This window comes from Nicotiana tabacum, chromosome 3 (assembly GCF_000715075.1).
Source record: "Nicotiana tabacum cultivar K326 chromosome 3, ASM71507v2, whole genome shotgun sequence".
Classification (NCBI taxonomy): Eukaryota; Viridiplantae; Streptophyta; class Magnoliopsida; order Solanales; family Solanaceae; genus Nicotiana; species Nicotiana tabacum.
Genome location: NC_134082.1, coordinates 21,607,381 through 21,679,469, shown reverse-complemented (window position 1 = coordinate 21,679,469; position 72,089 = coordinate 21,607,381). Strand labels below are relative to the sequence as shown.

General features: G+C 39.7%; 1 protein-coding gene across 6 annotated transcripts; it reads left to right on the top strand.

Annotated features, from left to right (window-relative positions):
- The first annotated feature begins 37,414 nt into the window (after window positions 1-37,414).
- On the top strand, window positions 37,415-51,518 carry LOC107770214 (uncharacterized). 6 transcript variants are annotated; one of them, XR_001644560.2, is made up of 8 exons: window positions 37,433-37,581; window positions 37,683-37,766; window positions 46,501-47,288; window positions 47,370-47,616; window positions 47,709-47,912; window positions 48,579-48,683; window positions 50,448-50,839; window positions 51,268-51,518. XR_001644560.2 is itself a non-coding variant. In XM_075249267.1 (4 exons), the coding sequence occupies exon 4, from the start codon at window positions 41,386-41,388 to the stop codon at window positions 42,409-42,411; it is 1,026 nt and encodes a 341-aa protein (XP_075105368.1). In that variant the 5' UTR covers window positions 37,415-37,581; window positions 37,683-37,766; window positions 40,693-40,763; window positions 40,894-41,385; the 3' UTR covers window positions 42,412-43,532. The 6 variants fall into 6 exon arrangements, 2 of the variants coding, with proteins under 2 accessions (XP_075105368.1, XP_075105367.1); XR_001644559.2 differs by having other exon boundaries at window positions 46,501-47,291; XM_075249267.1 differs by lacking the exons at window positions 46,501-47,288; window positions 47,370-47,616; window positions 47,709-47,912; ... (1 more) ...; window positions 50,448-50,839; window positions 51,268-51,518 and adding exons at window positions 40,693-40,763; window positions 40,894-43,532 and having other exon boundaries at window positions 37,415-37,581.
- The last annotated feature ends 20,571 nt before the right edge of the window (window positions 51,519-72,089 follow it).

The following is a 72,089-nucleotide window of genomic DNA, read 5'->3' as shown; positions in this document are numbered from 1 at the left end:
GAGAGTCTTATTGGTGAAAACCCCCACGGGCACCGTAAGGCGACGGGAGCAGAGAGAAATGAAAATGAGAGAGCCTTATTGGTGAAATCCCTCATGGGCACCTTAAGGCCAAAGTGAGTTGACAGATGAAGGAATGAGAGAGGTCTGCTGGTGAAAACTTTTCAAGGCACCGCAGGATGAACAAGGTTGGGTTTTGAGGTGCAGAAATCAGGTTATGGAAATTCTGGGGCAACAAAGTATGGCAACTGAAAGTCGATCGGTTGGACAGATTGGGCCGATTAATCCAAATTGCATTTCATGATCATTGGTGCCAGCTGTTCCACCCAGATAAGTCCCTTTTCTTTTTCTCTTCAGATAGTCTTCGAGTTTTGGACTTCCTTATCCTTAACTCTGAAAGTCATTGTATTTCATTTCTTTGGGTTTATTTCTCTAAGATATTCCCAATGTCAGTTCTGGTTAAGCAAATAAGAAGGAATATTAAATCTCAATACCAGCTTCAAGATTGCAAAGCACAGTGCAGCCAGAGCATACCAAAGATAGCATGATGTAAAAGGGGATAAAATGCCAGCAAGAGTTGCATCGGCAAAATGATTTGGTAATTTCATGGGAGATACAAAGTTCAGTTAAAGGGGTCAAAGATGAGAAACAACGGTTCGGGGATAGAACACTCGGGTCATTCAAGTTATGGGTTTTTGAAAGTCAGTCGAAAAGTCAAGCGGTTCAGGGCCAGTTCGGGGAAGCAAGTCAAAACAAAACAATGCAGCGGAGAGACCTTCAGCAAGAATGTCATCAACTAACCACCACATTTTAGAACAACAAAATTTGTTTTGATTAAAACAGGGGCAGGAAATTTCGATTGTTTCGGAGAAACCTTCTGTAAAGAAAGGTGGTCACCAAACAGGTTTGATTGTTGGTTTTCAGGACCCTCTTGAAAAATGGGACCTAGTTTAAAGTTCAACACAATCATGAGTCACATAATTTAGTACAAATGTATCCCCAGAGGAATAGAAGTTGGTCTGCATGTTTTAAATAGAATTCAATTAGGAGTTTTCAGGGCCCTCCTGAATAATGGGACCTAGCCTTAAAAATTTCCATTGGATCACAAGATGCAGCACAAAATCCTGTCATAAGGTAGTATAATTCAGTCATAAAAGTGTCATTTTAGGACAAGACTTGATCTTGATTTTCAGGGCCTTCCTGGATAATAGGATGTAGTTTAAAACCCTCTTAGATAACAGGACTTAGTGGAAGCAATACCTTTGGAAGATATAGCTTAGATCTATAATTGTTAGTTGGTAGGACCTCCCTGGATAATAGGACTTAGCTTTCAAATTCTTAGTAATAATTGGTAGATGATTCAGTTTAACACTTATCCATGTGCCTAGCTACCAAACTGGGGCAGAAAATTTTCTTTGTTTATCTGTTTTGTCTATTTTGAAATTAGTAGCCCGCTTGGAGAGCAGAGAATACTTTCAAGAGCAGCAGTCAGGATCCCTCCTGGAAAACAAGGGAGTACAATTTATGTTTAACCTTCAAATCCTCTTTTTTGTCTATTTTGAAATCAGGAGCCCACCTGGAGAGCAGGGAATACATTCAAGTTTAGCAATCAGGAGCCCGCCTGGAGAGCAGGGAATACGTTTCAAGTTGAAATCAGGAGCCCGCCTGGAGAGCAGGGAATACATTCAAGTTAGCAGTCATGAGCCCGCCTGGAGAGCAGGGAATACATTTCAAGATAGCAGTCAGGAGCCCGCCTGGAGAGCAGGGAATACATTTTAAGTCAACAGTCAGGATCCCGCCTGGAGAACAAGGGAGTACAATTCAAATTTTAGCTTTCAAATTCTTATTGATAGTTGGTAATGTGATCCATTTTACATTTACATATGTCCTCAGATACCCAAACTGGGGCAAAACTTTCCTCTGTTTTTGTCATTTCGTTGAAGTCAGGAGCCGCCTGGAAAGCAGGGAATACATGCCAAGTTAGAAGTCAGAAGCCCACCTGGAAAGTAGGGAATACATTCAAGCGCAGCAGTTAGGAGCCCGCCTGGAAAACAAGGGAGTACAATTTAAGTTTTAGCTTTCAAATTCTTTGTTCTGTCTATTTTGAAGTCAGGAGCCCGCCTGGAGAGTAGGGAATCCTTTCAAGTTCAACAGTCAGGAGCCCGCCTGGAGAACAAGGGAGTACAATTCAAGTTTTGGTTTTAAAAATTCTTTGATATTCGGTAATGTGATTTATTTTACACTTACACATGGGCCCACATACCCAAACTGGGGCAGAAAAGTTTCTTTGTTTTTGTCTATTTTGCTGAAGTAAGGAGCTCGCCTGGATAGCATGGGAATACATTCACGTTTCGGAGTCAGGAGCCTGCCTGGATAGCAAGGGAATACATTTCAAGTTCAGCAATCAGGAGCCCGCCTGGAGAGTAGGGAATACATTTCAAGTTCAGCAATCAGGAGCCCGCTTGGAGAGCAGGGAATACATTCAAGTTCAGCAATCAAGCGTCCAATCGGAGAAAGGAAAAACATCATCAAGGCGTAGCTGGCAGTCAGGCACCCACTTGAAGAAGGGGAAAACATCTCAGCTTACAATTCAAGGTGGCACAAATGGATGTCATCGAGAGAATAGAGGACAACAAGGCAACAAGAAACACAAAAGCAAGTTTGAAGATCTAGATAGGATTTTGTAAAGCATAGATCATAGTCTAGCCTAGCTTCTTTTCATTTTATCATGGTGTAATAAGGGGGTTCAGTAAGCAGTAGCAGCAACAGCAACAGCAACAGTGAAATCACAGCTTCATGGTAGTCTCAACTACCAAAACTTCCCGAACTACACTGACCTGATTCCTTTATAGCCAAGGATATGTAGGCAACCTCGGAAGCAGGTTGCGGTCAAATCATTCAATAATGCTTCATACAGAGTATTCAAACGGGCAAAAATCGCTCGTATCCGCTCACTTATCTTTGCACGAAAACTCTTCTTGTTTCCAAGTAAAGAAGGGCAGCTGTGAGCACGTGATTTTTGCCCTATATGAATTACTACCATAGTTTCAAAACAAAATGTTTTCTTTTCGTTATTTACAATTTTGTGAATTTTTTTTTTCTTTTCCTTTTGTTATTTTTTTGTGTGTGGCGTTTTATGTTAATTGTTTGCATTTTGTATGTGCATTTTAATTCATGAAAAATACAAAAATATGCATTGCATTTAGGATTTAATTTTACATATTTTTAGAATTTCATAGTAATTAGGAGTTTACAAAATGTACAAAATCACAAACAATTGAGTGTTTTTGGCTTTGTTCAATTTTTAGCTTCAAATTTTGTGAATTTTCTTTAAATTGGTATTTTATTAATAGCATTGATTGTTAATTGGAGTTTAACATGATTTGGTAGGTTAATTTTGGTCTTTAGAATTAATTTAGGGTTTTTAGTTTAATTTTGAAAAAAAAAAGAAAAAAAGAGAAGAGGAAATTGGGTCTGCTTTAATGACCCAAAATTGGGCCAATTCTCGTCCTAAAATCCCAGCCCAAACAATTCCGTACCCGCCCCGTCCTCCCCGACCCAGTCCATCTCCTCATTAACCAAACGACGTAATTTTGCTCCACAGTCGATCTCAACGGTCGAGGTTGATTGATTTAACGGACGAGAAGCCTGAGTCATTTAATATATTAGTGTCCTAAGCGCCACCGTGCACCGCCGCCGTGCACCGCTGTCGTGCACGCCACCGTAACGGCATCGTGCACCGCCGCCGGAAATCGCCCTACGGCGGCGGTAGGTCTCCGATGGCCATCAAATTTACAACCTAGCTCCCTCTGCTTCTTCTCATTCTGAATCCACGTCCCTTTTCCCTCGAATCACACCTAAATCTCTTGAATCTTGCTCAGAATTTACAAACCCTAGCACCGCCACAGTTCCTCCCGTGGCGGCGCAGCCCCAATCAACCCCAAAATCACACCCTCAAACCCTCACCACCTCCTCTCCACTAATCTATGTTCAAATTGCTCTCAAGGGCACCAAAAAGTGGTCGAATTTTAGGTCTAGGGTTCAGGGTCCTGACCCTTGTTGCATGAAGAGTGGTCGAGGTATTTTTTGTTCGTCCCTCGATAATGCTATTTACTTGCTCTTTTTAAGAGCAAGTGGGTGACATTATTGAAGGGGAAAATCAAAGGTTCGAGGTCTGTTGTTGAGTCTGTCCAAATAAGGTAATCAATTCTTCACTTCCTTTAGTTTTATGTCAGTTTCCATTCACCTTCTTCCATACCCTTTTCCTTTGATTTGAAGTTCATGCGCAGATTCTGTTTTGAATCAATTTCTACGCATGTTTCTCCTGTTAATCGAATTGTTGAATCTCGACATTTGTGCTTTGTTAATGGTTAACAAGTTCGAATGCTCTGTGTCGATTAATTAGGCTTAAGTCTGTTTAAATTACTCATTCAATGGTCATGTGAGTGTTGTTTTCCTGATTCATGTTTCTATTTGTTTTCCAGTTGATTTTCTGCATTCATAGTTTGATCCGTGTAAAGCCCTAGTGTTTGATTAATCATGTTTGTCATATTGTAAGAAGTTCAGGGTTCAATTGTCTACCTAAAAACTATAGGGGTCTTAGGGGTCAGGTAAGGGCTGTAATGACTAATCAGGTAAAGGGCAATTTAGGAATTCTAGGTGGGGGAGGGAATCATTTCTGTTAGGAAAAAGCTTCTAGAGGTGAGGATAAGGATAAGTCTGTTAGGGGGAGTGATTTTTAGATGTTGGAGAGGGGTAAAACAACAAAAAAAGGGGTAGAAAGGGAATTGATTAGTTGAACTAGGGCTGCCTTGGGCATGCCTATATAAAGACCTTCTTCCTTTCATTTGAGGGGGGAGATATTCTAAAAAATTTGAGGGATTTAGAGAGCTAAAATATCAAAAAAAGCTGCATAGTTCTACCATTCTATAGAGATTCAAAGATAAATAGTTTTCAGAAAGAAAAAATAAAAATAAAAACAGCTAGAAATTCTGATGAACAACAATGTTTCATTGATTTCTTTTGTTGATCTTTGAGGTTTTCTCGGTGCTAAAACAATTTTCTGGTTAGCTGGTGTCAAGATGGGTTAAAATCGAGTTTGTTTTGAGGTATGCTGGTCCATTAAGTGACTAAAATTAGAAGTTGGATCATTGTATCTTATCTATTGGTTTAAGAAATTGGTTTGTTGGTTCACTTTCTGGTTTGCTGGGTTCTACTACTGTTGCTGATCTCACTGGTTCTCATTTCCTCTTTGTTACTCCTTTTTCCAGGTACATTTTGATCCTTAAGGATGCTATTTGACATGTAACCAGAAGCATGAGTTGAAATTGATTATAAATGTAGTTTTATAGCTATCATACAGCTTTGAAGTTTGGTTTAATATATTTGTCAAAGCATGGTTGTGATTGATAACTGGATCGTGTTATTTCAGTGTAATGATCTTCTTCTAATTCTGATTATTTTGCAATTAGAGTTAGATTTCCTTTGAGTTTGGCTTATATCATTGCAATAATTAGTCTGTTAAAAATGGTTCAGGCTTTCAGATTAGAGCCTTTTGGTTATAATAAAATAGCTTATTGTCAAATGACCCATGGTTGAATTCTGTAAGTAATGTGGACATGGACAATGTATTCTGAGTATTTCGGTGATTTGTGAGTTAGTTTTTCAATTCAGGGTAATTTGAAACGAATTCAAAACATGAAAGCGGTTATACATTTAGTATGTTCTTCACAGCTTTTGATCCCTGTAGTAGGAAGGGTTATTATGTGAATGTAGTTATGTTTTAAATAGCTTGAAGTTAAATTCCAATCAGTTTTTTATGTTTAGTAATTGTAGGCTCAATTTGGGTGATCCTTTAGTGTTAGATTTACAGGGATATGGGCCCTCTTGGGCCTCCCTTTACTCGTTGATATTGTGGGGTTCTTTTATTATCATTTCTTGTTGGATTTGGGCTCATACGGACCCCAAGATTGACGTTTTGAGCACTGATCTGCTCTATGCAGCTGGCTGGACTCGATATCTACTCCTCCAATCACTCTCAAATCTCCGAACAATTTGTTAATGGACCCTTCGTCAATTGGGCTTAGCATTCACCCGAGGAATAATCGGCATAGTCCCTTAGCTCTCAGACAAGTCATATTTGAATAATTAGAAATTGTGCATTTTTATTTTATTAACTAATTGGGCTTCACGTAAGGGAGGTGTGCCATACTACGCAATACAAAATAGTTATGGCCCTCACGAGTTAGCATAAAAGCTTTCAAATAATTTGGGACGTGCCAAGCCAAACAAATCTCAAATGCATGGCCCTCGTTTGGTTACTTCTTTTAAATTTTAGAAATTCGAGGTGTGCCATTTAGTAAATTTCCATGGCCCTCGCAAAGTTAAAAATGCGCAATTGCTTTAGGCGCGTTAGTTTAGTAATATTACCTTCTTAAATTCGGGTGCGCATTTATGTGACCCAAATCCAAATCTCAACAATGTTAAAATATGTCGAAAGCCACGGGTGCATTTATGTGACGTGGTTCGAGGCGTGTTTTGATAACGTTGCAATTTTCTTTTAAAAATGAATAAAAGCGGTTAATAAGTTAAAATTGAACCATAGGCTAAAACATGTACTAAAATCAGATAATTAAGACGAATACAACAGTTGAGCGACCGTGCTAGAACCACAGAATCCGGGAATGCCTAACACCTTCTCCCGGGTTAACAGAATTCCTTACCTGGATTTCTGGTTCGCAGATTATTAAACAGAGTCAATCTTTTCCTCGATTCGGGATTTGAACCGGTGACTTGGGACACCATAAATTATCCCAAGTGGCGACTCTGAATCTTTAAATAAATAATCCCGTTTCGAATGTCACTTTAAGTTGGAAAAAACTCCCTTATATACACCTTTCTGGGGGTGTAGGTGAAAAAGGATTCCTTATCTCCCCACGAGTTCATACATATCAAAATTTCTCAAATCCGACCCCAAATGGTCCTTCAAATCCCAAATCAAAAGTCCAGTTTCTCAAGCCCTAGTTCTTCAATTTTAGGCTTAGTTTTCCATGAAATTTCTAGGTGGATTTCACAATATAATCGAGTTTTAAGACCAAGATTCTTACCTCAAGTCGATTCCTCTTGAATCCCCTTTTAATTTCCTTCAAAAATCTCCAAAAACGAGCAGCCATAGGTGAAAATAAACCCAAAATCACGGACAAGGCGACTTAAAACATTCTACCCAGGGGTTTTCGCATCTGCGACGCCACCACCGCTCCTGCGGTACCGCTTCTGCGGTCATTTTCTCTGCATGTACGGAATCCACTTGACGAGCCAAAGTCGCATCTACGGTACACTACCGCATCTGCGAGTCCGCAGGTGCGGTTCCTATTCTGCATCTGCGGTTTCTAACCTCTCTCCTCAATTCCGCATCTGCGGAAATTCCTTCGCACATGCGATGCCGCACCTGCGGTCCCCAAACCGCAAGTGCGGAAATACCAGAAGCAGCAATCCTCTGAAATCTCTTAAGTCCAAAATCTTCCTGTTAACCATCCGAATTCACCCCGAGGCCCCCCAGGACCTCAACCAAAAGCACCAACATGACCCAATACCTTATTCAAACTTGTTCCAATCATCAAATCACCTCAAACAACATCAAATTACTTAAAACACATCGGATTCAAGCCTAATTTTTGAGAAATCTTCCGAAATACCATTTCGATCAAAAACCCAACCAAAATATATCCGAATGACCTGAAATTTTGCACACACATTCCAAATGACATAACGAAGCTACTACAACTCTTGGAATTCCATTCCGATCCCCAGATCAAAATCTCACCTATCAACCGAAAATTGCCAAAATATCAACTTCGCCAATTCAAGCCTAATTCTACTCCGGACCTCCAAAACCAATTCCGATCACACTCCTAAATCACAAATCACCTACCGAAGCTAACCGAACCATCAAAACTCACATCCGAGCCCTCTAACACAATAGTCAACATCCGATTGACTTTGTCAAATCCTCTCTGAACACTGACTAATCAAATTGATCACATAAAACACGGATAATAGAGCATAAAGAAGCAGAAATGGGGGGAAAACGGAGCGGTAACTCATGAGACGACTGGCTGAGTCGTCACAAAAGCTCACAGAGACATTTTGCGAGTATGTTACTCGTTGGAGGTCTGAAGCTACTAAGGTCAGACCTGCCTTATAAGAGGAACAGATGAACAAGTTCTTTGTCTAGGATCAGGACCCACAGTACTATGAACGACTGATGATGATTGAGAACCACAAGTTCTCCGACATTATCAAGTTGGGTGAAAGAATCGAAGAAGGTATAAAAAGCGGTATGGTTACAAATTTCGAAGCCTTGCAAGCTACAAATAAGGCTTTACAGTTCGGGGGTGTGTCCAAGAAAAGGGACGTAGTGGCCTTGATGGTTGCACAAAGGACTAAATCTGCTCTCAAATACCAAACTTACCCAACACCTCCACTCACATTTCAGCCAACTTTAAATTACCAAGCACCCTCACCCTCACACCAAGCTCCACCACCAACTTATCAGTCCCTCCACCTCCTACATACCAACCTACTTCACCCAGACACTCCCAACCCGCTCATGTCTACCAAACTTATAATGCTCAACCATCCCACTATCAATCACCCCCTACACGCCAAAGCTTCCCTAGACCTCGACCCAACTTTGATCGCAAACCTCCAAAATATTATACCTCCATCGCTGAACCGATTGACCAGCTATACGAAAAACTCAAAGCTTCTGGCTATGTCATCCTCATCCCTGCTGCAATCCCTGAGAACCCTTCTCAGTGGGTTAACCCAAACAAATCCTGTGCATACCACTCCGGCATGAAAGGGCACACCATCGATGAGTGCCGCTTCTTGAAAGACAAGATACATCCCTTGATTGATAACAAGATTAGTGTGGCAAAGGAACCTACTCCAAATGTCCACAACAACCCTCTGCCAGACCATAAGGGTGAAGGTATCCACATGATTGAAATAGAAGATGATTGGGACCCTGAGGGATCAATAGGGTTGATCATAGAAGGTGATGACACAAAGAAACCAATAATTACTCTCAATCCAATCATACTCTAGATTCAACCATTTGAGGACGCTGAGGTGAATATGTCTAAACCACTTGAGTTTGAAGCAACATCATCAAAGACACCGGCACCAATTGATGTTGAATTCGCATCTCCGACAAACGCAACCGCACCATTTAAAGTTGCAGTTTTGCCACCCAAGGCACATGTTCCATTCGGAGTAAGGATAGTCACACCGATCCCAGTGGAGATGTCAACCATGGCACCATTCCATACGAAGGTTGTACCCTGGGACTATATAGTCGAGGCGAGACAGAAAGGCAAGGTCAGAATTGAGGAAACTGTCGCAACACAAGGTCTGACAAGAACTGGTAGAGTCTATACCCCTGAGCATCTAGCTAAATCAATCAAGCATGCCTCCAATCGGCCACCCCTCATTGAGAAAGACCCGGACGACCTTTGGAGGAAAATACAGGCCAAGGAATATTCGATCATCGACCAATTGAATAGAATGCCAACAAAAATATCCATTCTCTCTTTGCTGCAAAATTCCGAGACGCACAAGAATGCTCTGTTAAAGGTACTAAGTGAAGCATACATACCAAGCAACATCACTGGAGGGGAAATGGATAACATGCTAGGACAAGTGCTGGAGAGCCGTAAGATCACCTTTCATGAGGACGAGTTGCCACCTAAGGGGCTGGGGCACAACAAAGCACTGCACACCACCGTGCAATGCAAGGACTATTTAATCACCAGAATCCTGATCGATGGAGGTTCTAGTCTTAATATTTGTCCGCTGGTAACACTTAAGAAGTTGGGTAAAGTGCTGCACGAGATAAAAGATGGAGCAATCAATGTGAAAGCTTTTGATGGTTCTCAGAGGTCCACCATTGGGGAGATTATCCTATGCTTGCAGATGGGACCAACATGGTTTGATGTCGATTTGCCAAGTGATAGATGTACCAGCATCTTATAACCTGTTGTTGGAACGACCATGGATTCATGTCGCTGGGGCCGTAGCATCAACACGACATCAGGTAGTAAAATTCGAATGCAATCACCAGGAAGTGATCATTCACGGCGACGGTAGCAACCCTATATACAGCCGTCAGACCATTCCGGTGATCGAAGGAAGAAGGAAGCTGGGTGGAGAGACTTACCACCACATTGAACGGGTCAATGCTATAGAAAAGGATAAATGGTGGGATAGGAAAATCGAGAGTATACTGAATTGGAGTGGGTACGAACCTGCAAGGGGCTCGGCAAGAACCTCCAATGAATCTCTAAACCCATAAAACTCAAGAAACATGATGCTACTTTTTGTTTGGGATATGATTACACCTAGGAAGAATTCAATAAATGGTCACCACTATGGCGCAGTCCTTACTATCCACTAGATCAGCCAATACCACATCAGGAGCAGACTTTCCAACAGGCTGACATTATTTATGGATCAGATGAAGAAGAAACACTTGCAGCGGTAAAATACTTGTTCCTAGAAGACAATAACATGGACTGTTGTGTTTTTATCGAGAAGGATGGGAAGGAAGGCCCTTCCATACAGGCCGTGAGCAGAGAGGCCTATCTCAAGAATTGGCATCAGGATAAGCAAAGCCTGGCGTGCCTCGGGGTAGCAAGGCTAAAACAAGCATTATCTATTATTTTTAGTAAATGATTTTCTTTTCGCATTTTCAATTCCCGCAATAAAATCTTCAATGTTCAAAGTAGTTATGCAATTTATCAAAGTATTTTGACTTTTCTTATGGATTAACACTTATTACTATCGTTTTCTCTCATTACTTTACTTATACAGCATTACTATTACTTGTCTTGATGAACCAACAACTGTGACATGCAATGAGGCAACGCAACAAACGGACATTGATTTAGAGGAAGATGACATACTTGACGAGATTGTCAAAGAAGTTGAGAACTTTGAGAATAGACCTAAGTCCAACCTGGACGAGACCTAAATTGTCAACCTCGGAGATACAGAAAACGTCAAGGAAATATGAATCAACATTCACCTATCACCATCAGAGAAGAAAGAGTATACAGAATTCCTAAAAGAGTATGAGGACATATTTGTCTGGTCGTATAATGACATGACTGGTCTGAGTACGTCCATTGTAGCTCACAAACTACCAACCGATCCAATATGTCCACCAGTAAAACAGAAGCTCAGAAAGTTCAAACCTGATATAAGTTTGAAAATCAAGGAAGAAGTCACCAAGTAGGTCAAAACTAAGGTTCTTAGGGTAGTGGAGTACCCGATATAGTTAGCCAACATCGTGTCAGTGCCAAAAAAAGAATGGGAAGGTCAGAGTCTGTGTTGACTATCGAGATCTCAACCGGGCCAGTCCGAAAGATGACTTCTCTTTGCCAAATATACACATCCTGATTGACAATTGCGCCAAGCATGAGCTACAGTCAATCGTAGATTGATTCGCTGGTTATCATCAGATCTGGATGGATGAGTAAGATGTTGAGAAAACGGCTTTCATTATGCCATGGGGAATGTACTGCTACAAGGTGATGCCATTCGGCCTGAAGAACGTAGGGGCCACCTATATGAGGGCCATGACTACCATATTCCATGATATGATACACAAGAAGATAGAGGTATATGTAGATGATGTTATCATTAAATCCAAGAAGGCCACTGATCATATGGAAGATCTGAGAAAGTTCTTCAACAGACTACGGAGGTACAACCTGAAACTGAACCCCGTAAAGTGTGCATTTGGGGCTCCTACTAGGAAATTGCTTGGGTTCATTGTGAGTCGCCAAGGAATAGAACTGGATACATCAAAAGTCAAAGCCATTCAACAATTGCCACCACCAAATAATAAGAAATATGTGATGAGTTTCTTGGGAGGCTCAACTACATTAGCAGATTCATAGCACAGTCTACAGTTATTTGTGAGTCAATCTTTAAGATGTCGAAGAAGGACGCTGCTACCAAATGGACTGATGACTGCCAAAAGGCCTTCCACATAATCAAGGAGTATCTGTCAACACCACCAGTCTTAGTCCCGCCCGAGCCAAGTAGACCTTTACTACTCTACCTTGTAGTGTTAGATGGAGCTTTCGGCTACATTCTGGGGTAGCATGATGAAATGGGGAGGAAGGAACAAGCCATTTATTACCTCAGTAAGAAGTTCACCCCGTATGAGGATCAGTATTCTTTATTGGAATGCACCTATTGTGCTTTGACTTGGGTAGCTCAGAAGCTGAGACATTACTTCTGTGCCTATACTACATATCTCATATCAAGGATGGATCCTTTGAAGTATATCTTTCAGAAGCCCATGCCTACTAGCAAGCTAGCCAAGTGGCAAATCCTGTTGAATGAGTTCGACATTGTTTACAAAACTCAGAAAGCAGTAAAGGGACAAGCACTAGCAGACCACCTTGCTGAAAATCCCGTGGATGGAGAATAAGAACCCCTGAAAACGTACTTTACTAATGAAGAGGTATCATTTATATGAGAATACATTACAGAACCCTATGATGTTTGGAGAATGTTTTTCGATGGAGCAGCAAATTTCAAAGGAGTTGGCGTAGGAGCAGTCCTAGTATCAGAAACCAGTCAGCATTATCCGGTGCCAAACTTAGGTTCCCGTGCACCAACAATATGGCCGAGTATGAATCCTGCATCTTAGGACTCAAAATGGCCATTGACATGAAAGTTCAAGAGCTGCTAGTAATTGGAGATTCAGACTTACTTATACATCAGGTACGAGACGAATGGTCAACCATGAACTCTAAGATACTCCTATATCTATATCATGTACAGGAACTGAGGAAAAGGTTCACGAAGACGGAGTGCCAACATATTCCTAGAGTCTAGAATGAGTTCGCCGATGCATTGGCTACCCTATCATCTATGATACAGCATCCAGTCAAAAATTTAATTGATCCCATTCTATAAAAGATCCATGATCAGCCACCTTATTATGCCCATGTTGAAGACGAAGCAGACGGAAAGCCTTGGTTTCATGATATCAAGGAATACTTGGCAAAAGGTGAGTACCCAGAGCTTGCAAATCCTACTCAGAAATGCACACTTCGGAGATTGTCTAACAACTTCTTTCACAACTGAGGAATTCTGTATAGGAGGACTCCTGATTTGGGATTATTAAGGTGTGTTGACGCAAAGGAAGAATCTAAGCTACTAGAGGAAATTCATACTGGGACCTGCGGTCCACATATGAACGGTTTTGTCTTAGCAAAGAAGATACTCTGTGCTGGTTACTTTTGGATGACCATGGAAACGGACTGCATCCAGTATGTCCGAAAATGCCACCACTGTTAGATACAAATAGACATGATAAAGGTACCTCTAAATAAGCTTAATGCAACAAGCTCACCATGGATGTTTGCCGCTTGGGGGATGGATGTTATTGGACCAATCGAGCCTGCCGCTTCCAATGGACACAGGTTTATCCTGGTAGCCATAGACTATTTCACCAAGTGGGTAGAAGTAGCATCTTACAGAGAAGTGACTAAGAAAGTCATGGTAGACTTTGTCCGCGAGCACATTGTTTGTCGATTCGGCATTCCAGAATCAATCATTACTGATAATAGCTCCAACCTCAATAGCGTCTTGATGAAATCCATGTGTGAAACTTTCATGATCAGACACAAGATTTCCACAGCCTACATGCCTCAAATGAATGGAGTTGTAGAAGCCGCCAACAAGAATATCTAGAAGATATTGAGGAAAATGATAGAGAAGCATAAACAGTGGCACGAAAAGTTAGCATTTGCTCTATTGGGGTATTGCACCATAGTTTGTACATCAACTGGGGCAACCCCCTATATGTTGCTTTATGGTACAGAGGTTGTCATCCCCGCTGAGGTAGAAATTCCTTCCCTAAGGATCATACAAGAAGTTGAGCTCGATGATGCGGAATTAGTAAAAAGTCGTTATGAGCAACTAGCCCTCATAGACGGAAAGAGAATGAATGCAGTTTGCCATGGTCAACTCTATCAGAACAGAATGTGTAGAACCTTCAACAAGAAATTCAAGCCAAGACAATTCACACCGGGGAAGTTGGTGTTAAAGAAAATTTTTCCGCATCAAGATGAAGCCAAAGGAAAGTTCTCTCCCACTTGGAAGGGTCCATACATGGTTCACCGGGTTCTGACAGGAGGAGCCCTCATACTTGTAGAAATGGACGGAGAAGTCTGGCCGAAACCGATCAATTCAGATGCAGTCAAGTGTTTATTATGTGTAATCGTTATGCTTTCCTTATATGATGTAAATTGAACTATGCCTGACCTGATTCCATTTAAGAGGGGATACGTAGGCAGCCCTACGGGTTCGGTCACAATTCAATAAAAATTTCATTTTCCCCCCGCACTTGAAAACTGGGGCAGAATGTTGAGGAGGACCCTCAAAATTCTGATATAATTTTATAGCGCAAGCAACAGTCAGAAACATCAACCCATTAAACTGGGGCAGAACCCTCAAAATTTCGTAGCAAGAGAGGTTGCAATGTCCCGAACCACGTCACAAACGTCGGTTCATCTAAAGTTATACATTTATGTCATACTTTTACATAATCATGCATGTTATTATTGAAACTGCTTTGTTTAACAATGCTACCCCAATAATACAGACGGTATCACCATATCAAAGCCGAACAAGTCAAGCAAAGCCAGCGGGGATACAAACTAACCTTCCCCCTTACAAAACTCACGATTTTTCTTTGGATGCAGGAACTAGGATTACGAAATCATTAAACATACTATACGCCCGCGGGACAAACATTGTTCAGGAATATGACTCTCCGAATCATTGCACTTGCCAACATTTGCTATCAGCACGCACAAGTAATGCTCCACAATCACTATGCTCCCAGCAATCACAACGTCGTAATCTGCTACCAGCTAAGAAAACTCTGCTGTCGTTGGTTATTTTATTTCTTGCATAAGGCTACCATTCTGCCTTCCAATTTGCATAAGGCTACCATTCTGCCTTCTAAGACTCAACGCTGTCTCCATCTGCATTTCTGCATAAGGCTACCATTCTGCCTTCCAATTTTCATAAGCCTACCATTCTGCCTTCCGAGACTAAACGATATATCCATATGCATTCTTGCATTACATAAGGCTACCTTTCTACCTTCCGAGGTTAAGCTCTACCTCCATCTGCATCTGCGTCCTTGCCTAAGACTACTATTCTGCCTTCCAATTTGCGTAATGCAACTATTCTGCCTTCCGAGGTTAGGCTCTACCTCCATCTGCAATCTCATCTTTGCATAAAGCTATCATTCTGCCTTCCGAGGCTAAGCTCTGCCTCCCACTTTTCTTTGAAATTAAGCACTATCCCAAGCACTATTTATTTCGCTTTTTTTTACGGACTAAGCTTTGCCCTTCAATTCGCAAGACTAAACTCTGTCTTGTCCACACCATGCTACTGCATCTTTTATGGGCTGAAATATTGCCAATTCATCCGAAGGCATCATCGTTAGGAGGCATCATTTTTATAGCCCGAGAATACCATGTCATGGCCTGAGGATCTCTTTCAATCTCTTGCATATCATTATTCAAAGACATCATGGTTCGGAGGTGTTGATACCCAATTTTTCCCTGTATATTTTTATATGCAAAATACGTTCAAAATAGCATGTATATGCATATATAAGTATGTCCAAGTGTTTTAGTATTTTTTCTAATTTTTAAAAAAGATTTTTTAAATCAATTGATTGCCCTATTTTAACAGTACAAAAACCAGTAATTGTTCCTCGAATTATCATTTTGGTGATTAACTTATTTTATTCTCATATTTATACCAAAATAGAGCTAAGGTAATTTTTTGCACATTTTTATAAATTTATTTGGTATTTTTAAAGCTAAATTGCACTTAATTGCAATATTAGCCTATTTTAAGATTTAATTGCGTTTATAATTACAAAATTGATTCCAGTATTTTTAATTTAATATTTTATACATTATTAGTTAGTTTTGCACCTTTAATTTGTTTCCAGAAATCACTTTACTATTTTTTATAATATAAAAAGGGAAAAAGTGGCTATTTAAAATTTAACCCTAACTATTTTGATTCTAGCCAAATCAGCCTCCCCAATTAACCCAATTTCAAACCCCAAATGGACCGACCCAGTTTCAATTTAACCCGCCCCTAACCCGTTTATTTTACCCGCCTGGCCTTCCCTTTTGATCCAGGCCATTGATCATTTTGTTCAACGGCCACAATTCCCCTTTCCCTTTTTAATTCACAAACACCCCCAACCCTAATTCATTTCCTCTAACTTGCCCCCCCTGAACCCCTCCCCTCTCTCAAACTCTCTCGAACATTACCTAACTCTAGCCGCCTCTCACCGTCTTCAACCTTGAAACCACCGGAATCCATGGCTTCTCAGGCCATGGGAGCCCTATACTCACCTCCCTTTGCTCTTATACACTTGATACTTGAAGATTCGAGGTCTGACCTAGAAAGTTTTTACCCAGGCCTCTGCCGATTCAAGGTTCCATGGCCCTCTCCGGCTCTGTTCCGGAACTCCATGGTGGTTTGAGCCTGATTTTGACCCCTCCGACTCAAATCGGTGATCTTTCAAAGCTTTTCTCGTCTCTAGGGTTCTTCTGAAACCCCAACCCTTCAAGGTTTTCTCCAATTTCTTTAGATCCGTTGTGTATCTATGCTCTCCTTGAGTTTTCAAACGATTTCCCTAACTTTTCTTTCAAAAAATTACTTCCAAAACCGTTTCTTTTCCGATCTAGGGTTTTCTGAGAAAATGTTTAAGTATTTTCTCACTTTCTTTTTCCTTTATGTGTATTTGCTTCTACTGTGATCTTGTTTTTTTACCATGTTCTTATATGTTTATATTACTCTGTTTTCCTATGTGTTTTTCTGCTGTACTTTTTGGTGTCTTTGTGTTCTTCTACTATATTTTCCTACTAAGTTCTTAAGTTTCTTTATTTGCCTTCTGCTGAGCCCTGTTTAGGTTTCTTCTAGCATGATTCTTCTACTATTCTTATCAGTATTTTCCATTATGTTCTTTGAATCCTTCTACTGTGTTTGCATGTTACTTTGCTATCATGTTTTCTCATGAATTCTGTTGTTGAAAGAAGCATAAAGAAGTTTCAGTTCTTTTCTGAAACTTCTAAACATGTTTTGATTCAATTGCTTGCCCTCTCATCTTTGATTTGTGATTTGCCCTAGCTAGGGTTTTTATATCAAAATATCCCTAATTCTTTCAAACTGACTTTGAGTCTCTGAACTGAGTTTGGACTTCCGTGTTTGCATATGATTCTGACTCTTTTGCTAAACTCTTCTACACTGAATTTTCTATTGATTTACAATGGCATGATAATTTTCTTTCATGCTCACATGCTCCTTATATATGATGAACCTCACTCTAAAGTGACTTTCAAATTTTGTGATTAGTTTGTACTTCCCTCTGATTTTGGTCTGATTGTTTTCCTTCCATTGTTTGTTGATTTCCCTTAAGTTAAAACATTCCCCATCTTTCTGACCCGGTTCATTCATAACAAAGCCTCAGAACCTCTGATTTACTAGTTGTTAATTGATCTTCTTACATTATTTGCACAAACCGTATATTATCAAAACCCTGTCCTTAAATGACTTTTACGTATTCACCCCTAATTGCCTACTTTGTACAAAGTGTTTGATTAATTCCTTTCCTTAAATGGTTTTACCTGTTTGAATCTGAATCCCTTGATTAAGGGAAGCCTTATGTAATTGATTGACAATCAGATCTTTAACTATTTTCTTACCTTATTCCTGCCTGATTTCTACACTATAAAAGGCACAACCCTCTTTCACACACTAGACATCAGAATCCTTCTGAACTCATACTCTCTCACAATAACATTCTCTTCTTGTCTGCATTGTGGCCTGTCTGCAAGATCACTGCTTTTCTCATTGAAACTGGTATGTCCTAATTTAAGTTTCAACATCATCACAATGTGTTTATTTATAGCTTTTTTGTATCCATGTCTACTTTACTACTTCTGCAAAGTTGAATATTTAACTAGTGTTAATTTTTTTTGCTTATTTCTGTTGTGAATCTCTGCCCCTATTTCCCTTTATGTGATTTGATTTATAGTTTAAAACATGGAAATATGCAAGTTATTGTTCATGGTTTAAGCTTGATCCCGTAGGGGATCCTAACCTCTAAAACAATGTGTTCTAACAGGCTTGTGGGGTGTGCCAGAATTTCCCATTGCTAAGTATGCCCACTAGCTTGTACTTGCCTCTTTGCCACTTTCGCTTTCCTCTCTCTCAAAACTCTGCACTTGCACTAACTCTTAGCTTCTAAGTTCTGCCCCCTCCTGTGAGCCTTGCCTTGGGACCTTGAGTTCCCTCTGAACTTGGACACTTGAGGGTTGGCCCTTCCACACTACACTATGACTTAATCCTGCAATGCACTTGGATGTGAGCACTGCCCGGAGTCCATATGAAGCTCTTAGGGAACTCTGACACATCCAAATGAGAGAAAGGCTTTGGGTCTTGATTAGATTGTAATAAACAGATACCATGCAATGCACTTTATTTTTAGATTGTAATAAACTTTTGGGGTGATTAGTGAAAAGGGAGGGGTAACCATGCAAGCAAGGGATAGATGTCTTGCTCATAGAGTTTTGCACTTCTGCATTTATACAGATACCCTACCTATAGTTTTTGCGTTTCTGCATTTATACAGATATGATGCCTATAGTTTCTTCACTTCTGCATTCATATAGATACCTTGTCTATAGTTTCTGCACTTCTGCATTCATGTAGATACCTTGTCTATAGTTTCTGCACTTCTGCATTCATGTAGATATCCTGCTCATAGAAATTTCTGATTTCTACATTCACAGAGATAACTTGCCTACAAGCTTATTAATTTTTGCATTCACATAGATAACTTGTCTATAGGAATTTCTACATTTCTGCATTCATGAAGATAACCTGTCTTTATGAATTTTTGCATTCATGTAGATAACTTGACTATACGAACTTCTACATTCCCATTTAGATACCATGACTATAAGAATCTCTTCATTCGTATATAGATACCATGTCTATAGGATGCACATGCATGTAGATAATATGTCTATAAGTCCTTTCTGATTCTTGCATACTCACCTCTCATTAGGCACACATGTTATAGGTTTTAACAACCAGTAAAATCAGATATTGCATTCGTAATAAAATGCAACACCGAGATAACGTGTTTTAAGTTAACAAACACATAGAAAGGATGCCTATAAGGGTTCTAATCAAATCTAAATTGCTTCACTTTCTTGTATGTTTAAACTGTCAGTAGTAATGCATTATCGATTGCAGAACTTGTATTACTCTAACCTATCTGTAATATGTTTACCTCTTTATTTCTGAAATAAGTAGATAGCATGCCTATAGGTTTTCGTCTAACACTTAGGCAACCCATAAGGTAAACTTGTTAGATTCTTATTAACTACAACCAGTAGGCAGGCCTGATTCAGATTTCTTATCTAAAATATGTAATAAATCAATCTGCCTCAACCTTTTAAGTTTTAATCAGACCCTAGGAAGTATGTGCAAGACATGCTAAACTATGTGTTTTTCTTTGGTTTTAAGGAGGTATATTGAGACTTATTTGTTTATGTGCTTTCTCCCCAAACTTGCCACATGTGTGTTTTGTTTGTCGCCTTAGAATATTGCCTTTGAAACTACAAAGCCTAATACCCCTTCCCTTTAGGATTAGTAGTCCTAAGTGCCTCTGGGACTGATAAGAATGAGACGGGTAATAGCATGCAATAAGTAACCGAGACCAATCTGTGCTTTAATACCTTAATGGGGTGGGAAGGGTAGATATGGATATGATGACCACGCGATAACATCTCGTGTAGCCCCTCATTGAGGAGTGATTACCGGATGTTGTGTGGGGTGATCCAAATTATTTATAAACCTAGGACCCCCTTTTCCTTTACTTGTTTACTTCATTGTTTACTTTCAAACTATTTTCTCAAAATTCAACTTTTCTTTTGTTTTCTTTTAATTTCACCTATTTGTAACCCTTATGTGCAAATCCTCTCTTATTTGAAGTCTTACTCGCCTTCATGTTATTTTTACTTAAAGTCACAACTGTAGCCTGGTCGGGAACCACATTAGTAGATCCTGAGGGGTGCCTAACACCTTTCCCTCGGGATAATTTCAAGCCCTTACCAAATCTCAGGTTTCCTAAATCAAATTCTTCCTAGTGTCCTAATGCACTCAAATCATTAGGTGGCGACTCTTCAATCCAAACCCAATTCCCGAAAGGGAACGAGTTGTCCTCCCAAATGTTATGAACCCGCTTCCGTGAGGAAAAAGGGGGCGCGACAGCATGGCGACTCCGCTGGGGATTTTTAGGCTTTTACCATTTCAAACTATTACTATGACTTTACATTTCTTATGTACCTTATTTTTTTAATACCTTTAAGTATTTAATTCCCTCTTCTACCGCAAAAACTGACTCGTCTCTTGTTTCTTTTACTGCTTTACGGCACTCTTTTATTACTATTTTAAATTATTGTAATAATTACTTTATGAACGTGCAAATACGTGACAACTTGTTTTAATTATTACATAAGCATGCTTTCAACATCATATTCCACTCGTGCCAAACAAAAACCATAGCAACGCTTATAATGAGTGGTTGCGCTCCTCTGATATTCTCACCCTTTAAATCTGGCAAAGGCGTATTTACGGTAAAACCAGTCGATCAACAGTGTAGTCGACGGTTCCGTGCTTTTCCCAATTGAGTTGTTCGCTCAAGGGTACCAGTCTAAAACCTCCCATAGAAACCTTACTCTATTTAATTGTGCATGCATCATGGTCAAACCTAGCCGAGTCAGTTATGTTGTCCGCATAATGACTCTTTAAGATAGCCTTGTCCAAAGTCCAGTGGGTTTTCCAAAAAACCCAAATGAACACTATCACGTTTTGTGCATTTATTTGGAGAATTAAATGCTTTTATGCCAATTATTGGTATTTAATAGTCGAGTCTGGTGGGGGTAAGAGCATAACCCTTTTGTCTTGCAGAAACATGAGGCACGAAGTCCACAGATTCGTCATGGTCACAAACATCCACCCAAGGTTGCTAAGCTGGTGGGAGGATCTTTATTCCAGTGATCAGACTCTTGTCCAGAAATACCTAGGAAATCTGCCTTCCCTCCTAGAGGTCCAACCCAATAACAAAATCATAGAAGCTGCTACTCTGCTCTGGGATTGTGATAGGTCTGTGTTTCGCTTCAGAGAGATTGAGATGATATCCCTGCTAGAGGAAATAGGAGGATTGGCTGGTATACCATGGAAGACCCCGGGTTTGTTAATGCCGAAAAATCACAAGGGTAGAGGTTTTCTCAAAATGATGAACCTAAAGAAGAATCCAGACTTGACATGTTTGAAGGAGTCCTACATTCCCTTTGATTATTTGTATGAGAGGTACGGTCATAGCAAATCCTACCGCACATATCCGGATGAGTTCGCCCTTACATTGTTGGGGCATATTCACCGAAGGGTCTTTGTCTTCATGTTCTTCTTCTTGGGGATGATAATGTTTCCAATGAAGAAAGCAAGGATCCACACCAGGCTAGCCATGGTCACCAAAACTTTGATGGAGGGAATTGTTGGACAACCATTTAGCATAGTGCCCATGATCATCACAGAGATATACCGAGCCTTGGAAAAATGTAAACAAGGAGCCCCACACTTCGAGGGTTGCAACTTGCTACTCCAGCTCTGGCTCATGGAGCATCTTCAAAGGGGTGAATATCGACAAGAGATTTAGCGTAGAGACTGGGACGATCATATAGCCTTCCATCAACCAAGGCGAATGAACTACATGCCCAACATGTTTGCTCAGCCAGAAGATGCCAAGGGGTGGGTTGAGCTATTTGAAAATCTAACTGAGGATCAAATACAAGGGATGTTCGAGTGGTTCCCTACTAAAGATTTCATCGCCCGATCCAGGGACGCACCATTTCTGATACTGATCGGTTTGAGAGGAACCTACCCTTATGTCCCTCTCCGAGTTATGAGACAGACTGATAGGAAGCAGGTTATACCAAGGGTCGACAAGATGAGTCACTTCCAGGATGACTTCTAAGCTGATGAAAGTCCTTATAAATGCCAAGCTCAGCATATGTGGCATTGCAAGATCATCATGGGAAGAGATACTATCGAACCAGACAGATACCATGCTAGCTGCACCCCATACTATTTAGGCTGGCTGGAGGATAATCACAATGGTCTGGGCTAACTTGGGTTTGTTCGAGGTCACAGAATCATCGATGAATGGGCTGAAGCACAGGTCAAATACAACCAACTGCGCAAGAGGATTCGAGAATGTGAAAGCAAGCACTGTGAGATTCAAGAAGCCCACCAAAAAGTGATTGAAGAGTGGAAAGACATGGCTGTCAGTGCCAACAAGCGATTAGGATACCTCGAACGAGGTTTAGTGGAGCTGGAAAGGAAGTTTCTCAAGAGGATCGAGGACTGCCAGAATGCTGAAGGAAACGAGGGTGGACACCTGGCCAGGGCCTACCTGTTACTGGGACTTCGCGAGCTGGTGAAGCTATTAGATAGAGCCAAAGATGTCGAGTCTGGGGAAGGTCCTTCTAGGACCAAATAGATAGGAGTTTTCTTTTGCTTTATGAAATGTAATAAGGCCAATGGCCACTAGTGACATTTTATTCCTTGTTATTTAGTGTCGATTTGGGACTCGTCTACTTTTTATCAATAAAATGAGGCATTTAGCATTCTAAGTTATCTAAATCAACTTGTCTCTAGGACTACCTCGGGCACAAAGAGGTTCCCAAATTAGGACACGATTTACATTCTAGCACTATGTGTTTAAATATTGCGACATTTTCTTATAATCGTCACTGACTTGTTACCTTTTTTGTTTTTACTTTTGTTTTATTTATTCCCCTCCCCCCCAAAGGTTAGTTCGTGCACTCTGGCATCATCATCATATTCCACAAGATCAAAGGGCCCCCCCCACCCACTCCTCCTCCTAGTCCTATCAAAAACAGGAACAAAGGAAATATGGAAGATTTGAACAACACCAGAAAAGAAAACTCAACTGAACGGGTAGAGGTCACTCATGGTTCTCAGGTATCCAAAGAAAGTGCGTCCCAACTCGAGCAAAAACTGTTGAAATTTTAGGAGGAACTTGATCAGGTTCGGAATCTGGAAAACTTGTCATTTTCCCTCACCACTCCAGATATAAATTTTCCACGCTCTCAGAACCCCACGCCTCCACAAAACATCCCAAAACCACAAAACCATCCCGCTCCTCACCACCACTATAATACATGCTATACATCCAGTAATACTCCACTGCTCATCCCAGAACCTCTGAATTCCACAAATGATCATTTCCACGCCCACCATAACACCCCCATCTATGAAGAAACCATGCCACACTCCACCCAACCTGTCTCAAGCACACCCAAATCTGATGATAAAGACGTACTCATCAGGAACCTGGCTGCGGAACTCAAAAAATTGACTAGTTGAATTCAGGGTGTCGAAGGAAGCAAGGGGATTGAAGGGTTGAACTACAAAGATCTTTGCATACAACCGGATGTCGAACTGCCCGAGGGGTACAAACCTCCTAAGTTCGAGATGTTTGATGGTACAGGGGATCCGAGAGTCCACTTGAGAACATAATGCGACAAGCTGGTCGGAGTAGGAAAAGACGAAGGATTTGCATGAAGCTTTTCATGAGGAGTTTGAGAGGAGATGCTCTGTCTAGGTATATTAGCCAATACCCAAAGAAATGGTCAAACTGGGTGAGTATGGTATCCGACTTTATAGACAGATTCAGGTTCAATATAGAAAATGCACCATATGTGTTCTACATTAAGAACCTAAAGAAGAAGCCCACGGAAACATACTATGAGTATTCCACTTGTTGGAGATCAGAAGTTGCTAAGGTCAAACCTGCTTTATAGGAAGAACAAATGAACAAGTTTTTCGTCCGGGCTCAGGACCTGCAATACTATGAAAGGCTGATGTTGATCGAGAGCCAGAAATTTTCCGACATCATCAAGCTAGGGGAAAGGATCGAGGAAGGCATCAAAAGTGGTATGGTTATGAACTTTGAAGCTTTGCAGCTACCAATAAGGCTTTACAGTCTGGTGGTACGTCCAAGAAAAGGGACGTAGGTGCCATAATGTTTTCATATAAAGCCAAATCCCCTATCAAATACCAAGCCTATCTGATACCTCCACTCACATATCAGCCTACCCCGAATTACCAAGCACCCTCACCCTGTTACCAAAATCTACCACCTACTTACCAATCACCCCCCACCTCCTACATATCAACCTACCTCACCTAGATATTCCCAACCCGCACATGTCTATCAAGCCTACAATGCTCATCCATCCCACTATCAATCACCTCCCACACGTCAAAACTTTCCTAGACCTCGATCAAATTTCGACCGTAGACCCCCCAAACAGTATACCACCATTGCTGAACCGATTGACCAGCTGTATGAAAGGCTCAAAGTTGCTGGTTACGTCACCACTATCCCTGATATAACCCCTGAAAACCCTTCTTAGTGGGTTAATCCAAATAAATCATGTGCATACCATTCCTACATGAAAGGGAATAACATTGATGAATGCCGCTCTCTGAAAGACAAGATCCAGACTTTGATTGATAACAAGATCATTGTGGAAAATGAGCCTACTCCGAATGTCTGCAGCAACCCTCTGCTAGACTATAAGGGTGAAGGTGTTCACATGATTGAAATAGAGGATGATTGGGATCCCAAAGGATCGATCGGTTTAATCACAGAAGGTGATGAACCAAAAAAGCCAATAGTCACCCTTAATCCGATTGTAGTCCAGACTCAGCCTTCTGGGGATGCCAAGGTAAACATGTCTGTACCACTTGAGTTTGAAGCACCACCCCCTGCAAAGATGCCAGCACCAATTGAGGTTGAGTTTGGGTTCCCAGCAAACGCACCCGCACCATTTGAAGTTGCGGTTTTACCCTCCAAAATACATGCTCTGTTTGGAGTAAAGACGCCCATTCCAGCAGCAATGTCGGCCATAACACCGTTCCATACAAATGTCATACGTTGGGATTACACAACTGAGGCGAGAAGAAAAGGGAAGGTCAAGTTCGGGGAAGCCGTTATGGCACAGGGTATGACAAGAACCGGCAGGGTTTATACTCCGGAGCATTTAGTTGAGTCAAGTAAGCAGGCCTCTGGTCGGTCGACCATCACTAAAATCAGGCATGACGATCTCTAGAGAAAGACACAAGCCAAGGAATACTCAGTCATTGATCAGCTGAACAAAACACCATCATAGATTTCTATCCTAACTTTGCTGCAAAGTTCCAACGTACATAAGAATGCCTTGTTGAAGGTGCTGAGTGAGGCATATGTACCAAGTCACCGGAGGAGAAATGGCAAACATGGTAGGGCAGGTATTGGAAAGTCACAAAATCACTTTTCATGAAGATGAGCTGGCACCAGAAGGGTTGAGTCACAACAAAGCGTTGCACATCACCGTGCAATGCAAAGATTATTTTATCACTAGGGTCCTGATTGATGGAGGGTCTAGCCTCAATATTTGTCCGTTGGTAACACTCAGAACATTGGGAAAGGGTCTGTATGAGATCAAGGACGGGGCCATCAACGTCAAAGCTTTCGACGGTTCCCAAAGATCCACCATTGGGGAAATCAGTTTGTGCTTGCAAATGTGGCCTACTTGGTTCGATGTCGATTTCCAAGTAATAGATGTGCCGGTATCCTACAATCTACTGTTGGGTCGGCCGTGGATTTATGCCATTGGGGCCATAGCATCAACACTGCATCAGGTGGTAAAATTTGAATGGAACCACCAAGAGGTGATCGTTCATGGCGACGGCAGAAATCACATATACAGTCGCCAAACCATCCCAGCAATCGGAGGAAGGAGAAAGATAGGAAGGGAAACCTATCACCACATCGAGCGAGTCAATGTTGTTGACAAAGACAAATGGTGGGACAACAAAATTGAAAGCATATTGAACTAGAGAGGATATGAACCTGGCAAGGGACTTGGCAAGAACCTCCAAGGAATTGCCAAGCCTATCAAACTGAAGAAACATGGCACTACTTTTGGTCTGGAATGTGAGTACACCTGGGAGGAATTCAACCACTGGTCCCCACCATGGCGCGGACCTTACCATCCGCTGGAGTAGCCAATACCACATTTGGAGCAGACTTTCCAGCCGGCCGATGTTATCTATGGGTCGGAAGAAGAGGAAGCACTAGCAGCTGTGAAAAACTTGTTCTTAGAGGACAATGACATGGATTGTTGTGTTGTTCTTGAGGAGAAGGGGGAGGAAGGCCCTTCAATACAGGAAGTGAGCAGAGGAACATGCCTCAACAATTGGACAATCAGAACAACCACAGCCCGGAAAGCCTCGGGGTAGCAAGGTTGAACAAAGCATCATGCACTATCTTTTATTTTTACTAGTTGATTTTCCTTTCGCATTTTTGAATTTTCGAAATAAGATCTTCCAATGCTCAAAATAGTTATGGAATTTATCAAAGAATTTAGGTATCCTTACAAATCTTACTCTTATTGTTTTTCTCTTATTACTTTACTTATACAACATTACTATTACCTATCTTGATGAACCAATGACTGTGACATGCAACAAGACAACGCAACAAACAGACACAGATTTAGAGGAAGATGAAATATGGGAAGATATTGTTAAGGAAGTTGAGAATTTTGAGAACAGACCTAAGTCCAACCTGGACGAGACCGAGATTGTTAACCTGGGAGATGCAGAAAATATCAAAGCAACTCGGATCAGCGTTCATTTGTCACCATCAGAAAAGGAAAAATACACAGAATTTCTGAAGGAATATGAGGATGTATTCGCCTGGTCATATGATGACATGATTGGTTTGAGTACATCCATTGTAGCGCACAAACTACCAACTGATCCGACATGTCCACCGGTAAAACAGAAGCTCAGAAATTTAAACCTGACATGAGTATGAAAATCAAGGAAGAAGTCACTAAGCATGTCAAAGCTAAGGTTCTCAGAGTAGTATAATATCCGACATGGCTAGCCAACATTGTGCCAGTACCGAAGAAGGATGAGAAGGTTAGAGTCTGTGTCGACTATCGGGATCTCAACCAGGCTAGTCCGAAAGACGACTTCCCCTTACCAAACATACACATCCTGATTGATAATTGCGCCAAACATGAGTTGCAATCATTTGTAGATTGTTTCACTGGGTATCATCAGATCTGGATGGATGAAGAAGATGCTGAGAAAACGGCCTTCATTACGCCATGGGGAATGTACTGCTACAAGATGATGCCATTCGGGTTGAAGAATGTAGGGGCCACATACATGAGGGCCATGACTATATCTTCCATGATATGATACATAAGGAGATAGAGGTGTATGTAGATGATGTTATTATCAAGTTCAAGAAAGTCGCTGATCACATGGGAGATTTGAGGAAATTCTTCAATAGACTGCGAAGGTACAATCTAAAACTGAATCCCGCAAAATGTGCATTTGGGGTTCCTACTAGAAAGCTACTTGGGTTTATTGTGAGTCGCCGAGGAATAGAACTGGATCCATCTAAGGTCAAAGCTATTCAAGAACTGCCACCGCAAAAGAACAAGAAGGACATAATGAGCTTCCTGTGAAGACTTAACTACATTAGTCAATTCATAGCACAATCTATGGTCATCTTTGAGTCGATCTTTAAGATATTGAAGAAGGACGTCGCTACCACATGGACTGATGATTGCCAAAAAGCTTTTGACAGAATCAAGGAATACATAACAACACCACCAGTCTTAGTACCGCTCGAGCCGGGTAGACCTTTATTACTCTACCTTGCAGTATTGGATGGAGCGTTCGGTTGTGTTATGGGGCAGCATGATGAAACGGGGAGGAAGGAGTAGGTCATCTATTACCTCAGTAAGAAGTTCACCCCGTACGAGACTCGGTATTATCTATTAGAGCGCACCTATTGTGCTTTGACTTGGGTAGCTCAAAAGTTGAAGCACTACTTCTGTGCCTATACTACATATCTCGTATCAAGAATGGATCCCTTGAAGTATATCTTGCAAAAGCCCATGCCCACTAGCAAGTTGGCCAAGTGGCAAATCTTGTTGAGTTAATTTGACATTATCTATGTGACTTAGAAAGAAATCAAAGGACAGGCACTAGCAGATCACCTTGCTGAAAATCCAGTGGACGGAGAATACGAACCCCTGAAAACATATTTTCCTAATGAAGAGGTATATTCCATAGGAGAAGACATTGCAGAATCCTATGACGATTGGAGAATGTTTTTCGACGGAGCAGCAAATTTCAAAGGAGTTGGCATAGGAGCAGTCCAAGTATTAGAAACCGGTCAGCATTATATGATATCTGCCAAGCTTAGGTTCCTGTGCACCAACAACATGGCCGAGTACGAAGCCTGCATCTTAGGGCTCAAGATGGCCATTGACATGAACATCCAAGAGTTGCTAGTAATTGGGGATTCAGACATGCTTATACATCAGGTCCAGGAAGAATGGGCGACCAAGAACTCCAAGATACTCCCTTATCTGCATCACGTACAGGAGTTGAGAAAGAGGTTCACAAAGACAGAGTTCCAGCATGTTCCCAGAGTTCAGAATGACTTTGCCGATGCATTAGCTACCCTATCATCCATGATACAGCATCCAGATAAGAACTATGTTGATCCCATTCCGGTAAAGATCCATGATCAGCCAGCTTATTGTGCTCGTGTTGAGAAAGAAGCGGACGGAAAGCCTTGGTTTCATGATATCAAGGAATATTTGACGAAAGGAGAATACCCAGAACTTGCAAATCCTACTCATAAATGCACACTTCGGAGGTTGTCCAACAATTTCTTTCTCAACGGAGGAATCCTGTACTGGAGGACTCCTGATTTAGGATTACTAAGATGTGTCAATGCAAAAGAACCATCTAAACTGCTAGAAGAAATCCACGCAGGGACCTGCGGTCCACATATGAATGGCTTTGTTTTAGCGAAGAAGATAATCTAGGCTGGTTACTTCTGGATAACTATGGAGACGGATTGCATCCAATACGTCAAAAAGTGCCGCTGCTGTCAGATACATGCAGACATGATAAAGGTGCCTCCAAATAAGCTTAATGCAACAAGCTCGTTGTGGCCGTTTGCCGCCTAGGAAATGGATGTTATCGGACCAATCGAACCTGCCGCATCAAACGGACACAGGTGTATCCTAGTAGCAATTGATTATTTCACCAAATGGGTTGAAGCAGCATCTTACAATGCAGTGACTAAGACATTCGTGGTAGATTTCATCTGTGACCGTATCATGTGTTGATTCGGAATTCCAGAATCAATCATTACTGATAATGGCGCCAACCTCAACAGTGATTTGATGAAATCCATGTGTGAAACCTTCAAGATCAAACACAAGAATTCTATAGCTTACAGACCTTAGATTAACAGAGACGTAGAGGCCGCCAACAAGAATATCACGAAGATACAAAGTAAAATGATAGAGAAGTATAAGAAGTGGCATGAGAAGCTCTCATTTGCTTTATTGGGATACCGCACCACAATCCACACATCGACAGGAGCAACCCTCTATATGCTAGTTTACGGTACAAACGCAGTCATTCCCGCTGAGGTAGAAATTCCTTTCTTAAGGATTATACAAGAAGCGGAGCTCGACGATGCAGAGTGGGTGAAGAGTTGATATGAGCATCTAGCTCTTATAGACGGAAAGAGAATGAATGCAGTTTGCCACGGTCAGCTCTATCATAACAGAATGTCCAGAGCCTTCAACAAAAGAGTCAAGTTGCGACAGTTCACACTGAGGCAGCTGGTATTAATTAAAAAAAATTTCACATCAAGATGAAGCCAATGGGAAATTCTCTCCCAACTGGCAGGGTCCGTACATGGTTCACTGGGTTCTAACAGGAAGAGCCCTCATACTCGCAGAAATGGACAGAGAAGTCTGGCCAAAGCCGATCAATTCAGACGCAGTCAAACAATACTATGTGTAATCTTTATGCTTTCCTTATATGATGTAATTTGAACTACGCCTAACCTAATTCCCGTTTAAGAGGGGATATGTAGGCAGCCCTATGGGTTTGGTCACAATTCAATAAAATTTCCATTTTCCCTACTATTGGAAACTGGGGCAGAATTTTGAGGAGGACCCTCAAAATTCCAAAGTCGATTCCAGCCATTTATCATTAACAGCCGTAAAAAGCAACAGCTCAGTAAACTAGGACAGAATTTTAAGGAGGACCCTCAAAATTCCGGAGCAAGAGAAGTTGCAATGTATTGAACCACGTCGCAGTCGTTGGTTCATCTAAAGAGAGCTATTCTCAATTATTTACTTATGTTATGCTTTTACTAAATCATGCATATTTATTACTAAAATTTTCTTGTTTAGCAATGATACGTACAGTATCGCTAGATCAAAGCCGAGCAGGTCAAGCAAAGCCAGCAGGGATACGAACTAACTTTCCCCCCTTTTACAAACTCACGATTTTTCTTTGGATGCAGGCACTTGAGTTGCAAAATCATCAAATATACTATATGCTCACTCAAAAAGTTCAGGAATACAACTCTCCGAACCGTCGCACTCACTCGCAACCGCTATCCGCACAACAGTATCCCTAACAGGCACAATATCCCCAGCAATCGCGATACCGCAATCCACTATCAGCTAAGAAAACCCTATTGCCATTTGCCATTTTACTTCCTGCATAAGGCTACCATTCTGCCTTCCGAAACTAAGAGTTATCTCCATCTGCATTCTCTGCATTGCATAAGGCTACCATTCTACCTTCCGAGACTAAGCTCTGTCTCCATCTGCATTCTCTACATTGCATAAAGCTACCGTTCTGCCTTCCGAGACTAAGCTCTGTCTCCATCTGCATTCTCTACATTGCATAAGGCTACCATTCTACCTTCCGAAGTTAAGCCCTACCTCCATCTGCATTCTCTGCATTGCATAAGTCTACCATTCTAAGCTCTGTCTCCATCTACATTCTCTGCATTGCATAAGGCTACCATTCTACCTTCCAAGGTTAAGCTCTACCTCCATCTTTATTCTCTGCATTACATAAGGCTACCATTATTCCTTCTGAGGTTAAGCTCTACCTCCATCTGCATTCTTTACATTGCATAAGGCTACCAGTTTTCCTTCCAAGGTTAAGCTCTACCTCCATCTTGCATGGCTGAAATATCTCCACTTCTTTTACATCTTACATCGGCTGAAAGATCGCTACTTTATTTACATATTGCGTGGCTGAAAGATCGCCACTTCATTTACATCTTTCATGGCTGAAAGAATCGCCACTTTATTTACATCTTGCATTGGCTAAAGGAATGCCACCTACTGCATCTCATAGGCTAAAAAACCGCCAAATCATCAGAAGGCATCATTGTTCGGAGGCACCATTTTCATAGCCCGAGAACGCCATGCCATGGCCTGAGGACCCCTTTTGTCTTTTGCATATCATTATTCAAAGGCGTCATAGTTCGGAGGCATCATTCTCATAGCTCGAGAGCACCATTTCATGGCCTGCGAATCCTTATTATATGCTTCATAGCCCTGGACGTCATGGTCTGAGGACGTCATCCTAACCATCCAAAGACAACATTTCATGGTCCGACGGGAACTTGCATCATGTTTAAATTTCCACACAACATATGGTTAATTTGCAGGTAAACACGCGAGCAAATGGCCATCTCAGCAGGAGCAATCCCGCTCTAGTTCCCGTAACCCCATTAGGCCTTAACCATCCAGCCCAACCTAAACATTGCGTCAGTTCTTGGAAAACCTCTATCGGCATATTCTGCCGACGGATCCTGAACTACATATGGTCTGATCCCTGTAAGACCAAGGATATATAGGCAGCTCAGGAGCTAGAACTCGGTCAAATTCTTCAAACCATTCCATTCGGTCATAATTGGCCATCATATCTTTACCTGATAACTCTTATATCCTTCCCGGGTAAAGAGGGGCAACTGTTGATACCCAATTTTTTCCTGTATATTTTTATATGCAAAATACTTTCAAAATAGCATTTATATGCATATATAAGTATGTCCAAGTGTTTTAGTATTTTTTTTAATTTTTAAAAAAGATTTTTTAAATCAATTTATTGCCCTATTTTAACAGTACAAAAACCAATAATTGTTCCTCGAATTATTATTTTGGTAATTAACTTATTTTATTCTCATATTTATACCAAAATATAGCTAAGGTAAGTTTTTGCACATTTTCATAAATTTATTTGGTATTTTTAAAGCTAAATTGCACTTAATTGCAATATTAGCATATTTTAAGATTTAATTGCATTTATAATTACAAAATTGATTCTAGTATTCTTAATTTAATTTTTTGTACATTATTAGTAAATTTGGTACCTTTAATTTGTTTCCAGAAATTATTTTACTATTTTTTATAAAATAAAAAGGGAAAAAGTGGCTATTTAAAATTTAGCCCTAACTATTTCGATTCTAGCCAAATCAGCCTCCCCAATTAACCCAATTTCAAACCCCAAATGGACCGACCCAGTTTCATTTAACCCGCCCCTAACCTGTTTATATTTTACCCTCCTGGCCTTCCCTTGTGATCCAGGTCGTTAATCATTTTGATCAACGGCCACAATTCTCCCTTTCCTTTTTTAATTCACAAACACCCCCCAACCCTAATTCATTACACCTAACCAGCCGCCCCTAAAACCCCTCCCCTCTGTCAAACTCTCTCGAACATTCCCTAACCCTAGCTTCCTCTCACCGTCTTCAACCTTGAAACCACCGGAATCCATGGCTTCTCGGGCCATGGGAGCCCTATACTCACCTCACTTTGCTCTTATACACTTGATACTTGAAGATTCGAGGTCTGACCTAGAAAGTTTTTACCTAGGCCTCTGCCGATTCAAGGTTCCATGGCCCTCTCCGGCTTTGTTCCGGCATTCCATGGTGGTTTGAGCCTGATTTTGACCCCTCCGACTCAAATCGGTGATCTTTCAAAGCTTTTCTCGTCTCTAGGGTTCTTCTGAAATCCCAACCCTTTAAGGTTTTCTCCGATTTCTTTAGATCCGTTGTGTATCTATTCTCTCCTTGAGTTTTCAAACTATTTCCCTAACTTTCTTTCAAAAAATTACTTTCAAAACCGTTTCTTTTCCGATCTAGGGTTTTCTGAGAAAATGTTTAAGTATTTTCTGACTTTCTTTTTCCTTTATGTGTATTTGCTTCTAATGTGATCTTGTATTTTTTACCATGTTCTTATATGTTTATCTTACTATGTTTTCCTATATGTTTTTCTGCTGTACTTTTCCGGTGTCCTTGTGTTCTTCTACTGTATTTTCCTACTAAGTTCTTAAGTTTCTTTATTAGCCTTCTGTTGAGCCCTGTTTAGGTTTCGTCTAGCATATTTCTTCTACTGTTCTTAGTAGTATTTTCCATTATGTTCTTTGAATCCTTCTACTGTGTTTGCATGTTACTTTGCTATCATGTTTTCTCATGAGTTCTGTTGTTGAAAGAAGCATGAAGAAGTTTTAATTCTTTTCTGAAACTTCAAAACATGTTTCGATTCAATTGCTTGCCCTCTCATCTTTGCTTTGTGATTTGCCCTAGCTAGGGTTTTTATTTCAAAAGATCCCTAATTCTTTCAGACTGAGTTTGAGTCTCTGAACTGAGTTTGGACTTCCTTGTTTGCATATGATTCTGACTCTTTTGCTAAACTCTTTTACACTGAATTTTCTACTGATTTTACAATGGCATGACAATTTTCTTTCATGCTCACATGCTCCTTATGTATGATGAACCTCCCTCTAAAGGGACTTTCAAATTTTGTGATTAGTTCGTGCTTCCCTCTGATTTTGGTGTGATTGATTTCCTTCCATTGTTTGCTAATTTTCCTTAAGTTAAAACCTTCCCTATCTTTCTGACCTGGTTCATTCATAACAAAGTCTCAGACCCTCTGATTTACTAGTTGTTAATTGATCTTTTTACCTTATTTGCACAAACCGTGTATTATCAAAACCCTGTCCTTAAATGACTTTTATGTATTCACCCCTAATTGCCTACTTTGTACAAAGTGTTTGATTAATTCCTTTCCTTAAATGGTTTTACCCGTTTGAATCTGAATCCCTTAATTAAGGGAAGCCTTGTGTAATTGATTGACAATCAGTGCTTTAACTATTTTCTTACCTTATTTATACCTGATTTCTACACTATAAAAGGCACAGTCCTCTTTCACACACTAGACATCAGAATCCTTCTGAACTCATACTCTCTCATAATAACATTCTCTTCTTGTCTGCATTATGGCCTGTCTACAAGACCTACTACTTTTCTTTGTTTGTTTTCGTTGAAACTGGTATGTCCTAATTTAAGTTTCAACATCATCACAATGTATTTATTTACAGCTTTTATGTATCCATGTCTACTTTACTACTTTTGCAAAGTTGAATATTTAACTAGCATGTTAATTTCTTTTGCCTGTTTCTACTGTGAATCCCTGCCCCTGTTTCCCTTTATGTTCTTTGAGTTATAGTTTAAAACATGGAAATATGCAAGTTATTGTTCATGGTTTGAGCTTGATCCCTCAGGGGATCCTAACCTCTAAAACAATGTGTTCTAATAGGCTTGTGGGGTGTGCCAGCAATTTCCATTACTGGGTATGCCCACTAGCCTCTCCTTGCTTCTTTGCCACTTCCCCTTTCCCCTCTCTCAGAACTCTGCACTAGCACTCGCTCTTAGATTCTAAGTTTTGTCCCCTCCTGTGAGCCTTGCCTTGGGACCTTGAGTTCCCTCTGAACTTGGACACTTGAGGGCTGGCCCTTCCACACTGCACTATGACCTAATCCTGCAATGCACTTGGATGTGAGCACTGCCCAGAGTCCATATGAAGCTCTTAGGGAACTCTGACTCATCCAAATGAGAGAAAGGCTTTGGGTCTTGATCTTGGGAGTTGGTTTACTTCATACTTCAGACAGGAAGTCTGAATTAGGCTCTCCTTGGTTGTCGTTTTCAATTTTCTGATGTATTTTCTCTATTTTATTTTTGGATTGTAATAACTTTGTAATAAATTTTTGGGGTGATTAGTGAAAAGGGAGGGATAACCATGCATGCAAGGGTTAGATGTCCTGCTCATAGGGTTTTCTGCACTTCTGCATTTATACAGATACCCTGCCTATAGTTTCTACGCTTCTGCATTTATACAGATACCCTGCCTATAGTTTCTGCACTTTTGCATTCATGTAGATGTCCTGCTCATAGGGTTTTCTGCACTTCAGCATTTATATAGATACCTTGCCTATAGTTTCTGCACTTCTGCATTCATGTAGATATCCTGCTCATAGAAATTTCTAATTTCTGCATTCACATAGATAACTTGCCTACATGCTTATTAATTTCTACATGCACATAGATAACTTGTCTATAGGAATTTCTGCATTTCTGCATTTATGAAGATAACCTGTCTTTATGAATTTCTGCATTCATGTAGATAACTTGACTATAAGAACTTCTACATTCCCATTTAGATACCATGACTATAAGAATCTCTGCATTCGTATATAGATACCATGTCTATAGGATGCACATGCATGTAGATAATATGCCTATAAGTCCTTTCTAATTCTTGCATACTCGCCTCTCATTTGGCAAACATGTTATAGGTTTTAACAACCAGTGAAATCGATATCGCGTTCGTAATAAAATGCAGCACCTAGATAATGTGTTTTAAGTTAACAAACACATAGAAAGCATGCCTATAAGGGTTCTAATCAAATCTAAATCGCTTCACTCGCTTGTAAGTTTAAACTGTCAGTAGTAATGCATTATCGATTGCAGAATTTGTATTATTCTAACCTATTTGTAATCCGTTTATCTCTTCATTTCTGAAATCAGTAGATAGCATGCATATAGGTCTTCGTATAACAATTAGGCAAACCATAAGGTAAACTTGTCAGATTCTTATTAACTACAACCAGCAGGCAGGCCTGATTCAAATTTCTTATCTGAAATATGTAATAAATTAGTCTGCCTCAACCTTTTAAGTTTTAATCAGACCCTAGGCAGTATGTGCAAGACATGCTAAACTATGTGTTTTTCTTTGGTTTTAAGGAGGTTTGATGAGCCTTATTTACTTATGTGCTTTCTCCCCAAACTTGTCACATGTGTTTTTTGTTTGTCGCCTTAGAATTTTGCCTTTGAAACTACAAAGCCTAATACACCTTCTCTTTAGGATTAGTAGCCCTAAGTGCCTCCAGGACTGATAGGAATGGGACGGGTAATAGCATGCAATAAGTCACCGAGACCAATCCGCTCTTTAATATCTTAATAGGGTGGGAAAGGTAGTTATGGATATGTGACCACGCGATAACATCTTGTGTAGCCCCTCATTGAGGAGTGATTACTGGATGTTGTGTGGGATAATCTATATTATTTATAAATCTAGGACCCCCTTTTCCTTTACTTGTTTATTTCATTGTTTACTTTCAAACTATTTTCTCAAAATTCAACTTTTCTTTTGTTTTCTTTTAATTTCACCTCTTTGTAACCCTTATGTGAAAATCCCCTCTTATTTGAAGTCTTACTCGCCTTCATGTTATTTGTACTTAAAGTCACAACCGTAGCCTGGCCGGAAACCACATTAGTGGATCTTGAGAGATGCCTAACACCTTCCCCTCGGAATAATTTCAAGCCCTTACCCAATCTCTGGTTTCCTAAATCAAATTCTTCCTAGTGTCCTAATGCACTCAAATATTTAGGTGGCGACTCTTCAATCCAAACCCAATTCCTAAAAGGGAATGAGTTGTCCTTCCAAATGTCATGAACCCGCTTCCGCAAGGAAAAAGGGGGCACGACAGGAGGCAATATCCTCATAGCCCGAGAACATAATTTCATGGCCTGAGAATCCCTTATCATATTCTTTATGGCCTAGAGCATCATGGTCTAAGGACATCATCTTCATCGCCCGAAGACAACATTCATGGTCTACTACGACAATTATGGTCTAATGCCACACTAGTTTTAGACAACGCCTGAAAAGTGTGCCCAAAAATATATGTGGGCACACTTTTAAGGGGTGGCATTTGTATGGAGCTTTTGGAAACGGAAAATTTGGCTATGCTTGTAAAATGTACTCTTTAATTTATTAGGCCACACTTATTAAACGTTGCTAAATTATAAAGTAATTGGCAACATTTACTTGAGTATGTGGCACTCTTTTTAAGCATGCTCTTATTATAATTGGAAAAGCAACACTTTATAAATGTGCTCTAAAAGTCCAACAAAATATTTGGCTAAAATATAATATTCCTTTCAAAAAATATAATGTTCCCTCCGATATACTCTAGGTGAAATATTATTTTTTTCAATTTCAAAAGGGCAAAAGACTCTCCTCGCTATACTTTAGCAATACTCTCCTCGCTAAAATCTCTGTGGATTAGGGTTTCTGGCTTCAATTGTGGATACTAACGAATCTTCCAGATTAGGTACTGTTAATTTCTGCACCGTCTCACCCTACTTTGGGTTAGTGTTATTGTTTTCAAACTATCGTCTCAAAGGAAGAATTCTCGTTTCCCCTTTCTCTTAGGTACTGTTTTGCACCTTCTCGCCCTCCTCATTCCAGATTGAAGAAATTTATAAAGCTAGAGAAACGGGAATTCTTGAATCTCAGGTTGGTGCTCTTCTATTTCAATATTTTACCATCTTATGGTCTCTGATTGCGGTAGTTGCCTATCTAATTTGATACTTATTCCAGAAAAGAATGAACTATAAATTAATTATTCCTCTTCTAGTCTCCAAGATTAGTAATTTATTTTAAAATCCTAGCAGATTTGTGAGCCTAATTCTACAAATCGGCTTTGTTATCTTTGAATTCATTCATCGATGGGACTTCAAAGTTTTGGTTAGACCAAAATCCAATATTTTCTTGGTCAGCTGCTTGTTAGATAGAATTTGTTTGGTTTGTGCTAAAGATATATGCCATTTTCCATGGGGGAAGAATAGTGTAGTTTTTTGCTAGATACATATGCCATTCCTTATCGAGGGTATAAGGGCATCCGAAAAGCTTATAAAAATTTTAAGCTAGCTCACTTATTGCCTTTATTTTTTCGATTGTATGCTTGGATCTTTTCAATTAGTGTTAGAGCAAGGTCATATGTTCATATTCCAATGGAAGCGACATGGTTGGTGGTGGGAAAGGTGGAGGATTTTTTTTTTTGAGGAATCAAATGTGACGAGTTAGGACCTGCCTCATGGCAGTAGTATGCGGTCAAAATTGACTTGTGAGCTCTTTTATATGTGCATAACGAATTAAAGTTGCATCCTTTGGATCAATTTATTGGAAAGTACTTGATTTTATCCTAATGTGAGAATCATACCACTTGACCATAGCATCCAGTCAACGCAGTTGGATTTAACACAGTTGAAGGTTTGGAACTTACCATAGCATCCAGTAATTTTCTTTCCTCCAAAGTAATTGCTGGAGCGCATGAAATCTGTTGTTGTTGTCCATTTTTTGTCACTGCCTTAACTGATTTTGGCACAGTTTCAACATGCTGCTGCTGTCCAGGAGGTGAGTATGTTTCAAATTGTTGATCATCCCCTACCTTAGTACTTGACGTTTGCTTCTGCCCATGCTGTTTTGTATCTGGGAAATTGATCAATAGCTCATGATTATCTCCATGTTCTCCAAAAGATTCTAAAGATTGTGAGGGTACTTTAAAAACAGAAGTGTTTAATGTAATCAATGGTTGTTTAGCCATATCAGTGTTCAGCATCATTTCCTTCTGGGCCTCCTTAATAATTTGTTCAATATGAGTGTTAGAAAAATGTAGTGTAGGAGTAGTAGAGTTGTGTGCTTGCTTGCCCCAGTATTGTTAAAAGAGACCGCTTCCTCGCTTAAAGCGAGAAGCGATGCGAAGCGAGGCATCTGGCGCTTCTCTGATCTGAAGCGTATCAGGTACACAAAAGCGATCGCTTTCCCTGAAAAAGCGAGAAGCGAGGAAGCGAACAAAGTGACAGAAGTGAGCGCTTCTCTTTATAGCTGGGCTGCCAACGTTAATTAATTAAAAAAGCTCTCTTTATTTAACTTCAAGATCATCAAGTTTGGTCTCAGGTATGTGATTTCTTCCTCCTCCCCCTCCTCCTTTTCTTCTTCTTCTTCTTCTTCTTCTTCTTCTTCTTCTTCTTCTTCTTCTTCTTCTTCTTCTTCTTCTTCTTCTTCTTTTTCTTTCACTGTTTCAGTGTCTAAATAGCAGAGAAATGATAGAAAAAAAAAAATTTCCCCTTCAGTTCTTCTTTTTCTCATTCTCCTCTTCTTCTTCTTCATTTTCTTACACTGTTTTAGTGATAAATTGCAGCGAAATGCTGCCCATTTTTCATTTCAGTTATACTACCATTTTTTGGCATACTTACAACCATTTTTTCATATCATTTATTGTTAGTTGTCTATGCAGTATTTAGTTTAATTTTTTTTTAAAAATTCCGCTTCACTTCAAAAAAGTGAGCGCTTCGCTTCTCGCTTTAAGCGAAAAGGGGCTTGTCGCTTTTCCTCGCTTTATGCTCTTCACAACACTGGCTTGCCCAGATACTCCTCCATCATATTTTTATTTGAGGTAATTGATTGGATACCCAAATCCTTAGCTAAATTGTCATTGTCCTGAGCTTCTTTTCTGCTGTTAAGGCATGGTACTAACTCCTTGGATAAATGAGGTGTAGGCGTAGGAACAATGTCCTTTGAAGTAACTAAACAAAGATCAGCAGTCTTGGCAATTTGCTGCTCTTTTACACTGCTCGGAGATCTGGTTTGTCGATCTTTTAAACCTATGTCACCCTACACCAATTACAATATATTCCTAGAATCCTTCTCACCTTACTCATGTACACTAAGCAAAACATCAAAAGAGTTAGAACACTTGAAGGTTTCTGTTGCCCTTTCCAGATTTTTAAGATCTGAAGCCTCCTTCTTGCTATAAGAAATTAACAGAAACTCATGTGTAATTGATTATACAAAGATATACTGTGAAGAGTTCAAGGAAGAAAAGTAAGTTGTAAAGTTTGACAGTGAAATACTTGAATATTTTTGTAGCTATGATATCACTATAAGTTGTATATATTCTTCTAGTAGCTGCTCGCAATAGGTGCTTTCTTCTTTGACTACAAGTATATATGGCTTCAGGGTACTCATAAATTTCATATTTTTCTTGTTCTGCACCTTTGCACCAATCTCATTTTCTTTTTTGGGTATGCACAAATTTCATATTTTTCTTGTTTCTTCATATAGAAAGGTTATAAGCAGTTCATTCTTTTTAGTAGTATCATGAATGATTTTTCTGATGTTCCCTCTTTTAGTAATTAATGCCCTTTCTGATCCTTTTCATGTCAAATTTTTAAATGTACAAATACCCAATTTGCAATAGTAATTCATGTTGCAAGCTAAGATCTTGTCTTCTTAGATTCTTTAGATGTTCTTCAATTTAGGTATGTGTAGATACCTTTTTTTGTTGCAAATTGACATGGTCAACAATATATCTTTTTATTGCTTTAATTTCCTTGGATTTGTGTTTGTGGATCCTAATTTTACTTTTTTATCCAAGAAGATAAGTCACGCTCGGAAAGATTTGCAGTGGACTTAAAGTTGTATTTGGCTTAGCTTAAGTGTCATGACTAGGTAAGAAAGTCCTATTATTTTACAACACATGATTTTACAGATTTATTCTTGACATTTAGGATTTAGTTTTACCATATAATTAATGCTTAAATGATTATATATTTGAAGATCTAATAAATTTTATTTTTAGGAATTCAAATGTTCCATCCAAGGAATGGATGGATTTACCAAGGTATAGCAAAGAGTATATCGAGGGTGTTCAATATTTCTTAGATTTTGCTTACTCTTATGGAGATCATCAAGGCGAAGAAATTCAATGCCCATGTGCAAAGTATTGTAATATTCATTGGACTATAAGGAATGTAGTGTATGAACATCTAATATGTTATGGGTTTGTTAAAGGTTATACAAGATGGATTAATCATGGGGAATGGGAAATTTCGGTGAATGTTAATTGTGAAATGGATGATAATGTTTACTCTTACGATGATATTGATGAGTTGTTGAATGATCAATTTAGAAATATTGCACATGCTGGAGGAGTGCATGAAGGCTCAAATAAAGATGCCAATAAATTTTATAACTTAGTTGACGAGGCAAGCCAAGAACTATATCCGGATTGTAAAGGATTCTCTAGATTATCTTTTACAATCCGTCTATATTTGTTGAAGTGTCTACATGGATGGAGCAATGCGTCTTTTACTTCTCTTTTAGAGCTATTAAAAAGGAGATGCCTGACTTGAACATTCCTATATCCTACAATAAATCCAAATCTATGGTAAAGAATCTCGGTCTTGATTATGAAAAAATTGATGCATGTCCCAATGATTGCATGCTATTTAGGAATGACCATAAGGATGATGAATATTGTCATGTTTGTGGATCATCTCGATATATTAAATATACTGAAGTAGATAGAGATGAAGTAGATAGCGAGCTTGAGTCTTCCAAAAAAGGTTATCGTGTTCCAGCAAACAATTTGAGTCACTTTTCATTAATTCCTAGACTTAAAAGGCTATTTATGTGCTCAAAGACAGCAGATACATTGAGGTGGCATGACGAGGAGCGTTCTAAAGATGGAAAGTTAAGGCATCCTGCTGATGGAAAAGCATGGAAAGACTTTGATAGCTTGCATTCAGAATTTGCAAGGGATTCTCGCAATTTGAGACTTGGCTTAGCAAGTGATGGGTTCAATCCATTTCGGACCATGAGCATATCTCATAGCACATGGCCAGTTATTTCAATGGTGTATAATTTGCCTCCTTGGATGTGCATGAAGCCAGAGTATTGTATGCTTTCTTTGCTTATACCTGGGTCACGTTCACCTGGAAATGACATTGACGTTTATTTACAACCATTAATAGAAGAGTTAAATGTTTTGTGGGAGTCTGAAGTAGAAACATATGATGCTTCAAGAGATCAAACCTTCCAAATGCAAGTAGCTCTTTTATGGACAATCAGTGACTTTCCTGCATATGCTATGTTATCCGGTTGGAGTACAAAGGGAAAGTTGGCTTGCCTATGTTGTAATTATGGCACTAATTCTCGTTTTCTTAAACATGGTCGAAAAATGCATTATATGGATCATCGTGTTTTTCTGCCTATGGATCATCCTTGGGGATCTAATAAAAGGTATTTCAATGGAAAAACAGAATTTAGGCCTCCTCCGCCTTTGTTAAAGGGAACTGATGTGCTTAATAGCTTATGAAATTTTAACAATGTGTTTGGGAATAAGAGAAAGAGAATAAATGATGGCCCTTGGAAAAAAAGGTCAATATTTTTTTGAATTACCTTATTGGCAGCACAACTCGTTACGTCATAACCTTGACGTAATGCATATAGAGAAAAATATAGTGGATAATGTAATTGGAACTATTTTGAACATTCCTGGCAAGACAAAGGATCATGCAAATGCTCGTTATGATCTGAAAAAGATGGGCATTAGGAAGAACCTTCAACCAAAGGAAACAAAGGATGGCAAGAGAACAAAGTTTGCAAAAGCATGTTTCTCAATGACTAGTGGTGAGAAATCCGTTTTCTGTGGTGTTTTAAAGACCGCAAAGCTACCTGATGGTAGTGCTTCCAACATATCTAGGTGTGTGCAGCTAGATGAAAGAAAATTATCCGGTTATAAAACCCATGATGCCCACTTCATGTTACATTACTTGTTGCCAATACCAGTTAAAAGCATACTTCCTGATCATGTTGCTATCCCTTTGATTCGTCTAAGTTCTTTCTTTCGTCGTTTATGTAAAAAAGTTATCACAATGGAAAAGCTATATTACTTAGAAGTAGAGATTAGAGAAACAACGAATCAATTGGAAAGAATTTTTCCTCCAACATTTTTTTTATATGCCTATTCATTTGGCAAATGAGGTAAGGTTGGGAGGTCCAGTTCAAAATCGATGGATGTATCCTCCTGAAAGGTATATGTGTACATTAAAATCATATGTTCGCAACAGAAATTATCCAGAAGGATCTATTGCTGAGGCATATTTGGTTGAAGAGTGTTTGACTTTATGCTCTAGGTACTTACATGGAGGTGTAAAAACTCGATTTAATCGACGACCCTGAAACAATGATGAATATGATTCAATTAATGCACAATCTTCTAGTTTATTCCCTAATACAGGTTGTCCTTTAGGAGCTAAAAAGAGTGATCCAATTGTTTTAGATGACATGTCACTAAATCAGACACATATATACTTATTAAACAATTGTGATGAAGTTCAAGAATATATAAGGTAATTTAATTACTTATATCATTTATTTATGTAGATTGTTATTAAATTACTTTATTTATCATTTTACTAACAAATAAAAATACTTGTTGTGTAGAGAATATGAGGTTGAGGTTAGTAATCAGAGACGAGGATCTAAATGGAGCAAGGCCAAGAAGTATAGTCAAAACTTCTCTCAATGGTTTGAAACTCGTTCTTTGAAAGAGGATTTGCCCGATCTTATAAAGCAATTATCCTTCGGACCAAATTTAATTGCTAAAAGATATTCTGGGTATCTCATTAATGGATATAAATTTCATACGAGGCAGCGTGATGCAAGACGTAAAACACAAAATAGTGGTGTTACATTAGTCGCCCAAACTACAAGTTTTGCAAGCTCAAAAGATAAAAATCCAGTTGAAGCAAATTTGACTTATTACGGTAGAATAGTTGATATAGTTGAGTTAGACTATTATGGCCATTTAGGGTTGTCTTATTTAAGTGCGACTGGTATGAGGTTGAAGAAGATATTTATGGCCTTACTTATGTCTACTTCAACAAGAAATGTTATCAGAACGAGCCTTTTGTCCCAGCATCTCAAGTACACCAATGCTTCTATATGCAAGATCCATATGATCAAGATAGATATTATGTTATGAAGACTATCCCGAGAGACTTGTTTAGCCTAAGTGATGAACTTGCATCTAATGCCCCACAGTGCTATGAAAATGAGCCATCTGAATATTTGGCTGGCCCATCTATACCGGTGGATAATGGTGAAGTTGCCTTAGTAAGGAGTGATGTTCCAACAACCATTCTTGATGTACCTCCAGAAGGATTTCTAGCACAACAACTTGAAGTTGAATCGGATGAAGAGTTTGATTTTGAAGACACATCATCAGTTTTTTTTCTAATTCAAGTAGAAAATAGCTTTGCTATTTTTTTATTAATAGCTAGAAATACATTAAAGACTGTTGCTTTAGTTTTAAATTGATGTTGTCTATTTCGTCAAGTTCAATATTGAATATTTTCTTGCTTATCAATTTCTTTTATGTGCACATATATTTTATTGCTCGTGTATTTTTAATGTGTCCCTTTTGGTATCACTAGAAATTACTTGATTGGTTATTCAATGTGTCCCTTCTAAAGAACCATATTATATTATATGTGGATCGAGAATTTGTCCTCTAGTTTTGAATAGAAAAGTGAACGTGAGTAAGTAGAAATTATGCTTCGGAATTTGTATTGTACTATTAACTGGAGTATTAGAGCAAGTTTTAAAGTATATACATATTTATTTTTTATTATTATCAGGTGGTGCACATGCAACTAAAGAAGATATTGGACTAACAAATTTTAAGGAACCAAGAGATATTGAACGGGCATCTTTGTAACTTTGTGTAATAAATATATGCTCTGAAATTGTTTATCTACATATCTTCATATATCCTCTGGAACCAAGAGAATTGTTGGGTAAGGGCTCTCAGTTGTCTTATTAGAGTTCATTTCTTTGAGGGAATTCTGATGATGGTTTAAACTTGCACCTCCCTTAAGATTAAGGATGTGGGTTCCTATGGAAGTGCAGGATAATATAATGAGAGAACAATGTTGGATGGATTGGAAATAACAAATGAAATAAGAGTTGAATATCTCAGTTGATATGCATTGATCTGTTTTCAATGGTCCCCTTATTTCCTGATACCTCTCAGCAGTTATATCTCTGGTCTTTCACTCCCCATGCCTCAGTGCATATTCTGTCTAGTTCCTATATTATTGTTGAAATAATCATTGTAACCTATTGTGAACACCAGCTTGTAATTCTTAAAGTAGGAAAAGGAAACAAGCATAAATGTTCTGCAGCATCATGAACCATGCTTCAGTTCAGTATAGGTTTCTTGTTAATCCAAGGTTATGCATGACGATGACAGAATGCACAATTCCATCCTCCATATTTTGTAATTGTTGGAAACAGTGTTGTTAAAACGACCGCTTCCTCGCTTAAAGCGAGAAGCGATGCAAAGCGAGGCATCTGGCGCTTCTTTGATCTGAAGCGTATCAGGTACACAAAAGCGATCGCTTTCCCTGAAAAAGCGAGAAGCGAGGAAGCGAACAAAGCGACAGAAGTGAGCGCTTCTCTTTATAGCTGGGTTGCCAACGTTAATTAATTAAAAAAGCTCTCTTTTTTTAACTTCAAGATCATCAAGTTTGGTCCCAGGTATGTGATTTCTTCCTCCTCCCCTTCCTCTTTTTCTTCTTCTTCTTCTTCTTCTTCTTCTTCTTCTTCTTCTTCTTCTTCTTCTTCTTCTTCTTCTTCTTCTTCTTCTTCTTCTTCTTCTTTTTCTTTTTCTTTCACTGTTTCAGTGTCCAAATAGCAGCGAAATGCTGGCAAATTTTTTTTCCCCTTCAGTTCTTCTTTTTTCTCATTCTCCTCTTCTTCTTCTTCATTTTCTTACATTATTTCAGTGATAAATTGTAGCGAAATGCTGCCCATTTTTCGTTTCAGTTATACTGCCATTTTTTGGCATACTTACTGCCATTTTTTCATATCATTTATTTTTAGTTGGAGGGATGTATTAGGGCATATTGGCCAGGAAACTTTGTATAAATTAGTTGGCCTCTTGAGAAGCAGTTCGGGTTGCCCTTAACTATTCAAACTTTTAAATTTAGGAAACATGTATGGTGTACCTCTAATGGGAATGATGACATGAGAAGTTTCTTTTAGGTTTAACAGGTGAAAGAAATTATGAGAAATTTATATGCACCGGAAGCCAAACACATAAAAAGTATCTTCTGGTGGTAATAATTGGGAATTGTATGGTTATACAAAGACATAGGGAGGAGGCAGGAACTGGTGCTGCTGCTGACATTGGTTCTCATGGTCTTTTCTAATACTCTGATCAATTATAGCTTCTGATCCTATGTTCAAAAATTTGTTGATCCTCCACAAAGGGTCAATAAAACAAATGTAGACTAGGGGTTGTTATGTGTCTTATTTCTTAAATATTTACTTTCTCACATACTGTTATATATTCTTACTAGTTGTTAGGCTAAAGTAATTTAATTTTTTTTGTATGTAGGATGAATCAAGCGGTAGCTCTTAAGAGAAAAGTTCTGAATCCAAACAAAGCTCAAAGTCCAATGAAGAATATAGGTTTCGATTTCCAATACCGATCAAGTGCTGAACTAGCCAAAAAATTTCAGATTAAGAGAGAAAAGCTTGCAAGTGATCGCAACGATAAAGCTACTAAAGAGCATGCATTACTTGGAGTTAAAAGAAAGAATTGTATGTCTGCAACATTAGAAGGACAAAGTAGATAGAAGTTAACTCAATCTGATGTGTCAGTTCAAAAGTTATAAAGGAATAGATTACCGGCGTACGAATCAATCCAATCGTCTTCAAGGGAAGATCTGAACACTTCACATAGTATTGCAAGTAAAGGACAAATTAAACAAAGGTCAATTCAATTGGAGGAGCCCATTCAAAAGCAAGGAACAAGTAAATTACCTGTGCCCACATCCATGATCCAATCATCTGCAAAGGTAGATCCTAACACTTTACATATTCTTAAAAGAACACAAGATGGAGGAGAGAAACAACTTGATATTCAAGAGCTACAAAATTGCGAAGTATTAATGACAAACTCAGTCCTACCGTCGACGAGTGTTAATCAATTTCTAAAAAAATATGGGATACAAGTCGGTGGTGAAAAACATCCTGATAATCACCCAGAATATGAAGTCAGATTTATGTCCTCTCTTATTATTGATGAGCGTGAAATAGAATTGGATAATAATGATGCACAAGATGAAGTTGGTGACGATGAATTTATTGGAGATGAGGAGATGAACATCGATGGTGCTGCAGGTGGTATGTCTTAAACCTTATAATTATTCTACATATTTTGATTTTTTTTCTTCTTATGTCTTGCTTGTTAAATCAATCTAGGGACATCAGAGAAGAAAAGAGTTCGAGGGAAAACAACATGTAAGAATATTCATGCATGAAGTTTTGAAGAAAGAGAGGAGGTGACATTTGATAAAGGACAAGCAGTTGGACCAACTGACAAAAGAGTGTCTGATTTGACCAACTTTTTAGGAACAATTGCAAGGAATCCAAGATCTATCCCTTGGTGCATACTAGTTGGCATGCTGTGTCAAAGAATATTAAGAAACGAATGTGGGAATATGTCAATGTAAGTATAATTAATTTTTCAATTATATATTTTTTTGTATTTTTCCTACTAAGAAAAGATATATATATATATATTTGTGTGTTGTTTTGCAGTCCAAGTTCTTAATTCCAGCTAAAGGAGAGAAGTGGGTAATGACTGGTCTTCGTGATGCTTGGAAGTGACACAAGAGAAATATTAAGAAGAAATATTTTGATAAAAATGCTACTATTGACGAAATTCTACAAAATCGTCCCAATGAGATACCCAAAGTTCAATTCCGTCAATTGATTGAGTATTGGGATTACGAAGATGTCCATGTAAGATTAAACCATACATTTCTACATTTTCTACCTATTGTTGCAGTATGTTACAAATGGCATTTCTACATTTCTACATTTTCTACTTATTGTTAGCTACCTACTATAGTTTTAGTAGAGCTGTCAATATCAGAGCAACCTTGAGAAATTAATTACAGTCTTAATACGATGTAGAGTTAGTCCACTCATAGAGGTTGATACTTTGAGCATTTTGTATGCAACTTGCAAGCCTTAATACATTGTCTAACACCATATAGTATGTACTGAGCTGTATAGATTAATGCACCAGTAGCAATAAAGGATGGTCGGAAATTAAGAAGTTGATGGCCACCTGGGATTCTGCCTTCAACTGCTGCTACTAATATTAGTGAAAAAATAGAAGCAATAAAGGCCACATTCAAATTATATTTTTAGCAATAAGTATATTGTTTCCTTTTTGATTTATTAATTAATATGCTTCTTTTATTGTTAGGCTATGTGCCAATTAAATTCTGAAAATAGGAAAAAACAAAAGTGGAGGCATCGAATGGGACCTATTAGTTTTGCAAGAGTGTGTGTGGCATTGTTAATATTTAGTCGACACTTTGTAATCTGACTTTCATTTCTTTTTGTACTTTGTCGAAACATAGTGATGTTTTTTTATATCTTCTTTGATGTAATTTGTAGCACGCAACCAAAGAGAACAACGAGGAACCATTAAAGTCTGAAATGTTTATTACAACTCGTACAAAGAAAGGGAAGGAAGTTCATACGGATACTCAAGTTGCAATAGTAAGTCATGCTGCAAGTTAAGTCTTGTTATTGTATTTTCTCTCTTGAATGTGTTTCTTTAATATGGTTTTATTTGTACAAGATGTTAGATATTTGTCAACCCTTCTCAAATAATATGATTGTACCTGCACAAGATTTTTAATATGATGTTACCTGCACGGAATTCTCCATTCTGTATCTGTGAGTCATAAATGTTGAATGAAAATAAATATTCAGAAGTAGATGATATTATTTGTTTCAGAAGTAGTCATTTGGAGCAGATACTTGTCCAGTCTAATAGAAGCTCGAACCACCATTGTCCAGTCTTCCCTAGTTGATTTCCTTGCTATTCCATTGTCCTTAGATTTAACATCCTTTGATCCAGTAACCTATCCAGCAGTTTCCCCATTACTGCTGAAATTTTTAGCTTGCAAAGCAATCTCACGATCCTCCTTGTCACTTTTAGGTTCAGCGGCTTCTCGTGAATCTTCCTTTTGCACAACCTGCTCGCTCCCATCCTTCAAAAGATTTGTTTGTGCACCAGTAGTAGATTGATTATCAATTGGATGAGTAGCATCTTTAGCTTCCACACCTGTTGATTTATCAGTTGTTTTACCCAATCTAACAGTAGGTCGATCACCATCTGTCGCACCAGCTTTTGCCTTCTCATATGCAAACTGTTGTACATTAGTTTGCCCTTGTCCTTTTTGTCCAGGACCTGGACCTGTAGCAACACCCTGCTCGTTAACCTCCACTTGTCGCTGCACCTTGACTTTAGATTTCTCAAGATTTTGCACAGCCTCCATCTTCTTCTCATTATTCCTCGTAAGTATAACATTGTCCATAGCGACTGGACATGAGTTACTCTGCCCAACAACAGCTACATCCTATGAAAATCTAGCAAAAGCTGTTTCAACAGGTACTATAGCAGTACTAGCGACAACTGCTACATGTGATGTCTTAAACGGATTTTCAACATACTCATGATCCCCTTGATGTGATTATGAAGCCTGTGTAGCAGCTGTAGGATTAAACAAGAAATTTCATAGGTGGTATATCTAGTTCAAGGTTTAAATAGGATTAACCAGATAAACAGGAATTTTCATAGGTGGTATATCTGGTTCAACTTATTCTTAATTTTTGGACTTGTCTCTAATTTCTCTATATCCAGTGCTAGTCACGGTTCTGATTTATTATGTGCAAATAGCTGAAAAGAAGTTGGGAAGTTGGGTGCTAGTTCATAGGTTGAAGAAATTAAGTACCTCATACGAAAGACTGACAAACCCAGCTAACAACTGAACTTTTCCTGCCGCCTTTGCATTTGATGAGACTTCTTCATTCATATTAATCTATCAAATACCTAAGTGGTCTTATAGTACATTATCTGAAGCAAAGGAAACATTTTGCAGGCTATCGCTATTTGGTACATGTTCACAAATTTCCTTCTTGGACAAGAGTTAACTGCTTCTGAACTTAACACCTATTTTCCGATTAAAAACTACAAAAGCGCTTAGGTTTGCTCCTTTGAGCAATTCCTTTGGTCACTAAGAATGAATACGGTTAGATTGTGCTGGATGTTGCCAATGAATTCCATCTAGGAAGTAACACGAAAATACAAAATGAAACTTCATAGTAAAATGGTTATGATCATTGTCACTGGAAAATCTATTGACATTCTTGGCTAAATTTTGAGGTATGTTTAATCTGACTAGACTTGTTAAAATTTATTTTAGTGTTCGATCTATCTTGACTTGTAAGTGATGTGTAATAATATTTTTTTGACAGTCTGAACTTCAGAATCGCCAAAGTTCTGAAGAAATAGCAGATGATGCGTTTAGGGTTGTATTTGGAAAGGAGCAGCCTGGTCGGGTTAGATGCTATGGTAGATCGGTGACGACAAGCTCTCTGAAAAAAGATGAAGAAATCACCAAGCTTAAACAAAAGCATGTCAACGAAATAACTCTCTGAAGGAAGAAATGAAGGAAATGATTAGGGAAGAAATGCGATGTTTTTTTAGTCAATTGGTGAAAAACAACCCTGGACTAGATTTTCGTGATATACAAGGGTGCGGTGGATCTAATATTCCTTTACCGGTTGATGCAAGTATTGCACGAGCTATGAGAGGAAAAAATCTACAACATTGTTCTGGCTCAACTCATGCCCCGAGTATTGAAAAGGTATTTATATTTTACAATTCCAAAAACTACCTCAATCATAAGAAACGTACAAAATCATGCTTTCTATAAGTGTATGATAGAAAACTGAATCTATTGCCATGACTAAGATTCTAGAGGTCATAATGTTTGAAAGTAGACTATAGAAAAAATATTTACAGAGTTGGTTATTGGTATCTCAATAGGTATTTTGTTTTTTGATGAGATCATTTTGGAACAGTATAAATATTTTAAGTTCATGTATAATGATTTCTTAATAAGCACACAAGGTTTAATGCAATGATTTGAGGCACAAAAAGAAAATATCAAAGTTTGCATTTGACAAGAGTATTCCAATCTTTTTGAAGGGTCTGTAAATTGTAGCTTCTAATTTTTATACTATTTTGTGTGTGTGTGTGTTGTTTCCTAATTTTTTCATTTTTATTGTGTAGGAAAATACATGTGATGCAATTGGAAATGGTGGCCACAAATCAATTTGAATCATTAAAGTGAATGGTGAAGACCTTTTGAACAAGTTGTTTATTTTTGTTGACACTAAATATGAGTACATTTGATTTTGTAGAGGTCTTTGCTAGTGAACTTCTTGAACCAACATTGCTTTATTACTATAGATAGTACACAAAGTGTGTTTCTTTTGTTGAAATTTATTTCAAGTATATGCATTTGAATTATTTTTATTCTATTACTTATCATTTAAATTAATGCTTCATATATATATATATATATGTGTGTGTGTGTGTGTGTGTGTGTGTGTGTGTGAGAGAGACAGATAGAGAGAGAGAGAACTTGATGCAAACAAATATAGTTTTTTAACCACAAAATTGTGGCTAATATAAGTATTTGAAAAATAATTTTGTAGTGTAGACAAAATCGCCACGCTTAGAAAGTGTGGCCATAGGGATTGTCAATCTGGCATTGTTAATGATAAATGTTGCTCTAGAAGCCACACTTTGTAAGCGTAGCCTATAACGTGACAAAGATCACGCTTTATAAGTGTAGCCTTATGTCACAAAAGTGTGGCTATATGAGAAAATATAAGTGTGGCCTTTTTACCATATCGGCCACACTTTTAAAGCGTGGCTTCTAAGGCAACACCTACAAAGTGTGGCTAATAGTCAAAGGTTATGGTACTTTAGGCCACCCCCCAAAAAGTATTGCCTAAAGTCGTAAAGTGTTGCCTTTACCCAAATGCTACACTTCTTGGCATCTTAGGCCACACTTCTCAGGGGTGATTGTAGGCCTAAAATACTGTAGTGGTCCAACGGGAATTTGCATCATGTTTAAATTATGCAATATATGCCTGTATTATTTATTGGCAGGTAACCTAGTGAGCAATGGCTATCCCAGCAGGAGCGATCGCGCTCTAGTTTCCCTCGGCCATATCAAACCTAACCATTCCCATAAACCGTTTACTCACTTAGCCCTGGATGTTGCGTCCGTTCTTGAAATGACTTCATCGGTATACTCCGCCGATGGATCCTGAACTATATATGGCCTGATTCCTGTAAAATCAGGGATATGTAGGCAACTCAGAAGCTAGGGTGCAGCCTAAACCTCTTCAAAACGTTTCGCTCGGCCAAAATTGGCCATCATATCTTTACCCGACAACTCTTTCATCCTTCCCGGGTAAAGAGGGGCAGTTGTTGATATCCAATTTTTGATACCCAATTTTTTCTTATATATTTTCAATATGCAAAATACCTTCAAAATAGCATATATAAGCATGTCAAAATGTTTTATTATTTTTCCATAATTCTTTAAGGTTTTTAAATTGATTTATTTCCCTTTTTCATCCATAAAATCCCAATAATTATGTCCAAAATTATTATTTTTGATGATTCATTTATTGGATTTTTATATTTATGCCAAAATATGGCTAAGGTAATTTTACATATTTTTACAATTGTAATTAGTATTTTTAAAGCTAAATTGCATATAATTACAATATTAGCCATTTTAAGGTTTAATTACGTTTTATATTCATAAAATCGAGTATTGTATTTTTAAATTGTTATTTATGTGTTATAAATCATTTTAGTACTTTCAATTTATTTTTTCAGAAAATATTTGCTATTTTTAATAAATTAAAAAAGGAAAAGTGGCTATTTAAATTTTAGCCCAAATTGGTTTTCAATTTAACTCCAAATCAAACCCAATTCCAATTAAAGCCCGCACCTAACCCTTTTTAAAACCAACCCGAACCCGGATCCCCACCTACCCCTTCTAATCTAGGTTGTTGATCATTCAGATCAACGGCCACCATTACACATTACCTTAATTAATTCCAAACGACCCCCCAAACCCTCTCATTGTTACAATCCGCCTCCCTTGAATCCCTTCCTCTGAAACTCTCTCTGCAACTTCACCTAAACCCTAGCTGTCGCCACTCAATTTCACCCTAATTCCTTTCAATCCCTACCTAATCCATGGACTCACATGGCTGTTTAAGAGGCGTACCGGTCTCCTATGGCTCCTGGGTGTTTGTTTCCATGATTTCATGGACAGATCTCAAAGGGATCTGGTCCATTCCTTGCTCAACCTCTATCTCTGATCTTTTTCTAGCCACTCATGACCGTTCGAGTCAGATCAATGGCTTTTCTGGCTAGATCAGTAACTTTTCAAAGTCTTTCTCACTTTTTTGGGGTTCTCTGAAACCCTAGCTTTTAAGATCTTTCGATTTTCTTTCAGATCTATCTTAGATATATGTATGTTATGAACTTTTTGACGTTTTCTCAAAAGTTCTTCGATTTTCTTTCAGGTGACTCTTCGTTTTCAAACAAGGGTTTCTTGAAACTTTTTTTAAAGACCTTTTCTCCGATTTTCAGTGTTGTTTTACTATGTTTAAATGATTTGCTTATGTTTTTCTTCTATCTGGTTCATCGTGTTAAAACCCTAAGTGTTTTGGTTCTACTTGGGGTTCTGAAACTCTTTGTTTATTTTATACGCATGTTAGTTTCGATTGAGTTCCTTATGTTTAGATACTCTTCTTTGTTTAATTTGACTAATTCTAAAGTTCTTACTTTTTAAAACTCGGCTCTGTCAAAACCCTAATTCCTTATAAATCTTTTCTTCACTTATTACTATGGATTTAAAGATTATTCTTATTTCTGTGTGTTGGTCTCCTTTACCTGTTACTATGTTTTCTTCACTTTTGATTCTATGTGACTACTTGACCTTGTTGACTACTGTGCTTCGAGTTGGTTTCTTTTACTACTGAGTCCTAGCTTACTCCTACTATTACTGTATGTTTAATTTGCTCCTTTTTGTCAATATGTTTGACCCTGCATGTCTAATATGCTTGTTCATTCCTTGTTATTTATATGTTGAAGTGTAGAATAATGATTCTTTCTTGATTGATCTTGATTTCCTCAATGTTACGACTAATTGCAAATATTTTCTTATAAAACCCCTAATACCACCTGTTTAATTGAATTGATTGATTCCTTTCTTTTATTTGTTGTGATATTGTACCCCTGCTGAATCCTTTTCCCCAATTAAGTATATTTTGTGCTTAGACTCAATTATTTACCTTATACTTTCAATATCCCCTATATGGTTAGAAATCAATCTTTCTCAAACTGATTTCTTTCCTTAATTAACCCTGTTAGTATCCGTTTGAGCAGTAATCCCTTGATTAAAGGGAAGTACTCGTGTTAATTGATTCTGATTGTGATTATTTCCATGTTGTTACCTTATTCTCTATTCGTTTTCAAAACTATAAATACCCAAATGCTTTCACTAACAAAACACGAACAACAGAGTTAAAAAACACACACTTACACATTAAAACTCTCTTTCTTTTCTCTATTACTTGTGCTATTGCCTTGTCTAGCCGGCTGAAAGCCAAGGCTTGACTTTGGAACACTGATTGCCTTACTTCTTTTTTGCACTTTGCTCCTTTAACTGGTAAAAAGAGTGGGTAGTTGTGTATTGTGGGTAAATTGGGTAGATAACATGTCTATAGGATCTAAATGGATTTAATAATAGAGATCATGCCTATAGGGTTAAAATCAGCTTTTAATACTTGGATATCATTCCTATAGGAATTAAAATCAGCTATAATAGAAATCATGCCTATAGAACTTAAAACCAGTTTAGTTGGAGAAGCAGTTTAATTCACGTTGTTCATTAATCTGTCGCTTCTTTAATAAGTTTCAAACACTGCCTTAAATTAATATAGTTAGAAAGCATGTCTATAGGATCTCAAGTTGTCCGTTTAAAATTTATCACTATTTTACTGCATTCCTAATCAATATAGATATCATGCTCATAGGACATCACTATTATGCCTAGGAAAGCCTTAGGTAATAATTCGAACAATAATTGAAATGCCTTTATTTAATTATCAACTACTATAACTAGCAGACAGGCCTGATTCGGGCTTCTTATCTAAGTTACGTAATAAATTTGGTTCTGCTTCAACAACTTAAAAACCCTGCTTTAGTGTTTTAAATTTAGACCTTGACTGTGTATACGTCATGCTGTCTATGTGCATTATTTGTGGAGGTATAACTGAGCCTTCTATCTGCCTACATGTTTTCCCTTGATTGCAGTCTTACATGTTTTGTATGTCGCTTTAGTATTTTTACCTTTAAACCTGAGGTCTGCCTAGAACTTCCTTCTTTTAGGAATAGGAGTCCTAAAATTTCTCCGGGACTGATAGGAAGGGACGGGTAGCAGCATGCAATAAGAGTCGAGGCCAATCATCGCTCTAATTACCTTTACAGGGTGGGAAAGGGTAGACATGAATATGATTATCGGTGCATTAATACCATGTGTAGCCCCTCTCTTGAGGAGTGTCATACCGGGCATTGCATTGACGTGATCCATGTTACAAACAAATCTAGGACCCCCTTCCCTTTTAAAAGTATGTTTAAATTATAACTTTTTCTCACCTCTTCTTAGTTGTTTTCTTACATGTGTATTCAAACTTAAATCCTCTACTATTTGAGCCAATACTTGCCTATTTGCCAATTGTACAAATTTATAAAACTATTTGGCCGGGAACCACACTAGTGGATCCTGAGGGGTGCCTAACACCTTCCCCTTGGGATAATTTCAAGCCCTTACCCTATCTCTGGTTGTCCAAACATAGTTAGAAATGAACCCTATAGGTGTCCTAATGCACCTTAAATAATTAGGTGGCTGCTCTTCAAATACAAACCCCAGTCCTAAAAGGAATGAGTTGTCCCATACCGAATGTCATAAACCTGATTTTTCGATGTGAAGAGGAAAAAAGGGGGCGCGATTATAACCAGCCGAACCAAGAAAACTATGAATTTATGTAGCTGAGGACAGTCTGGGCCAACTATGAACCGCCTCTATCTTCTTCGGATCTACTTGAATACACTCACTGGACACCACGTGCCCCGAGAACGCCACTGAGTTGATCCAAAACTCACACTTGAAGAACTTGGCATAAAGCTTCTCCTACCTCAACCACTACAACACAACCCTCAAATGATGGGCGTGCTCCTCCTAGCTATGAGAGTATACCAGGATATCACCAATGAACACAATAACAAATGAGTTGAGATAAGGCAGAAACATACTGTTCATCAAATGCATGAACGTTGCTGGGGTGTTGGTCAACCCAAAAGACATCACGAGGAACTTATAATGACCATAACAGGTCCTAAAAGCTGTCTTTAGAATATCCGAGTCCCGAATCTTCAACTGGTGATACCTAGACCTCAAATCAATCTTAGAGAACACCCTCGCTTCCTGAAGCTGGTCAAATAGATCATCAATACGTGGCAAATGATATTTGTTCTTGATTGTGACCTTGTTCAACTGCCTATAATCAACGGACATTCTCACAGTACCATCCTTTTTCCTCACAAACAGAATAAGTGCACCCCAAGGTGACACACTAGGCCTAATAAAGCTCTTATCAAGGAGTTCCTGAAGCTACTCCTTCAACTCAGCCAGTGCCATACAGTACGGAGGAATAGAAATGGGCCATGTGCCCGGCACCAAGTCAATACCAAAGTCAATATCCCTGTCGGGCGGCATACCAAGCAGGTCTACAGGAAACACATGCGAAAAATCACATGCACGGTTGATCTTCAGAGATTTACGAGGTAGTTGCCCGACATTCGCAGTCCTTATTTCTCCTTCCTTGTCTTTTCTTTCGCTATATTTAGATCTAGACTTTGATAGACACTTCATTTCTAGACTGGTATTGTATAGATGCTCATGAGCTCAGTGACATACTGATTTGGGAGTTATTTTTTGCACTTGTGTTTTGGGTTTTACCCCATTTTTTATAAAAAAAACTCCGGTTATTTAAAATTTTATAATTCATTTTCTGTTAAATGTTGGAAGTATTTTGGAAATGTCGGCTTGCCTAGTACCAACATAGGCGCCAACACGACAGGTTAGGATTTAGGTCATGACAAGTTGTTATCAGAGTCTAGGTTACATAGGTGTCACGAGTCATGATCAGGTTTACTAGAGTCTTGCGGATAGGTATGGAGACGTCTTCGAGAGGTTGCCCAACCCTTAGGAAAACATTACATTCTTGAATTCTTGTTGTGCGAATCGGTTGATTCTGGTAACTAAACTTCTGTTATTCTATTCTCTCACAGATGGTGAGGACACATACTACTGGGTAGGATGGACAGCCACCAGTACCACCAGTCCCGGTCGCGAGAGGTCGAGGTCACGGTAGAGGTCGCGGTAGGGGTAGAGGTGTAGCTCGTACAACAGCTACGCCAACACCTACAGATCCACCAGTTGCCCCAGTTTAGGAGCAGGTTCCAATTATGGATGAGCCTGTAGGACCAACTCAGGCACCACTTGTGCCCATTGTGATTCTCGGCCTTCAGGAAACCTTAGCTCAGATTCTGACTGTGTGCACCAGTTTTCCTCAGGCAATCGTAGTTCCGGCTGCAGCAGCCACTTCCCAGGCCGGGGGAGGTACTCAAACTCCCGCCACACGTATACCAGTGCAGGTGATGTAGGGACTCTAGACACCAGGGGCACTACCAGCCCAGCTGGTTGCAGCTGCTCAGGCCCATGTGGTTCCTATTATGTTTGATGATGAGCAACGGAGACTGGAGAGGTTTGGGAGACTCCAGCCTCCATCTTTCGGTGGTACAAAGGCAAAGGATACACATGGCTTCTTGGACAAGTGTTAGAGGATTCTTCGTACAACAAGTATTCTAGAGGCCAATGATGTCTCGTTCACTACTTTTCAATTCTCTGGGGCTGCCTTCAGTTGGTGGGAGGCTTGTGAGAGGCGTATGCTGGTCATCGCAACATGACTTATATGGTAGGAGTTCTCCATTCTCTTCTTGGAGAAGTTCATGTCACAGTCTCGTAGAGAGGAGCTGTACAGACAGTTTGAGCAGTTATGTCATAATGATATGTCTATGACGCAATACGAGATGAGGTTTTTTGAGTTGGCCCTTCATGCATTTTGGTTGGTTCCCACCGATAGGGAGAGGATCACGAGATTCATTGATGGCCTCACATTTCAGCTACAGTTGCTTATGACTAGGGAGAGGGCATCTAGTGCCGCTTTCGATAAGGTTGTTGACATTACTCGGTAGATAGAGATAGTCCACAGCCAAGAGCGGGTTGAGAGAGAGGCTAAGAGGTCTCGTGGTTCAGGTGGTTTTAGTGGTGTTCCTTCTAGGGTCAGTTTCACCACGACAGGGGTTGTCCTAACAAGTATGCTCAAACGACTCGACCAACTCATTGTGGTGCATCAATTAGCCACGGTTCTCACAGTGCTCGCTCAGGATAGTCTTCATTCAGCGCACTACTAGTGCAGAGTTCTTACCATGCCTCGTCCACTCAGATTTCTATGGGTAGTTCCTCGGGATATTAGGAGCAGCAGTTCCTTTAGAGGAGGGGTTGTTTCGAGTGCGAGGATCTTGGTCATATTAAAAGAGATTGCCCAAGGTTGTTGAGTGGGACTCCACAACAGAGTTCTCGGCCGATAGCGCCAGCACCAGCAGCTAGGCCACCCACTCAGCCAGCTCGGGGTAGGGCTCAGCCAGCTAGGGGTCGCCCTAGAGGGGGAGGCCAATCAGGCAGAGGTCAGGCCCAATTCTATGCTCTTCCCGCCAGACCAGATGCCATTGTTTCAGATGCAGTGATCACATGTATTGTCTTAGTTTGTCACAGGGATGCCTATGTATTATTTGGCCCTGGTTCCACTTATTCGTATGTATCATCGTATTTTGCTCATTATATGGATAAGCCCTGTGAGTCTCTAGTTTCAGCTGTTCATGTATCTACATTGGTAGGCAATACCATTGTTGTGGACCTGTGTCTATCGGTCATATGTATTGACTGTTGGGGGATTGGAGACTAGGGTTGATCTCTTGTTGCTTAGTATGGTCGATTTCTATGTGATCTTGGGAATGGATTGGTCATCTCCATGTCTTGTTGTACTAGATTGTCACGCTAAGACTGTGACATTAGCGATGCTGCGGTTGCTACAGATTTAGTGGCGAGGTTCTCTAGACTATGTTCCCAGTAGAGTGATTTCAAACTTGAAGGCCCAGCAGATGGTTGGAAAGGGTTGTCTATCTTATTTGGCCTTTGTAAGGGATGTTAGTGCAGAGACACCTACTATTGATTTTGTTCTAGTGGTAATATCAATGCCCACCGTGTCTGGAAATACCTAGATCTGCACACGAAGCACAGGGTGTAGCGTGAGTACAACCAACTCAGTTAGTAACAATAATAAATAAGAAACTAAAAGATATTGATGAGCTACACAGTTATAGCTCATTTCCAATAATCTCAACAAGAAAATAGACGTGCTTTCAAATCCGGCAATTTAAGACAAATCAGTTTATACATGCCAAGTTCAGGTAAAAAAAGGGATATAATATCTCCCAGAAGTTTCAAAAACAGTGACATATAGCAGCTATGTGTCACGACAATGAAAGCAAATACAGCCTCTCAAGGCGACAATCACTCAATCTTTCTCAATAGCTCATCACTCGGCTCTCAGCCCTCAACACTCACACTCAATAGGTACCTGTTCTCCCCGGGAGTGTACATACTCCGAAGGAGCTCCTACAGCCCAAGCACTATAATCCGCATAGACCATGTGCTGAGCGTATGACTCATGTGCTATAATGTCATGTTAAGATCCGCACGGAAATATCACCTGTTATAGTATCTGTGAGCACGTGATTTTTGTCTTACGCGACAATCGCTCCAAAAGAAATAAAAAATAATAACAAATGGTCCTGCTGTACAATTTTTGGATTTTATGTGACACTTTGTTAATTGTTTATGATGTTTGCCCATTGCTATTCTATTAAAATAAAATACAAAAAATGTGTGTGTCAGGCATAATTTGAACCGTAATTCGGTTGTTAAATAGAAAATCATAAAATACGCATTTTTATCCTGATTTGTTGTTTTGTTTAATCTTACCTACTTTTAACATTTTTTATATGTGTGTGATAAAAATAAACGTTAATTAATGGTTTTAATTTTATTTAATTAGGTTGTGTGTTTTTAGAAAATTAGAAATAAAGAAAAAAGGCTAAAATTTGTTGAAGTTGGGCTGATCCCCATTTCAAATTTAGGGCCCAAATGAGCAGCCCAAGTTACCAGTCCGAACAGCCCACCCCCAGGCCACAAAACGACGTAGTTTGACACCAAAACTACGTCGTTTCAATACCAATCCATCTCAACCATTCAAACCAAACTGATCCAACGGCCAAGATCCCACACCCCGTACCCACTAATAGACCCGACCCGTCTCACCCGGACCGACCCAACCCCTTTTAGTCTAAAACGACACCGTTCCCCTTTAACTGAAGGATCCTGGCCCTCCATATCGCCTCATCCAACGGGTGAAATCCGTTCATCCATTCCATATATAAGTTCCCACTCGTACCCTGCCCCCCTATCCAATACCCCGGCCTTCATCGTCTTCACAAGAACCCCAAACCCTAGAGCCGCCTCTGTACACCTTCACCATGAAAGCCGGCGGCATGAACGCCGGTGGCCTTCACCTTAACACCATAGGACCATCTCACCCCCCTAAACATGGACCTGTTGACCGTTTAGTTCGAATCATCCTCCAGGTCCTCGAATCTTCATTTGAAGATTCGAGCAAAACTCGATCTACGCCGATCTGCCCTAGATTCATACCAGACAATCCCCGGACCCCCCTCGTGACCAAACCATGCTTGGTTTGGTCCGAATCTAACCATGGAAGCCCAAGTTCCAAATCTACCTTCCACAAAACCTAAAAACCCCAAGCCCGGTCCGTGCCTGTTAAGCCAAGAGGTTAGGGTCTAATGGACCTTAATCGAAGTGTTTCTCATCTGAGAAACCCTTCGATTAAAGTCCGTTCAACCTTAAAAAGGGTCTGTTCAAACACAAGCTGATTTTCTGTTCCTTCTTTCAAAGTTTTTAAGGTAAGTTTGTTTTCTCTTTGTTATTCAGTACGTGTGTGGTTTAGAGGTCTGTGTATATTTTGTGTAATTTGTCTCTGAATTTCTTTTGTCAACTGTCAATTGCCCCCTTTGCCCGGACTCCTGTATTCAGTCAATTCTTTCTTCATAATGTGTGTGTGTAAACTGTATGTTCAATTGAATTCGTAATTGGTCATTCAATTAGCTCCCAAGGTCATTTCTGTATTAACATTGCAATCTGAACCCCTTGTGTGATACTATTTAAATGTCTGATTTTGGCTACGATTGTACATGTTATGATTAATATAGTCGAGTCGACATGTGTCGTCAATTAGTTTTAACTGCCTGAACAATAACAAATCGATTTGCTTCTGGACACATTTGCTTGAATCAATAAGGAACTGAGTTTGTTCACTTATAGTTGTTATTTTGAATCAGAAATGTAAAAGGATTGTTTTGTTTAATTACAGCTCTGAATTGGAGGACATGTGCACTTGTGCACAGCATGTGCACTTATGCACCACATGTGCATTGCGCACAACCTGTGTCCTGCATAAAGGCTTTTATTAAGTTTAAAGTAATTTGACAGCACATGCTGTCAGATTACATTCTGCTGCCCATATTCTGCTTTAAGTTTCAGAAATAATAAACCTTACTCAAAAGTAAGTTTGCCAGGGAATGTCATGGGATTTGTTTTTATTTAAATGGTAAGTGGAAACTGAAAAGAAAGATAGCACATGGGAGGGGTGTTCTGATTGTCTAACAGGCTGTTAAAGGGCTGATTTTAGGTTGATAAAAGGGAACTGCCATCAGTTTAAAAAAGGGGACAGATTTTGGATATATAGACACACACAGACAGACAGATGGGGGGGATATAGAAAAACTCATACTGAATATTTGAGAGCTGGGTTCTAAAAAACAGAAAACTGGAAAGAATTCTTCTTGACAACTCAAGTAAAATTTCAAAACTGAAAATTGGCACTGGATTTTGAAGAGAAAAGAGATAGTGAGAGAAAATAGAGGGGCTTATACAGATACACATTCGAGAGGAAAATATATAGAAAATCAGCAACTGTTTCTTCCTTGTTTGTGTGATTCTCAGTTTGTTCAACCTGTTCAATCAACTATATTTTCTTTCAAGTATCAGCTGAGTTCATTGGTTGATTCACATTGTTTGTTTCTCCTGGATTTGGTCTGCCTTGGAGTTTTGTTCCTACTGCATTGTTTGCTGTTGTCTTTCTGCCATTTTTTCATCGGCTCTAACTGTATCTTGCACTGGGAGCTGTCCTATTTGTGCCTGCTGTTACTGCTGCTGTTTGGTATTGCTTCTATTGCTCTACTGACCCCTTGCTTCTTCTGTTGTATCCAACATCCAGGTACATACTAAGACTTTGCATCTGATGTAACAATGAAAACATGAAATCAAAGATATGCAGGAGTTTAATCATTCGTTTGCTGCAGTTACAGTTTTTACGAATGTTATTAGATTTGTGTAATTCATTTAGTTTGTAATCCAATAAAGAAACACATTAGGTAGCCTTGTACTTAATCGCAGCTTAGTTCTTCCTAAATTGTGATTTCGTTTGCTTAATGAGTTGTCTGATAAGGAATGTATGAGTGTTTTGGCACACAGATAATTAGGTAACCTTTCAACTAATATTCTGCATGTATAGAACAGAATGCCTTAATCTTGCCAGATATGATGTAGTTTTATTGAATCGTTGTAGGTAGTTCACATGACCCTGTTCAAACTCTATTAGTAATAGTTTCCGATAAGTTAATTCCACTGATCTGGTTTAAATAAGCGAGTTTCGAACTCGAATCTGAAGAACATTTATCATAAGCTTTTAGCAGTTCTATTGATCTTGTATATTAATTTCCCCTGACAACTTAACAACATGTTCATCCATGAAATAAGGCACAAAACAATTCACGCCTCATAAAATCAGATAATCAAATAAGGATCCGAAGCTGATCAAGCATGTAATTAGCACATAATCCTCTTTCTTTCATTTTTATTAGAGACGAACACAATAGAAATGTAGTCGCTATAGGTTTATCCTCTTAAATAAAATCGAGACGAGCCTCGCCAAATAAAAATGCAAATTGCGGGGCCCTCAATAACTAACCATAATAAATATTTAGAATTCAGGACAGGCCGTTTAGTGAATTTCATGGCCTTCCTCAAAAATAATAACGCGTTTAGACTTTTTAGGCGCGGCTCAATTAATTTAACCTTCTTAAACACGGGTGCACATTGATGTGACCCAAATCCCAATCTCAACGGAGTCAAAATGTGTCGACGATCACGGGTGCATTGATTGTGACGTGGTTCGAGATGCATTTTCGCGACGTTGCAATTCTATAAAACTAAATGATAATAATAAAAGTGGTTTAAACTTAATAAAGCACATAAGTCACAACATGTATTTAAATCAGATATTTAGCCATTATAACAATTTAAGCGACCGTGCTAGAACCACGGGATTCGAGGGTGCCTAACACCTTCCCTCAGGTCAACAGAATTCCTTACTTAGAATTTCTGGTTCGCAGACTTCATTTGGAAAAGTCGAAAATTTCCTCGATTTGGGATTCAAGATAAACCGGTGACTTGGGACACCAAAAGTCAAACCTTTCCCAAGTGGCGACTCTGAATTAAATAAATAATCCCATTTCGAATATTGTCACTTAAATTGGAAAAACTCCCTCGCGCATCCTTACCCTTCGGGGCGGGGCGCGCAAAAAGGAGGTGTGACAGCTCTGGCGACTCTGCTGGGGATTCTTAACCCAGAACCACTGGTTCAGGGTTCAAGAATTCGAGCTTAGAATAATTGTTATATTTGGCTTTATTATCTGATCTTTATTACATGTTTTTGCATAAACGTGCTAAATGTTGTCTTCTACCGCTTTGATATTATCTGAACTGTATATAAACTGTGCCGAAACCCTTCTCTTCTTACCTCCGGGGAGAAGCTCGCTGGTCGAGACTCCCTATTCTGTTAGTGTCAATACCTGAAATAAGAAAGAGGTCGGACAAGTTACAAAGCCGGACGATCTCGCGGGTCCCCGGTACGTAGCCCCCTCCTCGACTCGAGTTGTCCGCTCGGGTACACAGTCTAGAACAAATACCCAGGGTATAAACCTAGTATAACGAAACTTCATGCCGGATCCCTAGTAGGAACGTTTATTTGCATCATGTTGCATTTGACTTAGGGGGCTCAACACAGGGGTTGGGTCCGTCTAGGACAGGCAACCTGAAATGAAAAGACCACCCTGCTGCATCCTATTTGTTTTGCGCATTTATTTGCTTCAGTTCCGCATGCTGACCGGTTTCTAAAAATAAAAGGGAAAAATAACAGCGTAGGGAGATAATTACTTCTTTTGAAAAAAAAAAACCAATGTCCGAGTAGTGTCGAAACCTCGCCGGAATTTCTTCTAAAAAATATATAAAAAAAAAAGATTGTCTTCTAGTTTGATTTTTTTTTTAAAAAAAAATAATATAAATTTTTTCTTTTTATCACTTTAAAAGTAAAAAAAAAAACGGAAAATTCATAATTCAAAAAAAATGTTGTTTCTTTCGTAGTACCCCTTTTATAAATTCAGACTAATAGTCCAAATATTTCCTAAAAAATATTTTCTTTAGTCTTTATCTCTTTTCAAAAAAAAATATAATAAAAATACGTATTCTTGATTTCTAGGTTTATTTGATTTTCTCTATTCATGATATTGCCGAACTACGCCGGTTTGATTCTCACCGGATGTGAGATACGTAGGCAACCCTCGTCGGGTTCAACCCCATTTTTGCTAAAATAGCCAAAATCAATAAATAAATAAAAAAAAAGAAAAAGAAAAAGAATTTTAAAAAAAAAGAGTCATAAATAAGTCAGGTGATGCTGTTTTGTCATAAATAGCCGAATGTTCCCGAAAGGGACGCCGGAAGGCTGACTTTGCATAAACGGCCACCTTTGAGTCATTTTTCAAGGTTTGATCCCGTTGACCCACACAGCCTTAAAATCTTCGTCACCGAGGCGTTGAAAGGTCGTGTTGGCAATATTTGAGTTTTCTAATTTGAAAAACTATAAAAAAGTCATAAATAAGTCAGGTGATGCGGTTTGTCATAAATAGCTGAATGTTCCCGAAAGGGACGCCAGAAGGCTGACTTTGCATAAACAGCCACCTTTGGGTCTTGTTTAGCATTTTTGTCCAGTTGACCCACACAGCCTTAAAATCTTCGTCCCCAAAGTGTTTAAAGGCCGTGTTCAAAACTTGATCCCCTTTGTAAAATATTTTTGAGTTAAGTCATTTTTGTTAAAATCACCTTAATAAATGTGCAGGATGAGCACGATGCAAAATGAACATTTTTCTGACCAAAATCCCTGTCAAGTTACGGCTATGGTGGAATGATCTAGGTGCTGAAGGACAAAATGAGGTCAAGAAATATCTTAAAGGTCTCGTGGGTTTGTTGGAAATCCAGCCTCGGGGAGATATCATAAGAGCTTTGGTTACCTACTGGGACCCGGCGCACAATGTTTTCCATTTCTCTGATTTTGAACTCACCCCGACTTTGGAAGAAATGGTCGGGTACATCGCGAATGCTGAACTTCCGTTGAGGAAAAAATACTTGGTCGCCCCAAGAGTTGTCACGGTACATCGGTTCCTAGATTCATTGAAGATACCCAGAACAGTCCACAACCCGGATCTGGCAGCCGGATTTTGTACTCCATGCTTCATATATGATAGGTACGGTCATGAGGGGGGATTCAATAATCCAATCAACAAACTGTGCAGCAAAGGTGTTCGTCAGAAGTGGGACAAGCACAGACGGGTAGCGTTCATGATGATGTTCCTGGGCCTTCTGGTATTTCCAAGGAAAGACGGAAACATTGATTTGAAGATATCCGGGGTCGTCAGCACTTTACTCACGCAAAGTGACAGTACTCTCGCGCCTATGGTGGTATCTGACATCTTTCGAGCTCTTACAGCTTGTAAAGCTGGGGAAAATTTCTTCGAAGGTTGTAACTTGCTCCTACAGATATGGATGACCGAGCACCTCTGCCATCATTCCGAGATTTTGAGCCATGGTTCCCTGAAAAAGACTTGCATAGAAGAATCTTACACGAGAACCAAAGGGATCAGTTTGCCCAAAGGATTCCTGGCATGGACCTCGTTCTTTCAAGCTCTTACTGCCAGCCAAATACAATGGACGCTAGGATGGTTGCCTGTTGATGAGATCCTATATATGTCGGCAGCTAAAACTTATTTCTTACTGATGGGGCTTAAGAGCATTCAACCTTACGCACCCTGCCGAGTTTTGAGACAGTTCGGAAGATGCCAGACAGTACCTCATGAGGAAGATCTTAGCACTCAAGCAGTTGAGATAAGTCCTAACGAACAATTCCCAGAAGCGAAGATTCCCCAAATCTGGAGTGAGTGTCAATATTTGAAATCAGATACTTGCGTGCGGGATCGAGCCAAAGGAGAGACGGCGCCAGGTTACCTTGCATGGTATAGAAGGGAATTTGAGCATGAAAGGCCGGCTAAGAGACCCCACATCCGGAGTTTCACCGAATCATCGCAAAGGCAGTGGGATTGGTTAGCAATGGAAAGAGGCTATTGCGCCGAAATCAGCAGGTTAAAGCAACAAGTGGAAGGCTTGAAATATGAGCACAACGTTCAAGTTGCTACCAATCTGGGAGAGCGGAACAGGTTAATTCAGGAAAACGAAATGCTCAGAGTCCAGATCAAATAGATAAGGGTGGATGCGGATAAACAGCCAAGGCGTCGATCAGACGAGAAGATGATAAAAAGGCTAAAAAGTAAAATCAGGGAATGGCAAGATGGTTTGGAGAAATCTGAAAACGTCATAGTAGAGCTCAGGGCACAGTGGGATACAAGAGCAGATAAGCATCACCGATACCTGAATCAATTGGAAGGCGACCACGAGAAAACTGTTGCTAAAATAAAGAGAGAGATGGTTGCACTTGAGATCAAAGCAGTTAATCAGGCCAAGGATTTCCAAATTGAGAGCAGATACTGGTACGACTCAATAGCCCAGATGAAGTTGGAAGTACGGCGACTGAAGCATCAGCATATACAGGATGCTCAAGTATTCAAGATATGTAGCGATCAGATAAAACGCCTACTCGTAGAGAAGAAGAAAACCAGAGATAGGATCAAGGCCATTGCCCTTGCCATCACCAGACGATGTCTACGATGTGAGAACATGTCCAGCGTTACCGTCCTCTCGGCAATGATGGGTTATGTCAAGCAGACTATGCATGAGCTGGAGCAACTTGAGAGGGATCTCACGCCTAGGACCTTGGCAAGGCCGAACGATGCCCCGCGGACACCAATTTTCAAAACCATAATGCACTCATAAGTCAAGCCTGCATCTTAGCATCTTCTGCCTGTTTTCCCAGTAGGGTGATTTTTAGTCTATTTTGAGTCTAGGTTTATTTTCAAAGTTTGCTCTTTCTTTTGCAAAATGTAGTTTGTAATAGACCATTTCAACAATAAAGAGGTTGCTTCTTTTACGCTCATTTGTTTTTTTCGAACTACGTAATGATCTGATTCACGTAGGCATCGTGATACGTAGGCAATCCTCATCGGATCCGGTCGCATTTCTTTTACTGCAAAATAAAGAAAAAATAATAATAATAATAAAAGAAAACAAAAAAAAAGAAAAAAAAGGGAAAAACTAATAAGAGGAAAAATGCCGGAATGACGCATGCTCTCGTAGCAAACATGTAGTAATCCACTTAACTGTATAGGTGCATCATGCCCAACGTGAGATTAACTATATGTTATTTGCTGCAAATTAAATGTGCGTTTGTCGTTGAGTATCTATGGTTTTTAGAAAAAAGACGGTTGGTTTGGTGAAAGTCTGGCCTCGCACTCATATTTCACGAGGTCAAGAAGAAGTGTTCAACTACCTATTGTTAGGACCAGAAGCAGTACTCACACTTACTTCACCAGGTCAAAAGGAAGTGTGGAAATGTCTTCAGAAATTCCATTGCAAACAATCCCTGTTTCCGAGGAGAGCTCGATCTCAGCCGTCCTCACACCTGAATCCGCAACTGCAGAGGAAAATAGAATCCTACGGCTCCGCATGTTGGAAATGCTGGACGACTGGAATAATGGGAAAGAGCCGCCAAGTGTCGTCCCCGGGTTCCCTGAATTATTCTCCAGGTCAAGTGGGACTTCTAATGTCCCCATAAATTATCCTGCTACCCCATTCGGGTACCCAGCCACCTCAGCCTTCTCTGCTGGATCGCCTTCTGAGCCTCATCCCCAAATGTCAGCCACCGATGCAAGCATGAACATCTTTACTACATCGCCTTGCCTGATTACGGCACAGCCTGCCACGTACAAGCCAAGCTTTGACTCATCCTCTTTTACATTCCAAGCATCATCGTTCTCAATGGAACCAACTAGGTTCTCTACCAGCACTAATCCTCTACCGCCTCAGTGCGAGCTTGCACCCGGGCAGGATCAGAACCCCAGAATTGCAGACCAAAATGAGATTGCCAAGAGAATGAGAAGCCTTGAACAAAGTTTGAAGAATATGCAAGGATTGAGCGGACAGAAGAGCGTCTCTTACGCCGACCTATGCATGTTCCCTCACGTGCACCTGCCAGCGGGTTTCAAGACCCCAAAGTTCGAGAAATATGATGGGCACGGTGACCCCATTGCACATCTTAAGAAATACTGCAACCAATTCTGGGGAGCCGGCGGAAAAGAAGAACTGCTAATGGCATATTTTGGGGAAAGTCCAGTAGGGATAGCCTCAGAATGGTATATGGACCAGGAAATGTCCCAATGGCATATATGGGATGATTTCGCCAGAGATTTTGTGAAACAATTCCAGTATAACATTGACATTGCGCCAGACCGAAATTCTCTGTCGAATTTGAAGAAGAAACCGTCAGAAAGCTTCAGAGAATATGCTATTAAGTGGCGTGAACAGGCGTCAAGAGTGAAGCCTCCCATGGATGAAGTGGAAATGGTCACTACCTTTCTCCAGGCTCAAGAGTCTGACTATTTCCAAAACATGATGTCAGCCATGGGTAAGCCATTCGCGGAAGCGATCAAGATTGGAGAGATGGTAGAAAATGGTCTGAAAACAGGTAGAATTCTGAGTCAAGCAGCCATAAGGGCAACCTCCCAGGCCGTCCAAAGCGGGTCCGGAGGAATGACAAGAGGGAAGAAGAAAGAAGAAACGACTATGGCAGCCTCGGAAGCAAGGGAGTATCGTCATCCCAGGCCCCGTTTTCCGGAAAGAACCGCACAACACTACTACCCCCACTCAAATTTGGCATATGCTCATCAACCTTATATGGTCATGAATGCCCAGCCTTATGCCCATCCACCACAACAAGCCAACCGAGGTCCAGCTCCACCTCCCAGAAATCAGCCTCCTTACCGCAACCACTATAACCCACAACCCCCGCAGAATAACTTCCGCCCTCAAGAGCCACCCCGAAGGTGGACTTTCACGCCCATCGGTGAACCATACTCAACTTTGTTCCTGAAGCTAGTCCAGTTGGGTTTCTTGCAACCAATCCCTCAAACAAGGCAAAACACGACGTCACCTTCTTACAAAGCTGGACTCAGATGCGCCTATCATTCAGGGGCCGAGGGACATGATACAAATGACTGCTGGTCGTTGAAAAGAGTGGTCGAAAATTTGATAGAGCAAGGGAAAATAGTGCTAAGGGACGAGGAGATCCCGAATGTAACTAACAATCCATTACCTGCTCACAATAATGGGCCGCTGATCGGAATGATTTGTGAAGACAAAGAGTTCAACCCTGCTCTGAAAGCCATAATTGCCATTGTCGACACGGGGAAGAGGCCCGAAACAGACCAGAAACCAGAAAAGGGGGAGGAGGCCAAAGCTATAAAGAAAGAGCCTGAAAAGAAGGTGGAGAAGAAAGTGGTACCGGTAAAGGATGGAGTTCTTTACATACCACGAGGTTGAGCTGAGAAGACGCAGAACTTCGGAATCAAAAAGACAAAACCTATGTACGTGCCGAAAGGGGCCTATGTGGTCCGGGGACGATTCAACCACCTCGGCTGAATGAGCCAGTGGTTATCGGACGCGTGCCACAAAAGCCAATGACCAACCCGTCCACAGTGCCGTGGAATTATCAAAAGACTTTGGTAATGTACAAAGGTAAAGAGGTCATGGGAGAACTTCCAGAACATACTTTCATTGGAAGGTATTCAAATACCCAAGAACTGAACAATGCCACACAAAGGCGTTTCCCGCCAAAGAAGCCCGTAAGTGTTGAAGAAGCGGAAGTGTTCTTCCAACAAATGAAAATGCCGGATTACGAAGTGATAGATCAACTGCGCAAGTACCCCGAGCAAGTGTCCATGTTGTCATTGTTAATGAGGTCGACCGAGCATCAAAAGATCTTACTAAAGACCCTGAATGAAGCATATGTGCCAGTTGAAACCTCGGTAGAACAATTAGAGCGGATGACAAAAAGATTCTTCACCGTCAACCAAATCTCTTTCAGCAAGAACGATCTACCCCCGGAAGGAGCGGCACATAACAAGGCTTTGCATCTAACAGTTAAATGCGAAGACTATTATGTCAAGTGGGTAATGTTGGATGGGGGCTCAGGCGTTGACATTTGCCCGCTCTCCACGCTACAAAGAATGGAAATTGGGACCGGAAGAATCCGACCCAACAATGTCTGCGTAAGGGCTTTCGACGGCATCAAGAGAGATACCATGGGAGAAATAGACCTGTTGTTGGTCATAGGACCAGTCGAATTTCGAGTAACCTTCCAGGTGCTCGACATGGATACATCCTACAATTTTCTCCTTGGCAGACCTTGGATCCATGCGGCAGGAGCCGTGCCTTCCACTCTTCACCAGATGGTGAAGTTCGAGTACGAAGACCGAGAGATCGTGGTCCATGGGGAAGATGAGCATGCTATTTATCGGGACCCATCCATCCCATATCTGGAACCGAGAGAAGGGAGCGAACATACGGTCTATCAAGCTTTTGAGATTGTACTGGCAGAGCAGCACGAAGAGGGAATACCCTGCCCCCAGCCTTTCTTGTCTAACGCCTCGGTTATGGTGGCCAAAGAGATGATCCGGCACGGATTTAGGCCAGGAAAGGGGCTTGGACGAACCCTTCAGGGAATAACAGAACTCATTACCTTGCCAGTCACCAAGAAACCTTTTGGACTAGGTTTCAAACCTACTCCAGCAGACGAAGAGTGGGCAAAGAAAAGGAAAAATGAGGGTTGGAAGTTACCTCGACCACTGCCGGATTTATATGCAACTTTCATCAGGCCAAGGTACGCCGAAGAAAAAGATGATGAGGTCTTCACAGCTGAGGAAATCGAGGAGATATGTGGGGCGATGAGAGAGATGCTCTACGAGGTCCACATGGTTCAACCAGGTGAAGGCACAAGCACTGCTGAGATGCTGTACGTGGGGCCGAACGCCAAACTTCAAAACTGGGAGGCCACGCCATTCCCAACTAGACGGAAGTCCGGGTAGACCTGTCCTGCCACCTTTCCTGTGTCACAAGTTGTCTCCAGGACATAACTTGAACGTTTTCTTCCTTTCAATTGTTGTTTCGAATTCCTAAGTTGTAAACATTGTTGTCTTCTAACTTTCCAAAGAAAATGAAAAAAAATCATCATTGCTTTCCCATTATTTCTTTTGTTCTAATTTTGGTTATTTTTCCTTTTATCTTTCCTTTCAGTTATAATAATGCGGCTTTAAATATGACATGCTTGCGTACTTCACGCCCAGATCACAACGAGCTATTTAACTGCGAATTAATGAACCCAGAACCAGAATATGATGAGGAAGAAGCTTTTAGGGAA

Excerpts from the sequence above, each read along its gene's own strand:
- LOC107770214 (XM_075249267.1), top strand. The coding sequence starts at position 41,386 with ATGGAGCAATGCGTCTTTTACTTCTCTTTTAGAGCTATTAAAAAGGAG.